Here is a 72,089-nt window from a genome sequence, read left to right on the forward strand (position 1 = left end):
TTGGCACTTTTTTATTTTTATGGCCTCCGAAAGGGGTACGGCACACGCAGCTCGGGGTTGTAAATAGACAAACAAAACATGGAAGTGCAGCGTTTAAAAAAATGGGAAGCCATTTTTTAACGTCGACTTTTTTCCATAAGGTCAACATTTTTTTTACGATCCAAGCACGAGAGTTGGTAAAAAACAGCACACGACAAGATTCAGACACACACCCTTACACACACACACACATGTACGAAAAGGCGCCGCCCACCGGGAGGAAAAACATTTTCGGGATGCTTCCTGGCCGCCTTTATTAGCATAAGAAGAATCCCGGTGCGATTCTGCAGAATCCAAACTGTCGCTCGTTCGTCTGGAGTTGTCATAAACGGTAAAACAAACAGAACGTTGCTTTATGGTGCCATTTTTAAGCAACGGTTCACACCATAAAACATATCGAGTGCACATTGTTATGCACTTTTTCGCATGCCTTTGGTTTTTTTCTCGCCCGGAAACATGTATGTTATTTTACCTCTTGCCAATAAACAAACGTCTTCATGGTTCTCACTTTTGGGTTCAATGACAATTTGCGCTTTCGGTAGGATGGGCGAGGGCAGGTAGACAAAGCCGGTGGGGGTATTGAAAATTCACACACCCTCAAACACAGTTGCCAAGGACCTTGAGCCTCGGCACTACCAAACTGGAGCGAAACCGAAATGCGAACCCCGAGGCAAATAAAACCATTTGCTAAAAATATGCAACCCGACCCGGAGAAAGTGATCGACCGACGAACCAACCGACCGGGGACATTCGGCCCGAGCAGCATAAAAAAGCACACAGCATGCCGCAATTAGCACGCCGAGCACATTCCGTTACCGTTTGTTACTTTTTTTTACGACTCCCGGATCCTCTTATGACGGATTCATATGTGTGCCGGTCCAAAATGGACTGGCCTTGGGTTTGATGGCCGGTGATCGATGCCGTGCCGGATGGAGAAATGGTAAATCGTAAAAAATATATATGTGAAAACCGTACGTAAGTATGCAAAAGTGCCGAGGTACCGCGCCGGGAGCCTTTCGGGAGGCTTACGTAAAAAGGCCGAAAAGTCATTGAAAGTGAACCGGGTACCGCTACCTTGGACACGCACCTCGGGCAAACGGGAACCATTCAGGATGGCAGGCAGTCATGCTCCGCTGATCTGATTGTTTTATGGAACCCAAAAGGACGGCCAGTTTTCTGCGAAGTAAATTTCATTTTCAAACTACTCACTTTCTCGTAACCAGGGAAAGTTGAAAAAAAAATTAACACTGCGGGGTTTAGCAAGTTCCATGTTTCTTTGGAGTCCTGTACTGAGGTAAATATATCCGATTTATGATGTGTCATCCTGAGACAATGGTGGACTGATACAATTTACAAAGTAAAAAATGTTTTTTATTTCATTTTTTTCTTTGATTTGCATTACAAATTACATACATTATAAACAAAGATGGGATTGGAGAAAGATTAAAAATAATAAGGGATTCTTATAATTTTAATAAACATTATCTGAACTATAATGTAAGCACCTGAAACTTCAAACAGAATTATTTCAACATCATCCATTTTAATTATCACACAACATTTACCACAAAGAAATTTACACTTCGATGGAAGTGAGAGGAAAATTTACAATAAGATATCACTTGTTTTAGCTCAATTATTCACACTACATTTTACACCATAATGGAAAAATTTTCGAAAAGCAAGAAAGTAACCAGTGCAAAAAATATAAATATGTTCTTCATTTACAAAACCGCTGAATCTGCACATGGAGAAAAAAAAAACAACTGAATCGGCCTTATAACAATGTTACACATTCGTAGATTTAAAACGAATCGTTTTTAAAGTTGAGAATCACAAACATTCCGTAAAGCGCTGTTCAAATTCTGTAAAATTCAAATTGCTCTTGCGACTAAAACTATTTATCGGAGTATGGATTCAACTTGTAGTTTAAATAAAATCTAAAACACAAATTTCCCTTTTTTAAAATCAAATACAATTAAACTAAACGATAAGAAATATCCCACGGTTGATTTGTAACATTTATCGAATGAGTTATGACCCAACGTAAGAAGCTACTAAGCGATGTCCGGCGATCATCATCATCCTCATCTTCATCATGGCTCTATTATTTCGGCCATCATTGTGCTCGTAATAGTAACAAATTATCAGATGTATCCGTTGCATACCACGCGGATCGACATTCCTAGCCGGGCGAAAAAAGGCGGAAAAAACGAGTGATTTTCATCATTCCCCCCTTCTTTGCGTGACAATCCGAATGACCATCGCACCAACACCCATTCCGACGAATTTTACGCTCGCCAACATCAAGTCGGAATGCCCATCCATTTGTGTCCCCACTTGGCATTCTAGTATTTATTTCAATCTATCCCTCAGCTTCCTCCTCCTTGCCCAGGGACTTTGTTCACTCCTCTGCCGCAGGCCTCTGTAAATAATATATGGTCGGACGTATTTACATAATATCGGAATAAAAGGCAATTTTTTATGCTCGCGGCGAAGGGCGGCCCACTCGTGTGTGTCACGTACAGGCCTGTCGATTTTGGTCTCCGGAAAACATTTGCCGATGCGCGAATGAGTGGTTAGGCGATGGAGGAAAAACAGTTGTCTCCCACTTTGGTTTGGTACGTCTTAGGTAGGCGAGTTTTCCGACCCTACTAAACTCCCTGGCCGTTTCATGTTGCTCACCCGGGTATTCCCAAGCATCAAAGTATTTCAAACGCGTTCCTTTCCTGCGTCTTCGAGAACAAAAGAAAAAACTGCATCCAAACCGTGCACTTCGGTGCATGTTACAGGTTTTCCGCTTTTTCTTTTTTTTTTGCCCTCCCCCGATTCGATAAACCCCCCGAGACGGAAAAGAAAACAACCATCCCCCCGCTCGGCATCGTCATCGACCGAGGGGGAGTGTAACGCACTTTCAGGGGACACAGGGTCGCCGATCCGTCGCCGGCGTCCGATGTCATTCCATTAACCCCAAACGCAGTGCAGCGCGGGTTCGCTTTCACGCACGGGAGCTATTTTTAATCATCCAATGGATGGTCGTGGATTTCTGTTCCTGGAAAGAAAATAAAAAAAGAATGCAGGGTTGGGAGGGTTTTATGAAAATTTACTCTTTCCCCGAACGTTGTTCATCGCATTCAAAATGCTACAAGGGAGTGTGTTCACTTTTCTGAACCAAAAAAAGGAAATCTAATCAATTAAAATGTAAATCCTACGATTCTTTCAAAAAAGTAGTATTTTTTAATTTTTAGTTAATAAAGCTCATCCCATATTACTCTTACAAAAACGCGGCAGTGTAGAAGAATTTGAGCTCACATTTATTCGAGACCAATTGTTCACAAAGCAACTTTTCAACATCTCTCAAATAAAAAAAACCAAAACCTCCACTAAAACATGGATTTTTTATATAAACTATGATTATTTTGACTCAAACTCCATAGATAATCGTGATGAAAAGTAACCAAAATCATTGATTAGAATGCATTTAGTAGATAACTTTTCAATTGGCGCTATACACAACATTTGTGCTTTTGTGCTATTTTGAAGATTTGTGATTTAAATAGTTTAAACTGAAATAAAAAGGACCATCATAAAATTAGTTTTTGATACAAAACCAAACATATTGAAACTGAAACTAATGTTTTTGAAAACTAAATGTTTTTGGCCATATATCGGTGCAAAGACTCCCTAAAGACAATATTAAATTTTCATTTCTCAAGAAAAAAATACTACTGAAAACTTTAAAAATCTGATTTGAACCCAACAATTTTTATTTCGTTTTCTTTGTTCTCCTTCCAATTCTTGTAGAATACATGAAACACGTCATTTAATTGACATTTTTTTTTGAAGAACCATTCAGGTTCGAATATGCACGTGAATTTTACCCATCAAGAGCATAGTGCCTACCTTCCCTTATGTCTACAGCTGTGTGCGGGACTAACAAACGGTCAAAGTCGCGCACGGCATCTAAAAAAAGACGCGCATCATGATTCTTCTTCGGCACGTGCGCGCACGCGCATGTGTGTGTGTGCAAAGGTGATTTTTTTTATCATTTCTTCAAGTTTGTAAACATCATCCGAGTTTCCCCACAACTCTGGTCCCCTGCTCGCGTGGCGTTCATCGACGGTTCGCGGTTGATGACGTCTCTCCTCGTGGTGTTGGTGCCGGCGATGGCGTTTCTTTTGTGTTTGTCCCCAACCCAAACGTAAAAAAGGGGTGGGTTGATGGGGTTTAACTGGTTCTTTTACTCTTTCCACCGGAGGTGTTCACACTTTCGGTGCGCGACTTTCCCGATTGGTGGGAATCTCACACGGAAACCGCGCTCGAAAGAGGTGGAGCTACTACGTTTGGTTTGTTTGTGTTTTTTTTACTCATGGTTTCTTTCCCCATAAATAATCCAACGCCAAGCAGAAACCACGGAACACAACAGACCTAAATTGTCACCCGGGCACGATGTCATCCGTTGATTTTTATTGAAAAGAAACGCAACACAGCACAGCGCAGGGGGGAAGTGGTAAAGACAACTTAACACCCTTCCAATCCGTGAGAAAAAGGGGTGAAGAGGGTGGAAAAGAGTTCACGACACGACGAGCTGACAGGGCTAAACGCCCGCTAAAAGACGCGAAACTTCCGCGATGACAGCAATGGCGGCCGGGGAAAAATGGACCGTTTAAAATGCGCTCCGTCGTTGCGAAGACCCGCTGACAGCTGACATCGAAGAATGGGACTTTTGGCACGAGTGTTATTTCGAAAAAAAAGAGTAAAGTAAAGTAAATGCTTACCGCCGCCATTTGAGCAGAGTGTCGGAGATGGTGTGTTGTGACAGGTTTGAAATAGTTACACCTCTAAATCGGTCCACGCCGTCCGTAAACCCCGTTCGGATGTGACTTTGCTATAGTCAAAGAATTAAATATAAATTTACGACAAGAAATGAATCACACACGTCCCGGGGAACCGATCGTTGCTCGTCTCTTAAAGAGCTGTCACATCGCTTGCGTTGCATTGAAAGTTGGTTACCAAAACGACCGGCCGAACTATTTATGAACTGGCATGTCAAAGTGTCACTAAACTGTGCCGGGAGAAAACTCTAACTCCCAATTTCGGGCACCTGGGCAGAGAAAAAGATTCATGGATATCGTCGCATCGATTGATGGCGCACGGTGGCTACCCGGGTGGACATTTAATTAGCGCCATTACACGGTAATTACACCGATCTTATCTCAAGCGCTCGCTGGAGTGTGGACGGACCGAGCTCTCTCCTGGGACGGGGTGTCGATAAAGCGGAGTCCACGGCGCGGTTGACGTCATATTGCTCCCTTTTGTTTTCATTACCCCAAAATTAACCCACCAACGGGAGGGGTTGAAGAAAGGCAGCTACAAGTAGCTCCCGGTTGGTGGATCGCGAGTGGAGCATGAACCCAAACCGAAGGAGACCCTGAGTGGTTGGAAAAGTTCGGTCGGTTGAATGACAAGAGACCGTCAGAGTGGCGCAACATAACCATAAATTGAGGCCCCCATTCGGTTGCGTTTCGTTTCGCGCGTAAATAAAAAGGAACTTCTTCTGCCCGAGGCGGCGCACTGTCTTTGTCGGAATGGAACCAGGGTTCTAACCCGTTGCTGCACAAGGCCACCTGTCCCCTTGGATGCCCGTGCTGAAGGGATTTTCCGGCTTTACGACTTTGTCGCGTGATAAACGGGACGATATTCATAAATTTCCGTTCGCGTTAGACGAAAAAGGTACCGCCGAAGACATTGGCGTCCCATATAACCCGCAACTTCGGCGCTGGAAAGTGTGCGACTTCACTAGGTCGGGTTAAATTTTATCAATATCATAAACTTTATTCCTTATCTGGCCGCTTCATCTACCACACGTGGCGTGGCGCAGGTATATAGGTAAGCTAGGCCGCGTATAAACCGAGTTGCCAAATGTGACAGGCAAATCTGGGGAGCCCACTTTGCCCGGACCCTTGACGAACCACCGCGCGGCCTACGATTGCCACTTATGGGGTGGTTTTTATGCGACATTTGTTAGTTTCATTGGTCGCGATATTAAGGGCCACCTCAGCCTCGAAGTTTGAGTGCCGGGCGCGCAAAATGGTTGGGTTATTGAGTGGGACCATGAAAGAAAATGGCAGGTGGTCGTCGTAAAACTAAAGAGTTTTTCGCTACTTTTGCGACCAGGGGCCCGATAATACCGGCGCGATGGCGACCCAAACCGTCCGGGGGCTCGTTTATGAGGATGATTTAAGCGGCTGGTCTTAGTTAAGGTTCACCAAAAAGAAGGAAACAGTTTAGAAACACACACACGCATCAGTCGTGTGGGCAAACGGAAGTTGGTAAATAATAAATAAATTAAACGAAAAAGCGTTTCACTACAGCTGTTAGTTATATGAAAAGTGCTTCTGAGGCTGAAATCTACATCCTTATCAGTTAATCAACAGAAACGGCAATCGTAAATAATTTACCTGGACATAATTGATCCTTCGTTCACGGGTAAATTTATTTGATTTTGTGCTTCCTACATCAAACGGTAATAGCAATTAACTTACCAAGCCATTGCTAGGAAGCAAACCGTAGTCATAGCAATTAGTTTGTTCATTCAACTTTTCCGAAAGCGCGCGGGTTTAACAACTAGAAAAGATTGTAATTCATCAAAGAACCCACGGCCGTACCTCCTTTTTCTTCGATTGTTTCTTTTTTTCCTCTCAAATTCGTCCTTATAATTAGGTGTTTCGAAAAAGGACTTCAAATCTCGGTGGATCGAAATCTTCGGTTGAGATTTAGGGACATTCTTCATTCATTCCTGGGCTGATCGTAAGGATTCATTGACAAGGGGGTCTTACGGGTGGGCTTCTAATTATAGGATGGTGTTTGATGCTTCGAACTGAATGAAACTCGATGGCCGTTGGATCCGAATGCTCGTGGCGCAGCGGGACATCAGGAAGTCATTACTTACGTGCGACTGCAATTCCGGTCTTCCTCAGGACTTCCCAAGCAGTGAGAGTGGTTAACTCGCCGAAGCGAAAGGAAAACGAAGCGAAAGTGGAAAAGTATTAATTTCACCACGGTTTAAAGCGTTGCACCGTGGAGGTGCATTTTTTACCGTTTTGCCTGGTTCGTGAAATGACGCAAAATTGAGGTTCAAGGGTACGCTGTGATTAATTTCCAATTAGCCGAAAACCGCGTGTGTTCCGTTTCTGTTGGCTTTTTTTTTTTGGTTTCTCTAACCAACGACAGTTTCCTCTTCTGTTTATGTTCTAACTTTCATTCGTGTTGCTCTAAAAGTAGATGAAAGCGAAAACCACACGAGGGCACGAGTTTGCGCCTCGCAAGCAGCGGGAGGAAACAGCTGGGACAAACGGCACGGGCTTGCAGCGGTGCATCGCGTTGCATTGCGGGTGAGCACTGCCGGAGAGAAGCAAAAACCAACATCCAACCATGAATGATCTCACCTTGCAGCGCTGCAGCAAAGGTAAATACACCGTTGGAGACCACCGTTTTGGAAGCGGAGCGTTGTTCCACGTGCCATGTGATGAAATTTGGAGTTCAAAGACTGTTTTATATTTTTTCCAAATGCCTAAAACATCTGACAAACATCAGATGCCGAGGATGGCGGTGGCAACAGGGAAGTTTACTTTTTACTTATAATTGCCACGGAAAAACGTTTTAAATTACGCGATGCGGTTTGCGTTGGGCCAACATCAAGCCGACGATCCCGGCATGTGGTCTCGATCAAACAAACAAACACAGTTGCTCGGCAAAAAGACAAAAAGTGGATCCCTGCCATGCACAAACGGCTCGGGAAGAAACCCTGGTCTGCAGCTTGTCGGTGGAGGAAGCATTTTTTATACTATCTTCTCCTAAGACTCTTGTTTTCATTTCATCCGTTTGTGGAGACTTTGCGTTATGATATTGTACGTTCCATATCGACTTCTGGTGACAAAACGATTGTTTGTCCTTCGAAGTACTCTTGACTAGAGAAGCATCTTCTCTTTTTATGCTGCTTGCAAGAGGCGAATAAATAAAAAAGCAACGTAAAGCGAATCGAACATATCAAAACCTCATCGATTCTTGCTAGCGAAATAATTTGGATTTGCGAAGGGACGCTTGCCGAAACGCTTCCTAATCTGTAGGATGCTTCTCGGAGACACTGAGATGAGAACCAGCCATCGTCGGAGTGTTTCGTCTTCCGGCCAGTGTCGTGTGCCCGGACGGAAAAGGCGGCTCTTGAAGAAGATGAACGTTCCGAGGACAATGGACCGTGTCAATGGGGGATTGTCGCTATTTTTACTGTTCAATTTCAGTCGACGTAATTATATGAGCCCATGGTAAGTATATTGTTATGTTTCATCCATCGGTTTCGTTTTTGTTTCACCAGTGTCTTCCAAAGCCAGCAATGATAGCAATCTATAAAAGTGTATCCCATGATTAGAGATCGCATATTATGATCGGTGGTGCTTGAGATATTACTTCGCTCAGCGTTGATATCTTCAACTATGTATTGTAACACAGTACAATCCATCCAAAACACATTTTTGTAGGATAAAAAAATTAAAAATGTTATAGCCTGATATAGCCCTAATGTTAATACTCAAAACTTCTAAATAAATATCGAAATTAAATGGGAAATCTAAATATGCTCGTAAAAAATCTGAAAAGCTTCGAACTCGTTTTCGTTCTACAAAATTCCGTGAACATAAAACCTTTCCTACACCTTGTTATTTAAAAGGAAAAGTAAATTAAAACACACGTCCTCCCGAAACTGACGAAACCAAAAATTCCTTCACCAAACACGCGTCACCGGAATAAGTTAATCGATTTTCTCCTATCTCCAATCTAAGCCGCACTACCCTTTTCGACTCTCCTGCGACATTTTAATACCCGTCACGAGCACTTTCATCGGACCACAGCAGCGAACCGGTCTTTCAGGTCCATGCAGTAAAAGGGTGACATTTTATTTCGATTCGACCACTGAATAAATTTGGTCGCCACAATCCCGAGATCCTTATCCGCACTTGTCACCCTTTTCTTCGGGTGAAAGCGCGTGCCTGTTCTTAAAAAAGAAATAAATGGAATCCTTTTTCTCCTATTTTTCTGCCTAGTTGTAAGGACATTTCGCTTGCCCGCAGTCGCCGGGAAGGGGTTTATCCTTATCGTGCCGGCTGCAAACGTGCCGGGACGGATCGTTTCGTGGTGGCCGAAGTCAACGAATTCCGGAAAAATGGACTGGCCCACAAGGAAATGCCAATGCGTGGAGTTAAGGGCGCGCTAGGGCGGCTTGTTGAACTTGGGTACCAGAATTTATACAACCTGCTTATCTGAAATTAAAAGACTGGAAAGGAGATAAGGGTTCCCTTTTATTTCCCGAGGACTCCCCAAACGGGAGCGAGGAGCGTTTTCGGAAGGTAAAACAACCTGAGCCTACGGCTTTTATTTTCCTTTCCCCGAGCATTTCGGGCGGTTGCGGTTTGGCGGCAAATTATAATTTCGGATCCTTTCATAACTCTTGACTTTACATACACGGTTTCCGATGGGGTTTTTCACCCTCGCAGGAGGGAAAGAGGTCCGGTTTGTTCGGGGACGGGTTAGATTAGGGGTTTCGCCGGGTGACAGGTGAATTTATGACTCTCCGTCCTTCGGTTTGGGCAGTTAAGGATTGTCGGGTTTTATTTCTCCCGGTGAAAATGAAAAAAAAAAAAAAACACATAAATGCTACACCGGAAGTGAAATGTGAAATATCGCTCACCTTATTAGTGGGTTTGAATCGTGTGTATGCTGTGGTGTTAGTAGTTGCTAGCCACAGAAAGGAGTAATGGAACGCGAGGAAAAGGATCAAATTAAACTCAACCAAAGAAAGGAGATCAAAGATAACGTCCAATTCACGGGTTCGGCGTTGGCTTTCTGGCGGTATTTCCTTGCACAGGTTAAAGAATTAGCCTGAAACACAGCGGCTAACAAGGATCATTCCTGTTCGATGTTCTTGGAACATTCTTTTCATCAGCCGCCTCCTCCTTAAAGACGCCCAAGGACTAGGAAGCCGGTCGAAGCAGTAGTGTTTGATCTCGTTCTCTTCCAGTACCCGGTCATGATCCTTTCGGATCCCCCGATACCGACAAGGACATTCTGCGACTATGGAAACCTATAATTTGTTCCCTAATTACCGATCACCGACTTCTTCCGACTGCGTTTCGACATCGCAACCGTATCCTCCTTCGATCGGGCACCAAGTCCTTTTGCAAGCACCGGGATCGATCGCTAGTGTCCGTGTCGGCACTTCGAACAAACAGTGCCCCTTTTTCCCGGTGCACGTGAAAACTAATCCCTTCAATCATCTTTCGCTCCGCCTTTCGAGCCTTTTTGTCGGAGCTTTTCAGAGCGGCACGCAAGATCGATCGCCTTTCAACCTCACAATGTCGCTCGCTCCTTTCGGTAAGTATTGCATCAAATGTAATCCTTCTTTGGCATAAGGGGGAGTAGAAAAGGAAGGAGTTTTATTTCTACTACCAAACCCTCCACCAAAATTTGCCAATATTGATTCACCTTAAAAAAAGGTACCTTAAGAATCCCTTTTTTTCTTCAAGAAATGAGATGAAATTTTGTTTGACAACAAATTTCCCCTTTTCCCTTTCGAGCGAGTAAAGCTTCAAACCGCGCACCTAACCTCCGGAGGTCCGGGGTGGAAGCGTCTTAGAGCATGACACATTTTTTTATCCCTTTGTTCCAACGCGAGCTTGTGTTGGGGTGCGGCGCTTCTAACTGATTGTGTCGCAAACAGAACCCAGCTCAATGGCTAAGATTGGCCCCCAGGTGAAAGCGAGCAAATCCTTTCCTCGAGGAGGTTCTTCTAATTTTTTCATCATGTTTATTTTCCCTTCAACCCTACGGCAACCCCGTTTGAAGAGCAAACCGTGATCCTTGGGACCCTTTCTTCGGCTCATTGGTTACGATATTGCGTCAGGGTCCAGCTAGAAAGCGGGCGGGTTGACATTGTTTGGTTGATTTTTCTGGTATGTTTGCCCCTTTCATTAAAAAAATTGAAAGAAGGTAGGCGGAAACGATCGCTGAGGAGAAAATTGGCATATTTGTGTACAGAAGGAGGACTTTGCTTCTATAGTTTTTTTAGCTTGCCTTCAACAATAGGAAATTGGCCTAATGGTTGATTGATGGAACCAATATTTTCGTTCGGAAAGGACATATTTTTTATGCTGTGTGTGCTTTAAATGAGTTAGAAAAAGTTAATTGATGGGATGAGCCCTGCACATTTCGCTTACTTATTTGACAAATCTTTCCATTCTTAGCCGAAGGCTTGTGGAAACTTTATGCTGACACAACAAAACAGTGGTAGAAAATGATACCAATGTGTTTCTTCTGACGTAGGCTAGCTTTAGGGCATGTTTGGTGATGCATAGATGGTAATTTGTAGGATATGCTGCTTGAAAACATGATTTAACATCATCAAAAAAATCTTTTGATTGTTCTCTCTCTATCTTTCTTTGATGGTTATTGATCAGTTCTTTTCTCTGCTAGGTCCATAAGTAGGATTTCAAATGATTCTGTCTTGAGGGTTTATCATATGATCATTTTTATGCCTGATAAAATAAAATTAATGCTCGTTTACTATACAAAAAATAATATTTCTATATATATGCATCCATTTTTATCACCTTAGTTTTAGCTTGATACTGGTAGTTTTCTTATTTAGATTTTGTCATGATCTATAAAATAGCAAATATTGGTTATTTTAAAAAAATTTACTGATTTTTATTCAAACATTTTTAGCTTAATTTAGCTGGTCTAAAGATATTTGGTGCTATTGCTACATCTTTGGTGTTAGATCTTGTATTGTTTATACTGCACTATGTGGTTCTGGAATGTTGGAAATGACACACATGTCATGCCAAATGAAATTAAAGACTTCGATTAATGTTCTAGAAACATATTAAAAGTCTTTCATTCGCATGTTTCTTACGAAAAAGTATGTGTTTAACACGATAATACGACAATCCATACCGGTAAGGAAGTAAGGGTTTGGTTCATCCACCATAAAATAGATTGCATAGACTGGTCAGCTTTTTAGCTGGCATGGGAGAATCTTATATGTGAATGAATCTACATTTATACCGAAATGAAACAATCAGTTAATGTAAATGAGCTAGAAATTGTTGTTTCTGATGGTTCGGAAAATAACGAAGAGTTTATGGAACAAAAGCTGATGAAATCGCAAGTGGCTCGATAGAAATAAATTAAATATTACATTTATACCTTACAAGCCTATAACAGTTGCTTAAACTTTCAATCGCTTTACATCATTTTATTTTGGTTTTATTCAAAACATTGATAACCTTCAAAATTCGGCGAAACGGAGTTGCTTTGATAGAAACTGGACACAGTGTATCTATTTTTCCAAAATGATGCTCAACTCATGAAATTCCCAACTAACTACCTGTTTTTGAAAGTTAATAATTCGCTATGGATTAATTCAAAGAGCTGCTTCAATGTGGTGGAAAATATTAATAAAATGTTACTTCGTCCTACAAAGGTTTTAGTTCGTTTTTGCACGAAAAACGTGATGAGTTGCCATTATTTTCAGAAATTATTTTTGTGTTTCCCATTAGTTTTTACTCTTTCACATGAAAGGCCTTTGTTTAGTCCACTACGACGTTGTATGTCGTCTGAATTTAATGAATAAAAAGTATAATTTTCCATACGTCTGGTATTTGTCCGCACATTTGCACTTCGACCGCATTTGTCATCGGCGTCGTCTCGCGTAAAGCAGCAAAGCACTTGAGGCAACGGCAATTATCAGCTACACCGTGCCCTCGGGTGCGTATCACCACGCCCTTATCTACGGTCATCAAAACCATCACGACATGATCGGTCACCTATCAGCATGCTGCGATCATCATTCCCGACATCATCCAAACACACACACACTCACGCAGGATTTGACGGCATCGAAAGTGAAACGTTCGAGAAATAAAACAAAAAAAAATGTGAAAAACCCTCTGCCCGAAGGCACGCTGCGGCAGTTTGGTTTTTCCTCGTTAAACACATTCACGGTCAGAACTGTCAATTTTGATCCGTCTGGCTGTGTGTGCGCCCTCGAAATCCGAAAGGCCGACCCTCAGCTTTGGCAAGGGAAGGACGGGGAAAATGTGTGGCGTGTGGAGTGAGGACGAGAAAAAAAAACCCACCACTCTAGCAAACGCTGTCGGTCTCTTTTCGTTTTTGAAAAATAATTTTCAAAACCCACCACCGGCCCTCGCTGCCCCTGCCGGCAGTGTCGTCGTCCCAAAGCGAACGCAACCAACGAACGCACGATGCAACGCTTCCGGAATGGCAACATCTGTCGCCGTAACCTTTGGCCTCCGTCCGTCAGCAATGTTTGAAACCGTTCGCTTTCGGTTTGTCGAGTTCCCGGTGCGACGTCAGTCGTACGTGTCTTCATTCAGCGCCCGGGATGCAATTTTCCGATCACCATCACAACCCGATGCACGTCCTTTCCCGTTGTGAAGTGCCAGCACACATTGTAACACATTTTGAGGCGCACTGAATCATCCAACTTATGCACACTCAAACCAAACCAAAAAACGCTTCCCGAACACGATACATCGGCACACGGGAAATACCACAGGGAAAATGCAAAAGGATACCTTTGATCCTTTATCCGACATTCGGGTTTGGTGTTTGCGTGCATTCGAGCGTTAGCCTTCGCCGAGGCAATGACCAGCGCGATGGTTGCGGGAATATGCAATACACCGTGGCTATTATGCAGAAAAGTTCCCCCTTTTCCCCCTGGTCAAAGGATAACCACATCCTTTGCATCCCTTGTTTAGTCAATTCCGGTCGGCCGGAAAGATTTCCCCTTGTACGAACGTACATCCCGAACAGCGTTCTAGTTTCCCCATTCGTACCCGGTAGGCCAAACGATGAGAAATGGAAATGGTTTCCCCTCGGGAAAGGGGTTTCGAAAAGGGAACGATTCTTTTGGCGGGAAACGCACAGGAAACGGGTGGAAAACGAAGAACTCGTTTGCGTGCGGAATCGGCCATTCGATCGATTCGATTCGCTGCAACGACACGTCTATGTGCGTGTGGCGGGATTATGGCTGTCGATAAAATGGAGGGATCGAATAACCGGGCGAAAACAAAAGGGGGAATGGAAAATTTGCATTCGGAGTCCATGATGGCGCGCGAATCGATACACCATCGATGCCAGCTGCAGACGCCATTCGCGAGCGGGAAAGTGTTTGTGATAAAAGAGTCATTGTTGTTGCAGGGATTTCGTCTTGCCTTTATGGCCCGATTGAGCATAGTGTGTATTTATGGGTTTTACTAACTTTATTTGCCGTTTGAGTTCCAGCTGATACAGAAAGCAAAAGATTCACGAAAATAAAATATGGGATAAGAATTCAAACGCGTAATTGTACGTCTAAGAGACTGCGAGTTAATGTTAATAGGTGTTTCATTGTAGGTTTTTTTTGGCAACAAAATCACTCGTTATATTTTATTGTCGTTCAGAAGACTCCACAACTTCAAGTTTGAAAGTAGTCAGAGGGACCTAGAAGATCTTTTAGATGGAAAATTTTCCTTTTCAGACTATTTCAACCCAACGAATGCTAGAATCGAACGTCAATTAGAATTTCGTTTTGTTTCAAACAGCCTTGAGACCCTTTAAAACATTAAAAACACTGCAGTATTGAGTGTTTGGCCTAAATATTAAAGTTTGCTTGCATTAAAACACCCTCTGTAACCCGAGTTTTGACGCACTGTCTTTTGTTAGCAGGGCTTGAATGATAATGATTTCTATATTTATTTATTTACTGAAAGCCAGTGGGCCAGATAACCTTGAAATCAATTAATAAATTACAAATTTATTCCACTCTTCCTTATTACACTACTACTATTACTAAAGGTAAAATATGTAAAATTCATTATTTGTTGTTGAACTAAATATAATTTAGGTACCCGCGTTTTAACGCTCGGAAGATAGAGATTCGTCTGTCAAGATGAACTTTATCCCGGTAGAAACAAACGTAAACAAAGTCTATTCACTTTTCACTTTCCTCGCACTGAAAAAGGTCAGTTGCAGATGTATGTGAGTAGTTTACCTTTTTTTAGGCTCGTGCCACAAACGGAGACCCTGTCTGTCAAATAAATGCAAACGCATTGAAACGATGCAACACGATGCCCTCGAATTAAAAAACATCAAACTGTGCAGGTCGAAACAATCATTTTCATTCATGATCAAAAAATGTGGAGAGAGAAAAAGAGGAAATTTTAGAAGACCACCACCATGTGACTTGTGTTAACTGATGAGTGAAAAAAACGCTTCGGATTCTAAAGCGCACGAGTCGTTGCAGCTTGCATTTTGCGGACCTTTGTTGATACTATAAAAAATAAAAACACACAAAAAAACTACGTACGATTATATAACGTATGCTTTCGGTAGGGAAATTTATTTCTCCTATGCTGGCCATCCCGAGCATTGTCTCACTCGTGGAAAACGCAATATAAAGCTTTTTTTCTAAATACTGCTTCCCTTCTGTGATCGAACGGGTCTGTTTCTCATTTTGAAAATTCGATTTATCCTATTTTTGCGTCCTTTTACCATTTTTTTTTCTCGCCCTGCCTTCACATTCGTTTGCGTAAAATAATCGATCGGCCGGCCGAAAGCCAGCTCGGACACGCCGAGAAACCAAAGAAAGGGATGGTCATTAAAAGGGCTCAGAAATGGCATTTGATAAGGGTCCGGCCGTATACGGGCTCTTCTCCCATTGCCGTTGCTCTTTCCTTAGAGTAGGCTACGGTATAATAGTGTGTGCGTAGAGAATCGGAGCCCGACCGGAGCAGGCCTGATGGACAACCGGATTCGTTCGGGAAGGGTCGAATCGATTCCCGTGACCCAACAGGAAAACCGAGCAACCCCTCTGGCTTTGTGTTATTTGCATTTTCGGAATGTTTGCAACATATGCGTTGACGTAATATAGAAATTTGCAAAGCTACTTATTTTATGTAAAGCTTATTTTTTCGCTTAATTATGCTTGGGTTTTGTGTATTTTAAATACACTGTTCTTTATTCAAATATTTCGGACGGTTATAAATAAAAAAACTTTACATTTTTAATCAGAATTTGGCATACTTCATTCTAAAAATTTGGAGATAAACAATAAAATTGTGTACTTCTTCTGTCTGCTCTCAACACAATCTTTAAACTAGCCATAAATCTCGGCTGTGATTAATTGGAATTGCTAATTTTACTGCAAGTCTCTGGTGGCCCTAGCAAGCCGGAAATGAATCATTACTAAACAATCGTGTTGGTCACTTTCTTTAAAAAAATACCTACCCCGTGGAAAGAAAAACAACATCCACTGGAGTTTTACCACGAAGACTACAGTTACTCAAATCCCTCCGGGGAAAGCGATGAAAAAACACTTCTCAGCCAGCGGTTGTCTCCAACGACATGGAGGCGGCCTCTTCTACTGCTTCTTTAAATAAATAATGTTTTAAAAAAGTGTGTTCCCTATCAAATAAATTTCCAATATCTTCCTCCAAGGGGGTTTCCCTTCGCCAAGACGGTTAATCTTTGGCCGACGCGTTCGTCCCTTTAGGTCCTGCGTTAGATCTGCAACGGAACACTGTTGGGCGATCATCTTACGGCAGTTTGTGTTTTTCCTTCACCGTTGCTTCGTTCATTTTAATCATTAGCCGCTCGAGGAGGGGTTACACCGAGGGCCCCGAAAGTTCATCGCTGGAGGTGATATTTTTAATTTCCACCAGGGCCCAACTCCTTGCGATCTCGCTCGCTCCTCGTCCCGGGAACTTTATCGTTCGGAAACGGCAAGCAGCGACGCGGTTAATTCTTTATGCTTTTATGTTACGGAAGCGAAACGAAGAGTGCGTGTTTTTTAAACCACACTGGCCGTAAGGGAGCTGGCCCGTGGCTCGTGGCAACCGTGATGGTGGTAGCTTAACAGCTTCTTCTGCCGGGGACAGTTGTAAGATGGAAGATGTTGTTTGGCCACTGCCAGTTGAAAGGGAACCAACCGTCGGCCCCCTTTGGCCGTAACGAGGAGGAACTTTTTCTCCGCTATCTGGATTGGACTGGGGTGGCCATATTTTGCCTTTTGTTTTTTCTTGAAGATGTATGTTTTTTTTTCGCTTCGTCGTTCTCGCCTTTTTTGGCACGTGGATATTTTAAGACTCGAGAAGAAGTTCGATGAAGTGGCATAAAAAAGACGTGGTTCCTCCTGGCAACCTCTTCTCGGAACGCAGGGACTCTGCTCCAGAGGGTTTCCCAACTAAATATATACGTACGAAAAACCCATCCCAACGGGAGGGAGCTGGGATTTTCCTTCGCTTTGTTTTTCTTCCGAGAACGAGTGTCTTTCCGTTCGACGCACGCCGTGAGAGACGCCAAGTGCGAGTTAATTTGTGCACCATTAAAAGACCCGACGGCTCGGGAGGGGCACGCGTTGCCACGGGAGCGGACCCTTTAGGGGGCAATGAATGCGTGGCTGAGGACGGGTGTGTTTTCCTTCATCGGTGTTTTTCACTTTTTAATAGGATTAACGCGTTAATATTTAATAATAACTGCACCGATGAGTGCCGTACGTTTCGGTGCTCCACGCTGAGTTTTGCTGAATGATTAAGGAAAGTGTACTAACTTACGAGGTATATTTTTTGGGCCAGTTTATAGAAAGGTGTTGCTATACGGTTCCTTGGGGAATTATTAAGTCTTATATGTTGTAATGTATATTGTAAATTTATTCGCTTGTAAAAGAACGTATGAGAAACGTTTTAAGTCCCGTCCCATCTTGCAGCCATTTTGATTTCTGAATACATTTAAATGCACTCCCGCTTCGGTGTAATATAAAAAAAGAGGCAATCAATAACATACCCCACGAAAACCCTCTCGTATGCGAATTTCCCAACTGCCGGACAGCACTTTTCCGGTGCCGTCGAAAATCGACAATTCAACCAAATCCCTTTCTACCGCTCGAACGATCCCTTTTTTTTTCGTTCACATTTTCTGTCGCTGACGGCCGAACATGTCCATGGCAAATGAAAATTTATGCGTTGGCTGGACCTAAACGGTACACCGAAAAAGGTGGGGGTTGATAGGGAGAGGGTGCCACGGTGCGAAGAAAAAACCAAACAGGAAAAGAAAACGCACCCCGTGGTGATGCAACGCCGAGGGGTGGCACTGTACTGCAACGGTGGAATCGAAAGGACAAAATTAAGGGGTTGGACTTGCTGAATGTTGTTGCCGAAACCCGTTCTTGTGTGTTGGTGAGCCTTTACGGCGTCCATTAGGAATTCATCTTGCTCCGTAGCGTGGCAACAAAAGGGGTTTTACCGGACTGGACTTCCGTTTTCCCGGGCGGGCAATGTGAGGGATGTTGCATCAAAGATGGCTGGCCAGGGTTAGGGATGGTTGTGTTTGGCGCGATTTCGAAGGGAGTTCTTTCCCTGCAGCAAGAGGTTTCCCATTCACACAATTTGAGTATAAAAGTACAGTTGCGTCAGACGCAAGCATACGAAGAAATCGTGAGTCACAGCCACTAGGAAATCCCTTCTTTTCTGGTAATATAGAAAAGCAAAAGGAAGGAGTGTGTTATCAAACCCAATCTAAGGCGAATAGACATTCCAAATACACAATCCCGCTGTTTTTAATCAGTTTGTCCACCATCATAGGCAACTTAAGGCGCCATTAGTGGCACCGTAATGACAACTCGATGTCATTAAACGATGATTGACACACTGCTGGCGGTCCTGCTGGAAAGATTGCGTTGGAAAACCGTGAAGATAGAAAAATTAGCCCAGCTTTTGACAAACCTGCTGGAGAAGACCAGCTGCTCCAGGGATCTGCGCCAGGTAAGCTCATCCCGGATGCGTTGGCGTTTTGGTTTTTTGCATCTTTTTGCCAACCAAAGGCAAACATTTTCCGCTTTTGTAGTGATCTTGTTTTTTTCGCGCTTTTTCTCCTCCAGCGTTCTCAAGTGCTGCTAGCGGCTTGTGATGGAACTGAAATTAAAAGAACGAAAAACAAGTGAAAAAAAGGTACCAGCACTCGGTCGTGGCCAAGCGAAGCGAAAATCACCATCGACCGCCGACGGGGCACTCATTAATCATTTAATTACGAGCTCCATCTTTTGCCGGCTCCCCGGTTTTCCTTCTTTTTTCTACCTTTTGATGATTCACTTTCATCCTGCCTTTCTTTGTTTTATATTTAAATATGTTCTTTCTCTATCACTTAGCGCTATCAACGGCGAATGGAAAACACTTGGAGCAAGCCTACTGGAAAGAAAAAAAAACTTTCCCTCAAACGATTTTCCAGAGCCCCTCATTTTCTTCCCATTGCGCTTATGCTGATTCGTCGTTTCGTTCGAGTTATTTCTCACGTTGATCTCGCCCTCCCCCGGCTCGTGCGTCAATTAAGCTCCACGAAGCTCAACCTAGCCGCAACCACGGGACGGAAAGAAAATGTTGGAAAATCAAATTTTTGATGTTTTAATTAGCGCAACTTTCTGCGCTCCTTTTCCGCGCATTTTTCCCGCAAGGACAATTGCCACCGGGTCACCAGGTTGTGTGATGTTTACGACAAAAGCGGAACTTCGTGTCCTTCACCGAAGGTATTATCTTTCATCTAATCAGCAGATTGCAGGAAGCGGTTTTTCCATCCGAGGATCCTGTTTCTTTCGTTTGTTTTGAACCATAGCTTACTCTAGAAAATAATGCCACAAGTAAAATAGTTTTTGAAAACGTAAGACAAACCAAAAAAGTTTGCAACTTTCAAAACAGGCTATAAAAAATATACAAACGAGACCAAAGAATGGCAAACATTATTCAAAACCTTCTCCAAATCCTTCTCCCTTTGCTTATCCCCGCAGTTTAATGCCCTCTTTCCATCTAATGGGATTGAAAGATGTTAAAAAAAACGAACTCGGACGCAATGCTGATGATGACAGCGAAAATATTTTCAATTAATGAGCCAATGATTAATGACGACGCGCTGGATTTCGGCGGGGTGCGATAATGGAGAAATGAATTTTCATTAATTTAGTTATTCACGGTGGACGCTTGTCTGTTCCGATCGGACGAACAGGAGGGAAATTAAATCACCCGTCGCCGGATTAGATTACCTGTTTTTTGGTCGATTATTGAGAGTGTAAAAATAGGTCGGTGATGTTTGACTTAAGAAACATTTTACATCATAGTGCGAAAATCGTTTTCCAAACGATTAAACAACTTGCAAGGAATGTTTGTAGCAGGAGATATGCATTTACACTGAACTGATAAAAGCTAAACTTAAACCAGTATTGGTCACATTGCCATACAGGAATGTATATAAAACAGGTTCGGAAACCAAAATTCTTGTCACTACACCCTTCATTCAATTCTTATTTAATTTCGGATTTGTGTGCCCACTCCCACACACGTGTCAATCCAACCTTTCCCGCCTGTGTTTTCTGTTGGAAAGGATGGTAAGGGATGGTAGAGAATGCGTTTCCATTATCGAGCTCCTACACGCAGCCCTGGGATTGCCTCACCTCAAGGAAAAACTTCGATCCTAACGGTCCACCTTCCAGATGGCTCATCTGTACTGCGAAAGGAGTTAGCTGATGCTGCAATCGATTGCGCAAAAAAAAAGAAGGTAGTCGATGAAGTGTGGAATGATTCCCGAGTGTGCGTGTGGGGATGTTTGTTGCGTACGGTAAGTCCTCGTCCCAGTCAAACACTGCTTCACGTGGGTGAACCTTGGGCAAGCGACAGAGACTTTGATTGATTGGCGGAAGATAAAAGGCATCATTCTTTTCAATTTTTCTTCCATCCCCAAACGTGGTGCTATAAGGACGTAAGCCGTAAGCCTTCCCTGTTCCGGGGCAGTACGAGCCGGGAAAGAAGGCTATAGCCCTCACGTGCGGGCGCAAAATGGCGTAACTCTTTTCGGGGCCGGTCGCCGGCGGGAGTTTTCCTTTCGTGCGCTTCCTTTTCCGGTTGATCGACTTGATTCAACACTCGATCAAGGTGGGCGACGTTTGACGAGCCTCCCATTTCATCCCACCTTGCCGGGTGAGTTCCGGTTCGATAAGACTCCCCTGGAGCAGTTGGAGGAGGGATTTGTGCTTGCTGACGTGCTTCGAGCCGGTCAAAGGATTCGGAATGCTTGCCTTTCACTACACTTTTCTCCCTTCTCGAGGCAAACTAATCTCGACGTTCCGTTTTCCTCGCAAGATGGTAGAAACTGACGGCCATCGACATTCGCACCGGGAACGAACGGATGATGAATCATTTCGAGCCGATTCGGTCGGCTCAATCGCTTGACATGTGGGATGGATGGCAAAAGGCGGCAAAAGGGTGGGATGAGCGTCCTACATCGTTCTCCATCAGCCCGGGTTTTGTGCGTTTGTTGTTGCATTATCGTACATTATTGCGTTTACTCTTCCATCAGTCAAAACTTTCTCACCATCCTGTGCTAAGGGGCATTCGTAGGTGTACGTTAATGCAGGAGAGTAGTTGTGGTGGTGTTTGTAGAGATGTATTATGTGTTTATTTACGAGAGTTCGGCTCATCATCTTGAATTACGTTGTTTAGTAACCCTTACGTAAAAGTAGAACTCAAAACAGACGTGCTATGTTAGGAAGAAGTAGGAACACATCACAAAATGGAGGAAAATGAAGAGAAAATAATAAACATAACATACATAAAACATGTTTGTTAATTGAAAAAAAGACATTTTACTTCGTCCTGCATTGCAGAGTGCTATCTTTCGGGAGAAAATAGGTTCGAAAAATTGCCAAAAATTCACTCAAAATGTTAAAACGAAACTCGTCCATCATCGGGAAGAGTTTCCTTCATCGTTTTGCACCATTATTCCACACAAGGGACGGCATACCAGCATCTGACAAACGGATTACCGATTGTAAGCGGAGCCACATCCTTCACCCATCCTTCAACCGGCCTTTGACCACGGTGTCGGTTGTTTCACAGGACCTCGCAAGGGAATCGCGGTGAAATGTAAAAGTAAAAAAGACGTATGGGCATATATCGTCGGCGTAGGCGAAGACCGATTATGTCACCCGCTCTCTGGATGCTGGAAATGGATGAGATTCGAATGCGTTAAACACGGCCCAAAACAGTCCACTCGAGTCGGCCGAAACTTCGGAACGGGTAACGTGTGCTTTTTTTTCCCCCGCGGTACTACTTTGTTTTTCGTTCCGCCAGCTGAATGAATGGGTAGTTTTTTACTTTCACTCGGAAAAGTTTCCATTTTCCATGTGCGACCTTCGGCCATCGATCATTCGGGATAGTTGTTTTCGTTGTCTTTTTTCTTTCGTCCTTGGTACAGCACTTTGCAAACCCAGGGGGTGGTGGTGGTTCCTTCTAGGCCTACACCATGGGTGGGTGTCATTTTCGAACGCAATTCGATCCTCTTCAGCGATATTGTCACTTCGTTAGGGCAATGTTTGTTTCGGGAAAATGTCTGCTGGTGCTCGTGTGCGCCAACGTTGTCAGCTCATGAGCGATGAGATAAGGTTGGACGGATCGGGGACCCATGCCGATCCATTCCCATTCAAGACTTAACTCATTCTTTACAGAAAACGATGCAGAAAATGTTTCAGATGAGATATATTCTGCTTTCAAGTCAAAGGAATAAATTAGATTTTCGTACGCTTTTATGTATTTTATATGCTATAGATGTATAACATTTGTATAGCAAGCAAACTTTAAAAGTCAAGAAGAAGCCATCAACCATATGAATCACCCACAAGTACGTATTTATTGCTCCGAAGCACGTGTTCGACGTCAATTAGAAAGCCATCATAAATTTGTGAACGATCGTAAAAGCAGTCAAAGAGGCAGGTTGAAACAAAAAGGTGAACCCAATTAAACCACCCCGAGACGTCCTCGTTGAAACCCCGGACCCGAAAGCGGAAGAAAGTGTCTAGGAAATAAAACATCATCCATCCGGAATAGTGCCGCGAACGAAAAACATCCCTTGCGAAACGGCGAACGGCGAAGAAGAAAGCGAAACTAACCAAGGAACAATTGTATGGGCACGAAAGGAAAAGAACATAAAAAAGCGGCACTGAAAACCAATGTCCATCGTCGACTAATGTGCGGGTTTTTATTATATTGCAGCGCGAAAGCAGATAAAATTGGGCATTCAAAAATTCTAAAGAAAAAGCGAACTCCGTGAAGCCTTCATAATAACCAGAATGGCCGCGCGGCAAAGGCTGCCGGTTTGGCGAAGGATGCTGCGGCTGGAGGAGCCCAGTGGCCCAAAGTGTTCGTAAAGAAAAGCGGTCTGCTGGGGCCTGAGAAGGAGGTGGTGGTGATGGAAGGTGCTGGGCAAGCAAAAGGCGGAAAGAATAGAAATTAAATCAATCTTTTATGAAGCCCCGTGATGTGGCGCATGACGATGATTAAGCGGGTGGCAGTTGGTTTTGTGGCGTTTTTCCTTTTGCTTTTCTTTTCTGTATTTTCTTTTCGGTCTTTCCACCAGCGCCGAGATGAGTAATGATTGAAGCCTAGCGAAGCTGCCACCGCGAAGCCTATTGATGCCACGGTGAGCATCGTTTGCGTCCGGGGGCGACATCCTGCGGCGAGGGAATGATTAAGGATGAACTAATGGTGGCGCTGGAAAGTCTCTGCGGGGAGGGTGGGTGAGACGATGGTTCTTGGACGGTGCGGACCTGCTACAATTAATTTGCTAAAAAACCTATTCTCTTTCTTCCGCATGAAAGATGAAAGAGCGGCTCGGATGGTGTCCTTTCTAGGCCGGTTGGATTGTCTTTTTTCCTTCCCATTCCCATTCAACTAGAAATGTCCTTTCCAACTCTGATGGCGGCCCTCGATGCGTACTTCCCGCTCGTCGGCGCGTGTCCCCGTCGATGAGTTTTTCCACCACATTCCGAGGCTCATTCCACGCCGGCACCTTGTCGTTGCGGTTCGAACTCCTTAAGGGCGCTAATAAATTAAACCACCTTCCAGGGAGGACAATCGGAATGGGAAAAAAACAAAAGTCAAAAGAGGCTCGTCGATCGAAGGTCGGTGCCGCGAGACTAGCGGCCGCCCCGCGGTGAAAACCAATAAAATGCAATCTTTTACCTTTCTCCTCCTTCGGGCGGTTTGACCTTTTTCGCCCAGCGCAAAGTTTGATCCCGTTTTTCAGACGGCCACATTTACACGAGCCACCTGCTACGAGCACGTTCGTTTATTTCGGCGCTTTTCCTCGAACCATCCACCGAAACGAACGCCGCCTGCGATGCGTTTTGCTGTGTGTTGTTTGTGCAGTTTTTTATACCCGATGCAATCAAGTCCTTCCCGAAGAAGAGATGCGACGTTAAAGTTCGTCCTGAATTGCTCAATTTTCAAAGCGGCCCGGGCCTAACTCATCCTCCCAGCTTTTCTACATCTTCAAACCTCTTGCCGCTAGCGATCGTAAATTTGTTTTGCGTTGAGAAATATTTCCCTTCCACGCGAACGTATGTTTGGGTATGTTTGAGACAAGGCAATAAACACGAGCGATTCTAAAACAAAAAAATTACCCAGGAAGGAAAGTAAAATACGAAGCCCGAGCCAACGCAAATAGAAACAAATGAAAATCGGTCAAGAAGAAAAAAACGATCCACCCCGTACAGCTTGCGCAAAGGCCGAGCGAAAGGGCGGCCGGACGCGCTAATGAGCGGCACGCGGCCAATGACGTGCGCCTTTCATCGGCCGGTCATAAGTTTTCGGTTTGCTTACGAATTTCGGTTTTGTTGTGTCTTTTCTCATCGCATGTTTTATGCTCGCTTGGCTCGAGTGTGATAAATCTATCTGCTAGCATTTTAAATCGTACCCGAAATCGTCGAAAATCATGTTTTACAATGTTTTGTAAACATCTTCGAATTGCTTTATTACATTGAACCGGTGGCTTGAGAAATGGTACAAGCAATGGCCATCAAGGATCAGTTTTATTGCATCGACTAGTTTGGTCTCTTTTTTTCCCAACGCTGCCATGTTGGATTTAGACGGCTTCGAGGAAATTTGTTTCGTATTTTGTTGTTGTTTCACTTGAACAATAGAGTGAGTTTGATTCAATAAATTATAAGGTTTAAAGTATGAGTATTGTATCAGAGATAAGTAAGCCACAAGATGTGATTAAACTTAGCAAAAGAATATAAACAAACAATTCTTGTAATTCAAACAAATAAAACTATCTATAAGTATGTAAATAATATGTGCATTCCGTGTAAACATTGAATCGTTGAAGTACTTTCTTCGTTATACACTTTCTTAGAAGAAAAGTTAAAGCATACAGACGTCTCAGCGTACTCAAGCCTTTTTGGTACTTAACACTAGAACTCATTGTTTTGGAATCTTGCCTGAATGCTTTTAGTAGTCACTTTGACCGCTCTCTTTAATACGCTATAACTTCGCAATTTTCTAAAAAATTTCAAGTCTTTAAACGGCTACTTTTTGGTATATTTTTTATACACCTCAGCATTATTCAACCAGCTCGATAAGAGAATTTAACATTTTTGTTTTAGATGTAATTTTTAAGAGAGGCTTGTTTTTTTTAAATATTGAGCCATTTTCAAGACATAAAAATAAAAAATTGCGCTGCAGTCAAAATGACCGCTGTTTGGATTCTAGTGTTAAACATCCCTCACGGTTTTTGCTTGGGGTTTTTATATGTATATGTTGCTTCTTGAAAGGACTCCTTAGCCTTTAACCCAACCAAAAATTCCACACGCTCGCAACCAGCAGCACGATGTATCCAATTTGTACCGTTACTTACCCTTTCGAACCCGAGGATCGTCCCGGGAAACCCTTGAACCTATCAAATGGGTTGTTAAGTATTTTATTTCAGCCATTTCAACCAAATCGAAAGGAAACCCGCGGGAAACCTTACCGAAAGGAAGAAGGAAACAAACGTAGAGGTATTTTTTTACCTTCACCGGGGCACGTGTGAGAATGGCGCGGGCCCGGATGGAAGGTAAGAAAAAGGAAAACAAGCACGACCCGAAAGCGAAAGGATAACGCGTGTCAGTCAATTTAAGACTACCATTTCCCCGCGGTCGAACCCGTTTCGATTCTAAATGATTACATTACTCCCGGGCGGTTCGCTTTCACCGGGGGTCCGCGGAGAACGGGGTTAGAACACTACCACAAAAAAGGGATCACCGAATGAAGCCCCGAAACCGTACGATCGAAGAATTCGAAAGGAGGATGCACAACATAAAACACAAAGGAAAAAGAAAATCGACGAACCAAACAACCAACTGGAATGATAACTGTTTTATTTTCGAGTTTGATCGAGTGTTGATGAAGAAGTTCCTGCTCGGAAAAGAAAAGGGGTTCCTTTATGGAGCTCGACGGGCCATTTACACCACTTGTGGTTTCCTTTTAACCCTCCGTCTCTTCCCTGCCCGCAGGAGAAAGGTAATCCCAGCCAGGTGATGGTGATCCGTTTCCGTTAGGCCACCGTTATGATCGGGAAAAACTCGCGCCACCAGCAGGGCTTCGAGTGGCTCTAGCCCTTTCACCGTGGATCGTGTTTCACCGCGGGGTCGCTCAAGGGCGTCTTCTTCAGCACTCCGTGACAGCGAGTCCTCAGCATGCTTTCGGAAGGATTCCCCGCCGGTTTTATTGGTTTTCGTAAGGGCATTCCGCCGCGGTAGGCGCGGTTCGGAGAACATATGTTTGTTTACGATTTCGTTTTTGATGTTTTATACTTTTTTATATTCATTGTCTTAGAATGAAGGACTTTATATTTACATTGACAATTTTTAAGCAGGAAAATTTAAATGAATCTTAACGTTTACGTATTTCCAAAGACCTAAGTATCTAATACACATATTTTCTTGGCTTCTAAAAGACAAGGATCCTGCAGTAAAGGAAACAAAACGGAACAAAATTTCTTTTCTTATTATGTGTTACCACTTCATTCCGAACAACAGTTCAAGAGGCCTTTCCGATTCAGCGGCAAGCACTCGAAGCCCGCACCATACTGTTTATGCTACGAACCTTCATCTTAGCAATCCCGAGTGCCGTACTTTTCTTTCCGAGTGGAGCGATTCGTTGTTCACTTCATTAATTGAGTCGCACCGCCATCTCTAGGCCAGCCCGCATCGTCCGAGCCCTTATCACCCTCCAGCACGGTGACCACTTCCGGTGGGTGGGCTCAAACTTTTGATGCTCGTGATGAAGCACTTGCACTTGAAAGGAATACTTATTGGAATACGCTCGGCGAAAGACGATCGTGATCAAAAACCGTTACACCGAACAGGGGCCAATCGGTAGGATGAGAAGAGAAAGGAGGACCTTCGCTGAGAGGATTACACCGTGTTTCTTTTCGGTACGAAATTGTGTAAATTCCTTTTGTCACTCCCGGCTCCAGGGATCGTGGTTAATTTTATTACCGCTAAATAGACGATAGGCACGAATGGTGGCGGTTCATAAAAGAAAGCTAAAATACTACTTTTTTTGGTTAACGATTTTTGCCTCTTTGCATACTTATTCATAAAACGAACTTCCCTTTGAAATCTGTCCAGGCAGGTTGATTCATTAAGACACACCGTGCCAGCAACTCTCTCCTAGTAACGTTCATAGCAACGTGTCCTTTTTGAATGCTGCTCCCATGCGACTAGATCGTTTGCAGGCTGAGTTTTTTTTCATTGCCCTTTTGTTCACCAACAATTAATACTTATCTTTGATTCTTACTCTCTTTTTATGCTCTTGAAGTTTCATTTTTATGGCGGACGTTCAGTTAGCAATGCAAGACATTAAGAAAAAATCAAAAAAGAAACAAAGCACCTCTAGAAGGTGATGTTGGTGCATCTGTACCAGTGGAGGTTCGAAGGAAAAAAGCGCCAGCAGCTCCTGGGGCGGAACCGATCTTCAAAGAAACTCCCTGAAAATGGAAATTAAAAATTAAATCATAATAACAGGAGCAAATGATAGAATCGGGCAGGAATCGTGAGGTCTTCCCTCAGCCGCGGTGAATATGATGAGGAGCTAGCAGACAAAAAGTAGGAGCCACGGATGCCACGGGGAACAAAAGGTACCAACAAAGAGATCCTTTTGGTCCACCGCGAGTGGCATGGAATTGTTGCTTCCAAGTGGTGAACCTGACACACAAAAGCTTCTTCGTAAGGGAGTTTTTCTGAATCCTAATAATTGATTAGTTGTCACGAAAAGCGACTCGTTTCACTTTTTCAAGCAAGCACTTGCATTGTCGTATGCACAAATGCACTTTTTTGTTTCTGATAGCCGTGCTACTGAGCAACTAAATTAACACCAGAATTACGTGGATTTGGGTGGGCGTAGCTCTAAAGCGAACAGTCAAATGACAAGTGGTTGTTTCGTGAACAAAATCGTGAATAATATATGCTAAATATTTTGTTAAAGAATAAATTATGTTTTTGGAGTAAAACCAAATCATTTTAAAGTTCAATATTACAGTTCATAGAAGGATATTTGATAAAATTTAATAATAGAATGACAAATAACTGCATCCGTATTCCTCTAGCGAGTATTACCTGAAATTAATTTATAAGAACTTGCTATAATCCTTTCGTGACTATTTGTTGTTTTCTGAAAATCTTTGCAAATAACAAAAGGTACTTTTTGGATAAAAACTAAAAAAATAATAAAACAAAGTTATATTTAGCTTTTTAATTTTGTTTATAGTCTTACTATTGAACCTGTCGAAATGGCTGATCCTAACAGCGTCGTTTAAAACATAATTTAACGTTAATATCTAAAGAAATTTGTTGCTTTCGACTTCATACGAATGAATATTCTTCAGGGCGAAAGGCAAGCGATCGCTTATCGACCCATGTAGATCAAGTTGTATTAGTGTGTGAGGAAAGGGTTTATGTTATTTTCTTTTTTTCGGAAAGCAGGACCCAACTGGTGTTGTTCACAAGCGCAAGCTGAGATTGAATGTATGATTCATTGTGTTGCTTGATAATAGGCACTTGTATTTGTGTGTGATTTTTTTTTAAATGCGCATATAGCTGCACAGAATTCAAACAGCTGCGACTGAACGATTAGATTCGCGCCGATATAAAGGTGTGAAAGAGAAAACACTATGCGGTGATTTGTTCCGTTATCCTACATGTTGTCCTGCAGCTCCTTGAATTCGAAAACGAGTTTCTAGACGGTGTTAATATGTTTTACCCCGGTTCGGTATCATGAAACAAAACCCATGAAAATATTCGCAATATGGTCAAATTGTCATTATGAGTTAGCCTAGTTTTTTTGAGGCCAGGTACATGGCATGGGACATTTTTGAGTTTTTCTCTCAACTACTTTGAAGGCAAGATTCATTTGATCTGTTTTGGAAATATTTGAAGTCTACAAACTGAAACTGACTTGTATGGCTTCTTTAAGACTCGTGTAACGTGTGGTCAACCTAAAATGTAATCTGATGTGACCAAATAAGGCTATAACTAACGATGTATTGAGAGTGCTGGTTAGATTTTTTAGTTTAGCCACAACGTGGTTTGCGTGTATCAAATCAGATAACAGCACGAATAATTTTGTTTCGATTTGTTTGGTTTTTTATGTTGATATTTCTTCTTTTCACATGGTTGATAATACCATATGACGTTGTGTAGGTTTATGACTCATTTTTGCAGTATGCACTGAGCAAAATAATCTGAATGTTTGATTCGTTAACTTACCAACACTGTGTGTTTGGCTACATTTTTATCACTAGAACAGCAGCAGATATCAGCACGAATAATTTTGTTTCGATTTATTTGGTTTTTTTTGTTGATGTTCCTTCTTCTCACATGGTTGATAATACCATATGACCTTGTGTAGGTTTATGACTCATTTTTGCAGTACACACTGAACAAAAAAATCTGAATGTTTGATTCGCTAACTTACCAACACTGTGTGTTTGGCTACATTTTTGTCACTGGTACCATCCAAGCAGCTCTTGTGGCTGCTCTGGTAGCTCCGAATCACAAAAAGTTTTTTAGGTGAAGCGTTTGTGTTGACTTTTTGCATGACTTTTACATATTTATTGGAATTGCAGATGACCACTACCCTGAACAAATCCTATATTGCCCAATGACATATTGGTGACAGTCTTTCGCGGACCACGATTATAGCCGGTAGTTTTTCGTTCTCCGAACGTCTGGTTACTCTGCTGACGTAAGCAAGAAATGGTGATTTTATCAGTTCTGAAAAAAATATAACGTTATGAGACTTCTAAAACGTTTATCCAAAACATTTCAATATGATTTCGCAGGCCATTGATCCGTATGCGTATTGGATTGCAATGACACTTTCTCGATCAATCGGTACGAGATTCGTCTTCCAAGTGCCAGTTTTTCACCTTGTAATGTGAAGTCAGTGATAGCGCGGCAATACATGGTGTAAAGCTATATGGAACTGTCTTATAACGCCAATGAGTGATGGATTAATTGAAAATACGTTTATTGATGGGTCGCTGATACAGGATTCGTCTGATGCTGACTATCGCGACAAAACGTATATGAAGGTGTGAAAATCACTGCCGGAATCGTTTAACACCCTACTTCGATCGATATCACTTAAGCAGCGGATTTCCATGCGCCTATAGTGTGTTGTTGTCTTGTCAAACCAACACAGTTATCTCAAGCATAGTATTTATTATTTATTTGAAAGAGTGTTATTGACATAAGTGAAATGATATTTTAATAGTAGACCTTAACACTTTTCCTTTCTATATACAAAACCCTTTCATTCTCATTCCATTTCGCACTGTACCATCTCTAGCATTTCAAAGCTCCAGTTACCGAGGTAAATCACTGATCTACTTTGATGAAACTTATGCCTTAGTGAAGAGTGAACCGTGATCGATTCGAGCTCTTAGTATTTTTGTGAATTTGTTCGCGCGTCTAGTGATAATAAGCAGTTGGGATGAAGTTCAAAACCATTTTCCACCTGTGGCTGGGAGTCTTGTGCTTGGTGATGCAAAATGCGTGCGCCGGAAAGTCTGCTACCACGCCTTTCGTTGTGCCTAATAAAACTGAAAAGCCTATCGAAATTGACAAAAATGCATCATACACTTGTAGTGATGTTAACGTTGCAATCGACTTTAAAGGAGGAAAAATAAATGTGGCAGAATGGAAGCAAGAAGAAGAATGTACCAAAGATACAAATTGCATGTACACCATCGAAATTAAATTTCACATCTTGGATAGAACAAGTAACACTTATGTCCCAACGAACATCACCAACTCACAAATTAAAAATCTTCACACGTATACGTTGCCAGTGGATCGATGTAAAATTGTACAACTAAAAGTATGTAAAACAGACATGGCTCTACAAACGTGTGTGTGCGGAATATGGGAACCAGCCATTGTTGACTTAGAAGTATCAAAAAAAGATGCATATTATATTATCCAGTGGAAGATGAAACCCGACTGTAAACCAAATAGTTACTTCATCGTTAAACATGGTTCAAGCATAGTAAATACTACGGATACTTCCGTCATTTTCAACATCTTGATACCATGCAAAGTGTACCATTTTGGCATAGAAGAAATTAGAAGCTATAACATCACAGTACGGAAAGCATTCCAACTGATTACATATCCTGAAACATCCATATCAAAATGTGCTGTGCATGTCTCATCTGTAAACACAGAGGTTGCGTCGGAACAAGGGCTATGGAAAACCAAAATTTTAAATACCTTGGATTCGTCTAAGCAAGGCCGTAGGGAAAATGAATCTATCAAGTGTAGCATGGTAGACGTGAATAATATTACCAGAACTTGTAAATCCAATAAAGCCGCAACCACTCGACCGTCAAAGTGTTTGGGACCTCAATGTACTCTACCTCCAGTGTGTCCGGTTCGGGCAGATAATTCCTTGGACACCAACGTCAGACCCCAAACCATTGGCCCGGTACGTGACCTACGATCAAATACAAGCCTGGATAAAACCGTCCTACTGAGTTGGAGGCCTCCGACAGAGGGACATAAATGTATCAAAGAATACCTCATCACGTGGGGATCCGAAAGTAAAACGATTCCTGCACCGAGCACGTTTTACTATGTGAATAATCTGGAACCTTGTATGCGCTACAATTTCACGGTGAACACGATCGACCAAAGCAATGATAAAGGCACACCGGCAACCATCGAGGACACTGTGCGTGAAGAGAATCAACTTTCCGAGGTGACGGAATTGGAGCTGAACGAGGTGGAACCACGCTCCTTGACTGTCAAGTGGAAAGCTCCCGTCAATGGGACATACTGTGTGGGATCGTACCGATTGGCAGCGTGGTACAACGATCCTCAAACCGGCGAGCCGATAACGGTCTTCTCGAACACCACCGACGATCAGCATGTCACCTTTGGCGAGGTGATAGCTTGCATGACCTACACGGTACAAGTGATACCGATATCTTTCAGCAACAAGGATGGCAGGAATGATATTGGCTCGCTGAAAACGAACGAACGAACGATTCTTTCTTACCACATAGAACCGATTCGGGCGTTGTCGATCAAGGCTCGCAGTTTTCAACTTTCCATCCAACTGCTCGGCGAGAATAATAACAACTGTTTACTGGTCAGCGTGCGTTTTAACTGCAGCAAGGATGGTGAAGTTGATCCAGAGTCTCAGGTAATATATAAAACATTGTTCTTTGAGTTCAGGGCGAGTGACGATTTTTTTCAACAAAACGGAACAAATTGTTTCTCATCTTTGCGTACCAATATTAAAAAAAAAATGTCAGCTCTGGAAAGGCTATTGTGGTTGGTATCATAAAGCAGAAAAAAACAAGTAGTTACTAAACGCTACGATAAAAAGCTATGCGAAAAGTCGAATGGCCATCGTAATTTTATTTTGCACCGAAGGATGTGCAAAGGATTTTATTCAGTCGATAAATGTTGCGGAGAGTTCAGTTCAATTCAGAACAGTTTACAGGGATTTTTAACAGATATGACAAGCTTAAACAGGTTGACTGTTTCTAATGAGAATGGTAAAACCGGATATGCAGGCTGTATAATTGTATCAAATCGATCAACTTCGATAGGGTATTTTTGAACTTCATTGAGTGGATTTATCTGAATGAAATAAAATGAGTATATGGTTGTTTCTTTTTTATAGATGCAGAGTACGTAAGAAAAATTGTAACCAATCATCCTCCAGTCCAAAACCTTTAATTAATGTTGTTTAAAACTAGCCAATCGATGTTAACGATTTCTTGGTTCTGTAGAGAAGTTTTACGATACTCTTATGGGTGTAGCTGTACCGCCAATGTAGACACCAACCATTTTTTGTATTTAAAGGGAGGCGATTTGCTTTTAGGCTTGCCCTCTTCATAACAAACCGTGCAAACTAGAATCGTGTTTTTCAAAACTCGAAGAAATAAAATTACGGTGACCAACCGATTGATCCCTTGGTTTAACATCGCCGGCATCTAGTAACCCTAAGTAATATTTTAGTAGTAGTAATATTTCCAAAACGAAACACAATAACCCTTTCAGTGCTATTAAAATTATTTCATTTTCGGTACCCTAAGATGACTAAAATTTATTTAATTTTACTGCACAAATTCGTCACGCAGGTTGAAGTATCTTTATTCAATTTATTGTTCTGTGAACTGCCCTTTTATAGATTGTTAGAGAGTTCGTTATAAGCGGTAATGAGAGCTTCGAAGGCATCGTTGAACCTTTGGTGCCCTTTACGTCGTACGAATGCACTGCCCAAATCCAGAATATTGCTGGTTGGTCTGATGCAACCCCTGCTTATGTGTTTCATACGGCAGAAGATGGTAACTTTTTTTTTTGATAGTAGAACGTCCGATGGTGTGTACTAAAAACCTTTGAAAACGTATTTCTTTTCAGTTCCCGAAAGCCCCAGATCTCTGAAGCTCGTTGGTGATCGTGATTCGATCGCAGTCGCATGGAAAGCACCCACCGTGAAGAATGGAGTCGTTGTAAGATACAGAATTCACGTGCGTATGGTCGAGCAAAAGTATCCCATTCCGAAGATCTGCGATCCGTTTGAGGAGTACAACGAAACCGTTGACTTGCGTGATGAAGTTGAGCCAGAGGAGTCGCGCAGTTGGGACGGAGATGAGTTTGAGTACACGATCTCCAGATTGAGTTCGTTCACGCTGTACACCGTGCAGGTTGCGGCAGCGACTGGGGCAGGCGTTGGTTCGTACACCGAGCCGCAGGATGTGATCACCCTTCCCAGTGTACCGGAAGCCGTGCAGAACTTTGCCATAGAGGAAATAGAGGGCCCAGAGCTGAACCAGACGTACCGATCGGCGGTGAAACTTTCCTGGCAACTTCCATGTCGATTGCATGGGAATCTGACCCGTTTCGTTGGCCGATTGTATGGTACGCGGGAAGAGGATGGATCTCCGCCACATGAACTGACGTGGAATGTTGGGGTTCAAGCGGATGAGATTAATAACAAGTACTCGTACGTCGAAGATCGACTCAAGCCCGAATACAACTATACGGTTTCGATAAGCGTAGTAGTGGCCAATGTTGCTGAACAGAGTCCAGAAACAACTATTTCCTTTCAATCTCCGGCCGGAAGTGAGTATGCTTATGTATGGGAGTAATTTTTATTTGCACTCACTTTGTATTTGTACTTGCTTTACAACAATTGTTTTTTACAGTTCCCACTATCAATCAGACGGAAGATTTGCTCAATGTGAATGTTCTCGATGCGCCCAACCCGACCAACACCGCCAGGATAGTTCTAGGAAAGATAAATCTTACATCAGATATCGGTAGTATTCGCTACATGGCTTTGCTGATATCGGAACGGGGTTGTCGAGAAGATCCCGAACCTAGAACTGGTTTAATGAACATCACCGGAGATATCCAGTGGCCAGAAACCCTAGATTGGCATCGGGTGAGCAACATGCATTGCGTTGAACAATACCAGACGACTCCCGCATTTTGGAACCCAATGAATGCAACATCCAGTACCGACGCCCCAATCGAGTACGTGGTTGGCACGGAGCAGTGCAAAGATGGCAAGACATATTGCAACGGTCCACTGAAACCGAGTACGCGTTGATTGTGAGAGTTTTCTCAAACAGCAGCTTCAGCGATACTTCCTTGCGGTCCTTCCGTACAGCGAGTCTGTACTGCGAGTCTATTCAGCTGGGATTGATCATAAACACGGTCGCCGCATCTTTAGGGTTGGCCTTCATCGGTTTGCTTGTGTTGTTAATACTTTGTTGGTATTAACAATATTTCTGTTTTAAAATTGTCAGTGGAACTTTCATTCTTAATTTATTTTATTTATTTATTAAGGTTGCCGTATTGTTAGAACCAACATGCTTCAACTGACTTTTTTGTTCTTAGGGTATTTCCTCCCTTTCATTAGGCCTTATCCCGGGCTTTCTCGGTTAGAACTTTAATTCTTAAGCCGAATATTTCCCTCTGGTTTTGCTTAATAGTTGCATCGATACGGAAAAACAAACCTTTTGAGAATAAAATAAACCAAATCAGTTAGAAACTTTCTATATCAGCATAAAACATATGTATGCCGAAGATAGAGCTAAGTAGATACAGATAGAGATAGAGCTAACAAAAATATGGAACCGTTTATACATACCGTTATGTGTTATCGCTGCTGGCGACTAAAACCTAGGAGCGTTCAAAAAAGGCTCGTTGTACCAATTTATGAAATTAGTCAATTGAAAGATTCAATTGCACAGATGCGGAAATGGTTAGTTAAATAAATCATACATTTCTTCTACTAAATATTATGAATCCAGCCGTTTAAGAAGCTCTTATGCTTTAAGTGTGGTATTTGCCACTGAGAAACATTAGCTACACGCTATTAATTATTATTTCACACTTTCGGCAAAGATGATGTGATTTACTAAAAAACATGTTGTATATAATTGAAATAAATGGTAACCTTCAGCTTCATTCAACTATCATGTGTTGGAGTTACGAACGAATAGAATGTGCTGTGCATGGTATCTTCGGTGTTTGCCTTTCCGATCGATTTTTGGCTATGAGCGTCTTCGGGGTTTTGATAAAAGAGATAAGTAGTCGTAACACAGAATGGTTAAACTGAAAATTGGCTAACTCATAATCAAAATTTGACCATATTGCGATTGTTTTGCTTCATGGGTTTTGTTTTATGATGTCGAACCAAGGTAAAAAATACTACAGCCATCTAGAAACACGTTTGAAGAATTCAGGGAGCTGTAACACAACATGTAGGATAACGGAACACATCACCACATAGTGTTTCCCCTTTCACACCTATATATCGGCGCGAATCTAATCGTTCAGTCGCAGCCGTTTGAATTCTGTGCAGCTGTATGCTCATTTAAAAAAAAACACCCACAAGCACTTGAGCCTCTTATCAAACGACACAATGAATAATACCACCAATCTTAGCTCTCGCTTATGCACAACACCAGTTGGGTAATGCTATCCGAAAACAAACGAATATAACAAATTCTTTCCTTACCACTAGTATCACTTGTTCTTAGTGGGTCGATAAGCGATCGCTTGCCTGCCGCCCTGCAGAATGGCCACTGCCCTGAGCAAATCCTATATTACCCCATTGGTGACAGTCTTTTGCGGACCACGGTTTTAGCTGGTAACTTTTCATTCTCCGATAGTTTAGTTACTCTGGTGACGTAATACTTATCTAAAATATTTCAATATGCTTTCGTAGACCGTTGGCCCGCGTGTGGATTGGATTGCGAACTACACTTTCTCGATCAATCGGTACGTTTCTACGCAAAAGAGTCGAATTCCAAGTGCCAGGTTTTCCCCTTGTAATGTGAAGTCATTGATAGCGCGGCAATACATGGTGTAAAACTATATGGAACTATCTCATAACGTCAATGGGTGATGGATTAATTGAAAATACGTTTATTGATAGGTCGCTGATACAGCATTCGTCTGGTGCTGACAAGTTCCTTGCGTCTATCGTATGTTGCTGACTTGTTTTAAGCTTTGTGGTTGTTTTTCCCATTCAATTTTAAACCAACACATTTATCTCTAGCAAAGTAAATCATTTATTTGAAAGACTGTTATTGACAAAAGAGAAACGATATTTTAACTGTGTACCTTAACATTTTTCCTTTCTATGAACAAAACCCTTTCATTCTTATTAAATTTTTCACTGTACTATCTCTAGCATTTCAAAGCTCCAGTTATCGAGGTGAATCACCCAACTTTGTGTAGTGCCAAGTTGGACTTGATGAAACTTATGCCCTAGTGACGAGTGAACAGGGATCGAATCGAACTCTTATTGTTTTTTTTTGTGAATTTGTTTGCCGTCTAGTGATAATAAGCAGTTGCCATGAAGTTCAAACTCATTTTCCACCTGTGGCTGGGAGTCCTGAGCTTGGTGATGCCAAATGAGTGCGCCGGAAAGGCTGCTAACACGCTGACGAAATCGGAAAAGCATTTCAAAGCAAAAAACAAATCTTTAAACAGTTTACTAACTACAAAGTCCGAAGAAAAGACATGTAGTGATATAAACGGTAAAATCGACTTGAAAAATAGAATACTACATATCGAAGAATGGAAGCAAGAAGAAAATATTACTTATATGATAAACATTACCTATCTGCTCTTGAATAAATCAAGAAACACCTATGATACAAAAATCTTGTCAGACGCACAGACCAACTCTCTTCAGGATCACAAGCTACCAGTGGATGTATGTAAAATTACACGTCTTGAAGTATATAAAACAGATACCATTTCAAAAGAACGTGAGTGCGCAATATGGGAACCAGCCATTGTTGACTTAAAAGTATCAAAAAAGGATACTTATTATATTGTCCAATGGAAGATGAAACCCGACTGTAAATCAAATCGTTACTTCATCGTTGAGCATGGTTCAAGCGTAGTAAATACTACGGATACTTCCGTCATTTTCAACAACTTGGTGCTATGCAGAGTGTACCACTTTGAGATAGTAGAAATTAGAAACTATAACATTACAGTGCGGAAAGCATTTCAACTGATTACATATCCTGAAACATCGATATCAAAATGTGCAGTGAATGTCTCATCTGTAAAAATAGAGGTTGCGTCGGAACAAGGGCTATGGAAAACCAAAATTTTAAATACCTTGGATTCGTCTAAGCCAGGCCATATGGAAAATGGCTCTATCAAGTGTAGCATGGTAGACGTGAATAATATTACCAGAACTTGTAAATCAAATCCAGCCGCAACCAATCATTCGTCAAAATGTTTGGGACCTGAATGTACTCTACCTCCAGTGTGTTCGATTCGGGCAGATAATTCCTTGAACTCCAACATCAAACCTCAAACCATTGGCCCTGTGCGTGATCTGCGTTCTAGTACAAGCCTGGATAAAACTGTCCTACTGAGTTGGCGGCCTCCGATAGAGGGACATGAATGTATCAAAGAATACCTCATCACATGGGGATCTGAAAGTGAAACGATTCCTGCACCGAGCACGTTTTACTATGTGACTGATCTGGAACCTTGTATGCGCTACAATTTCACCGTGAACACGATCGACCAAAGCAATGACAAAGGCACACCGGCAACCATCGAGGACACTGTTCGTGAAGAGAATCAACTTTCCGAGGTGACGGAATTGGAGCTGAACGAGGTTGAACCACGCTCCTTGACCGTCAAGTGGAAAGCTCCCGTCAATGGAACATACTGTGTGGGATCATACCGATTGGCAGCGTGGTACAATGATCCTCAAACTGGCGAACCGATTACTGTCTTCTCGAACACCACCGACGATCAGCATGTCACCTTTGGCGAGGTGATAGCTTGCATGACCTACACGGTACAAGTGATACCGATATCCTTCAGCAACAAGGATGGCAGGAATGATATTGGCACGCTGAAAACGAAGGAACGAACGATTCTTTCTTATCATATAGAACCGATCCGCGCGTTGTCCATCAAGGCTCGCAGTTTGCAACTTTCCACCCAACTGCTCGGCGAGAATAATAACAACTGTTTACTGGTCAGCGTGCGTTTTAGCTGCAGCAAGGATGGTGAAATTGATCCAGAGTCTCAGGTAATAAATAAAACACTTTTCATTTAGTACGGGTTGCGTGACGAATTTATGCAGTAAATCTGGACAAACAGTTTCTCACTCTTGCGTATTAATATTCGGAAAATTTTGTGAACTCTGGAAAGGCTATTCTGTTAGGTACCAACAAAAGAACAGACAAACTAAACTTCTGATCAGAAATTACTGAAAGCAACGATAAAGAACTATGCGAGGAATTTGTTATTCACCATCATTTAATATTTTGTTACATTATGGAAAGTTCAGTTCAATTCAGAAGATTAGTTTACAGGGGGTTTAAATCGATAGAGCAAGCTTAAATAACTTAAGTGCTAAGGGCCCTGTTTGACTGTGCCGAATTGGTAAATTTTGATAGGGTATTGTTAAACTACATTAGCCAATCATGTTAGTGGAATTATGAGTTGAGTTATATGTGGAATATTGTAGTTTTCATTTTAATAGATCAAGATTACGTAAGACAAATCGATACCCGCCATATTCCAGACTAAAACTTTTTTTAAATGAAGTTGGAAAATACCCAATTGAAGTTTTCGATACTACGATGGGTGTAGCTAACAACTAGTATTCGAAATTAAAGGGCTCTCTTCATAACAAAATATGTTCATTCGTTTATCCGTTTTGTTTCAATACCCAGCGCAAAATTAAATTACGGTGGGAAAATGATAGAGTTCTAGCTAGGACACCGTCGACATCTACTAATCCTTGGTTATTTTTTTCTGATACGTAACTCAATAACCTTTTCAGTGCTATTAAAATTATCTCAATCTATCTTACGCTAAGATGACTAACGATTCGTTTAAATTTACTCATGCACGTTATAGTTCTTCATTCCACTTATTGTTCTATGCACTTTCGCTTTTATAGATTGTGAGAGAGTTCGTTATTAGCGGTAATGAGAGCTTCGAAGGTATCGTTGAACCGTTGGTGCCCTTTACGTCGTACGAATGCACTGCCCAAATCCAGAATATTGCCGGTTGGTCTGATGCAACCCCTGCTTATGTGTTTCATACGGCGGAAGATGGTAACTTTTTGGATAGTAGAACGTCCGATGGTGTGAACTAAAAACCTTTGAAAACGTATTTCTTTTCAGTTCCCGAAAGCCCCAGATCTCTGAAGCTCGTTGGTGATCGTGATTCGATCGCAGTCGCATGGAAAGCACCCACCGTGAAGAATGGAGTCGTTGTAAGATACAGAATTCATGTGCGTATGGTCGAGCAAAAGTATCCCATTCCGAAGATCTGCGATTCGTTTGAGGAGTACAACGAAACCGTTGACTTGCGCGATGAAGTTGAGCCGGAGGAGTCGCGCAGTTGGGACGGAGATCAGTTTGAGTACACGATCACCAGATTGAGTCCGTTCACGCTGTACACCGTACAGGTTGCTGCAGCGACTGGGGCAGGCGTTGGTTCGTACACCGAGCCGCAAGATGTGGTCACCCTTCCCAGCGTACCGGAAGCCGTGCAGAATTTTGCCATAGCGGAAATAGAGGGCCCAGAGCTAAACCAGACGAACCGATCGGCGGTAAAACTTTCCTGGCAACTTCCATGTCGGTTGCATGGGAATCTGACAGGTTTCGTTGGCCGATTGTATGGTACGCGGGAAGAGGATGGATCTCCGCCACATGAACTGACGTGGAATGTTGGGGTTCAAGCGAATGAGATTAATGACACGTACTTTTACGTCGAGGATCGACTCAAGCCCGAATACATTTATACGGTTTCGATAAGCGTAGAAGTGGCCGATGTGGCTGAACAGAGTCCAGAAACAACTATCTCCTTTCAATCTCCGGCCGGAAGTGAGTATGCTTATGTACGGGAGTAATTTTTATTTGCTCTTCTAATTGTTACCAAAATCATAATTTACAGTTGCCTCAATAGAACCGACCAACACTACCTGGAAAAGTTACGTTACAAAATATTTGTTTCTTGTCATTCCTACATTTTTTCTTTTCCTTCTTGGCGTAACGGCTATTTGTCGGCAATGCCTCCCCGTTAAGGGCCCTAGACTTTTTTCCTTTTGAATAGTACATGGTAAGTCAATCTTCTCTTACAGGGAAGGGTCCGGTCTCGATTGGGTTTCGCATTCACGCATTAAAGATAGTGTGCCGATAGTCATGGGCCGATTTTCTCACCGACGTTCCTGCTCGACTATCGCGAATCCACGTACACATTTCTTTTTTGAACTCATTTTCCCTTGAACCTAGCGAATTTGAAGAAATGGAGGAGGTTGATTTTATAAACTCGATGCACTTTAGTTTAGTTACATTAGTTTGTCGTGTCTTTTCCCACAAAACATCTTCTGATAATCTTGAATCTTCATGATTTCTAAGTTTTATGATTTCATCTTTACTTATGTGAATAAACATGTCGGTTTCGATTTACTTCATCACTTCTTCTGGTTATTTCAGTTTAGTTGAACAATAAATTTCCGATTTGGTAAAGCAATTAATCTGTATGTATTGCACCTTTTCCAAAACTCGTTTAAAATATTTCTAAAACAATATTTAAAAAATAGTCTTTCGAAGAGAACTTGGTGTATTGGTGTAAATATTAAAAAAAAAACTTGGAATAATCTGGCATACACTTTTATTATGAGTAATTCAAGTGTAGGCTGTTATTATTATCGTTATTATCAAAAAGCGAGTTTTATTTTTGAATGTTAGTACAAAATTTATCATAAGTTGAACTAGACAAAAAGCTTTTAAACAGTAGAAATTAATTCTCAACTGCCACATTAGATATTCAATTAGTCACCCAACAGGGGAAATTATTGTACTTTTCTATTCCTCCTATAAGAATTGGATACTGCTATATATCGGTTCGGATAGTAAATAGGTTGAATTTGTGGTGTCTTTTGAAGTATTACCTTCAATAAATATGTGTTACATCGGTCATGAACCACCGGGTCATTAGTATTAGTTGCGGTGAATCACAGCCGTGTCACGAACTGTTACTCATTGAACCATTTCGATAAACACGTAGAGTGTGTTACCAGTTGAAAGCGAAGTAATTAATCACAGTTGCTGCTGGTTGAAAAAAAGGTTTGTAAATGGCACGCTCTTATCAGAAAATACTCATTACTACAGTTTTTTGATCAACAAATAATTTGGTTTCGACTCTTATTCGGTTTCATTCTTGGACGGACTGCTCAAGAGATATCTTGAGTTTATGTTCGTCATCCGAGTTAACTGTTTGTTTCAGAAGCATTAGGAAGAAGAAGTTTGAGAAGCACTAACGATTTTAAATTTATTATAAGTGACTTTAGTAAAAGGAAGTGTTAGCTTTCCACTTGTGATATGAAATCTAACTTAAACTGAACGATCGGTTGTGGTTCATCAGTGATCGTAGTAGCGTGATTGGATCTTAAACCAATTTTCATTGTCGAATCAATATATTCTTCATCGAAGTTGCAATTTCATAGTAGTGATTCTACAAAGTTGCAGGAAACTGCGTTGCGAAAAAATGAAGCAGAATACATACATTCCCAAGCTGCAATCGTTCATTGTGGTACTAGTGATGCTACATAAATGCGTTGCTTCTGGGTCAAATACCACCTCCCCGGAACCAACAAATAGTAAGTTCGAATGATCGTTGTGTACCTGCTGTGTAAATGAGCTTACGGTTTTCCTATATCGTATCGTGATTTCCAGATTTGTCGCTTGAGGAAATGAGTAGTTGTTTCGAAGTGAAGATTCCTGATGAAAAAGTTTATACCACACAATTAACAGTAGTTTTGAAACGAATCAAAGAATCACCTCCAAAACCATTGACCTGTAGCTTTCACTTTGCTTTGCTAGTGTCAGAAAAAGGTTGCCAGGAGGAACCACACCCTGTAACAGAAGCATCAAATATAACAGGAACGAATGTAAAAAAATGGTTCGAGGCAATCAAAGCAAAGTGTACCGCGCAGTACCAAGCCACGCCTGAAGATAACGTTTTCTGGAATCCTGGTACCAGTGATGAATCAGGCCAGCTGTACTATACGATTGGTGAAAGTAGTTGCAATTCTACAGGCGAACATGTTGTAACGGACCACTATTGTAACGGACCGTTGAAACCTGACACAGAATATACGCTTATCGTGCGGATAATCAAGGACGATAAATTCATCGACACCGATCCAATAATCCTTCGTACCAAGCATGTTTCCCATGTTGTGGATATTGTGATTCTCACTATCTATGCTTCACTAGTTACGGTAGCCGTAGTCCTACTTGCCGTTTGGCTCAAACCGTATTGTTCCAAGCAGTGGTGCAGGGAAAACAATGCCCTCCAAAAAAAGGAAACCAGCGGTATTTCTGTGAAAAAATTCCGTGGTCAGTATGCACAGATTTACGAGTCCAACCAACAAGGTAAGATAAAGGACGAGTATGAGTCAATCGTCCAATACCAGGACCACAACTTCAATGCGACCGCCAGGAGCGGTATTGCTAACGATTCAAAAAACCGATACGACGATATATTACCGTTCGATTTCAACCGAGTGCAGCTTGAAACCGAAGAATCTGACGAAGGCATTCCTAGAGACTACATTAACGCGTCCTTCATTGATGGTTATACGAATCGGCGTGAGTACATCGCCACGCAGGGTCCGTTCGAGGAGACGTGTTATGATTTCTGGAGGATGGTGTTCCAGTACGACGTTGAATCGATCGTCATGCTTATTCAACCGAGCGGTGAGGATAAGAACAAGTGCTGTCAGTATTATCCGCTCCTCAATCGAAACATGGAATATGAAGACATCGAAGTGAGATGTACACAAGAGATAAATTTATCCTTCTATTGCAGGCGAAAGTTCACTGTATACAAGGTAATGTTAAGTTTTGTCTTTTAATCTCGTTCGTTTATGTTTTTAAGATGTATGACATTGTTTGATAAATTTATTTTATATTGCTTTTTTGCAGGGAAATGTATCGAAGATAGTGTCCCAGTACCATTTCCTTGACTGGCTTACTCAGGGCTGTCCCACAAGCCCTTCGAATCTGATCGATTTCATCAAGATCGTTCGAAGGGAACGAAAAAACAACGCCATACCGCTAGTGGTGCATTGCAGCGCCGGAGTGGGTCGTACCGGAACCTTCATTGCATTGGACATCATTCTGCAAAGGATGGAAAAGGAGCAGCAAATTTGTGTATATTCTACCGTAAAAGAACTGCGACGAAAGCGCGTCCATATGGTTCAAACGCTGGACCAGTACGCTTTTCTCTACCGATGTTGTTTGGACTTTACTGCCAACAAAGACTTGAAAGGTTAGTATAGTTGTAATAGTTTGTTAGCAGGGTTTTCATTTTAATAGATCCATCTTATCTTCTCTCTCCAGATTCATAAAAAAGTTCCATGGACTTAAGTTTTACCAAATCGCTCGCAAAGATTAACATCGAATAACTAGTTTTAACGACACCGTGCTATATTTTTATTTTCTCCATTCAAATTTATTTAGCTAGTAAGCCTTATATGCTTCGAAACTCAAAGAAAAAAAACCAACGAAAGGTAAGCCGGTTGACATTGCTGTCGCCAATTTTGTTAAATCCTACGAATTGCTTGGCGTCATTTTGCTTACGGAAATATGAGTTGCGGAAAACGATACAAATAATCCCTATATAAATATTTTGCATTTGATTTCAACCGTGTGTTGTTGAACGTCGAAGAAGAAACGAAAGACGCTATCAACGACTATTTCAACGCATCTTCCATCACTATAGGACCTATCTGGAGTACATTATTCATGATCATTCAACCAACCGACCATGATCATGGTGAAAAATGCTGTTAATATTATCCTCTTCTCAACCAGAGTAGCAACTATGATAACATAAAAGTAAGGTGTTCTAAGAATACACAATTAGCTTTTTTTCAAATGAGCCAAGCTGCTCTACAGATATATTTATTATATAATTTATGTTGTTATCTAATTACAAATACTTCTGTTCCAGAAATATTCATATGAGGAAATCTATAGAAGACAGTGACTTATTACCATGATTTCGACTGGCCCTCACATAGCTACTCCTCCATTTCGACAAATCTGACCGATTTCATCAGGATCGTTCAAAAAGCTTCACCATGTACGAGTGGGTCGTACAGGAACCTTAATTGCGTTGGACAACATGCTACAATAGATACAAAAGCAGAAGGAAATCTATGTGTACGCCACTGTAAAAAATCTACGCTGGAACCGTGTCTACAAGGTTGAAATGCTGGATAAACATGTTTCTTTCCACCAATGCTGTTTGGAGTACGTTAATAACAATGGCTTTATAGGTATGTATTGTTTTGTATGTATTTGATTTTTTAAAGCATCTTTAATTGATTATTTTATTTGTTTTAGGATTTGAATCGTTTATCATAAACTTTAATTTATTTCAACTGCTACAGTTGTCTAGCAAAAGCGAGAATTCAGGTGTTAAAGTTCCATAAAAGTACTCCAATTAGTTTGCAGTTTCCCACTTACCAATCTAAAAGATCATTAAAATTAATTGAATTTACGAAAGTTTTCACTAATATGACATGTATTTCAATAAATGTATTTCTTTAAATGTGAAAAACTTTGCGTTCCTTCATGCCATCGTTATTTCTCTGATTTGCATTTGTTTTCCTTCCGGATGTATCTATTTAATATCCACACAGAGTATATCAGCCGCTTCTTGGAAAAAATATCACCTAAATGCAGAATATCGCAATACCGATCGCACCAACTAGCCTGCATACCCGCACGAATGTCTTCGATTTCCTACTCAAGTGTCACCGTATCGTTCAAAAAAAAAAAATCCTTGATACCTGAGTTTCAGAGACCTTCAAATGACTTTCCTCTTTCCTTCCAATGTCGACAACCAGGAACGAAACGACAAAAGCAAAGGATTGCCCGCATAACCTGTTCCGAACGGGGTTTCCTTCAACCGCATATAGATCGATCCAGGGTTTGCTAAAGCTTTGGGAAATCAATTATCGCTAATCGTGTTTAAGGACCCTTGTGTTCCGTCCCATCGGAGTAGAAGGAAGCAGCGAAAAGGGTTTCCTGGGACGATGCAGGTAGCGGCCTGCAGCGATCGATCGTTGAAAAACTCTTTTCCTTTCTATTAGCTTTCACCGCAAGTCTTCTAATGCACTTCCGTACCCTTTTATCCAGATTGCTTTCAACCTCTTTAGTGCTGCACTTGTTGTCTCGGGTGTCCCTTTTCTACTCCCTGCAATGCAGGTAAAGAGAGCTAAGCCTTTTCTAAATTGGACACAGCAAAAGGGTTTAACGAGCCCGAAAATCAATCAAAACAATCGATGATCGATTTCGAACCACAGGGAATGGGAAAATGCTCGGCCATTTAGGGGTCCACTGTGCCATCAAAAAAGGACTAATTTTCTGTACACGGCGCAGTTAGGGTTCGAGGACGTCGGAACATGTTTCTGCGCAGGTTGAGGGCTCGTCACCGAACAGGTAGAGAGTTAGGAAAAAAAGGGTTCGCGTCTAACCCCTTTCCTAAACAATCCAACAGCAACCCTCTTTCGGTGTGCGTAAAGCATGCGTCAACGGAGGCTGTGTGTGTGTGTGTGTATGTGAAAGGGCGTCGCTGTTTGATTCCCTCAATGGGAATTCGATAACCCTTTTCTACCTCGGCCTGCAAATCACGGTAGAAACGCTCCATAAATGCTGCGGTAGACCATCACGACAGGTTTTATATGCTTTTATGGTTTTATACACAAACATAATCGAAAGGGGTTACATCTCACCCAAACGTAGGTTCTTCTTTTATTTCCCTTCTCCGGTCGCGGATCTGTGAACTTCGGGAGAGAAAAGGGTTTATGTAAGAAAAAAGGATGGAAAATGGTTTATGTTCCGTCTGTGAAACCCTTTTGCTACCCTCGGAAAACACACGTTCCGCTGCGTTTGCGCAATAGAAGACGCACGAAGCGGAAGCGCTCGAACTGAAGTGGGTAAGAAAAGGGTTACATTGTACTCAATTAACGGTTTAATGGCTGTCAAAAGATGGCGTTTGTGGTAACGAGGTGTCGGAACTAATTTTAACAATCCGAAACAATTCAATTTGCTATCGTGAGAACACGGAGAGTCGAACGAGAAAATTAAAAAAGAGAGTTGAATTGTTTGATGTAAGTCAAATAGTCAGTAAAGTATACGTAAAATGCACTTAAATACTTAAAATATACTACTATTCTATAAAATATACATACAATTATATTAATCATCTAATGTAAGTATATTCCACGAATCTTATTTTATTTTAGAGCACTCAACATTCAAAACTGTATTTCCAATCGTATTTTTTGTTATAAAATCTGTTCAACCACCTTCCCAGAAAAAAAGGAAAAGAAAAACATCCTAGCCTTTCCTGGCCCCCTGACCAGTCGTAATCGGGGTCGTATTCACGCTTGTGTGCGTAATAAAAACCGTAACGACTTAAATTTCTGCCATTTCGGCCATTCGCGGGGCAGGCAAGGACAAAGGGTGGTGAAAAAGGCCCACTCGTTAGACTCTCTGTTCCCTTCGAGCATCTTACAACGACCCTCTCCTCCGCACTTTTTCTACTTCTCCCGGAAGCTGGACAGAAACTGCCAACCCTTACGAATTCGTCGTGGACGCCAGCACAGCCGTGCTAAAGGCGGAACGCAACCCGGAACAGGGAGGCAACCCATCATACGATTTCGGACTGCGACGGCGAGTGCCGATCGAGCGGAAAGAACCGGCACCCGGGAAAAACCGCGCGCAACAGCACAAAAAGGGTGCGATGGCGCGTATGGCGCATTGCCCGGACCGTTTCGGACTGGAAAAGTAAAATAATACAACCCCTCGGGAAAGGTCGGTAAAAGGGGACGAGATGGAACGGAAAGCAGTCAACGGATTTTTCACCGAAACACAAGCGGGGTTGGGAAATACATACGCAAGAGAAGGGGTTCATTGGGAAGGATTTACTAACGTCGAACCATACACACACAAACACACGCACATATAAGGGTTTCCCAAAAGCCGGGTTTGGCGGAAAGGAAAAGAAAATCCACCCAACCCCCCCACACACACACGTGCTGGTCGTTAGCAACCATGGAAATGGCGCACGAAAGGGATTGATTCACGGCCTTTTTTTTATTGTACGAACGAACGGGATGTATCGGGATCGTTCGAATATGTGTGAGGTTGTATGTGTATGAGGGTGGCTGTCCTCAACATCCGAGAAGGCGCGGAAAATGCGGAAACGCGGCTGGTCAACAAAAAAGGAAACGAAACGACAACCGAAAGGGATTGGCGTCTTTAGAGCCCATAAATTTTTGATAGAAGGATTTGGTAGCACAATTTTCCCTTTCCCAAGATAGACGAAGGTCCGCTGGTGGAAACAGAAACCACCCCCACGCTCACACACACGTGCCGCCGACCTTGCCTTATCTAACGCACCGAAATAGCACCTCGTCGTCCATTGGCGAAAGAATCGGTCCGTCCGGTCGGCTTTTCATTCCCCAATGGGGTAAAAGTTTTCCTTCGTAAGCTCCCATTCTGATTCGACGCGTAAGGGGTTACGCGCAAAGCAGCCGGAATTCTAACCCCTCGTCAAAGGGTCGTCCTGGGGGTTTTCGGGGGAGGTTTTCGTGCCCTTCAATAACGGGCCCGTTTTCGTAACTCATCCATTCAATGGCATCCGCTCGTTCGTTTGGCACCCGAAGAAAATTTCGCCTCCAGAATGAAAGCAAAAATTTTGCTTCTAAATTTTCTTTACTCTCGTCTGATTTTTCTTTTGTCCAGTTCATCCAAACAACAACAGTGACGTTGTAGGGAGAACAGAAATGAAAAGAACGGAAAAAGAACTACTAAATTCACTAAAGAACTTTGCCCCTCCGGAAGGGGATGTGGTGAGGGAAGAAAAGCAAGCAACAGACAACGGAGGAAAGAAATCGACCGCATGGTGAAAGCATAAATTTATCATTCAGACTAACTCCTTTCTCACCCAGTTTGTCTGGCACGTCAGCTCTCGGGTTCGCTTGGAGTTCTATGCTTCAATTTTTCGAGTGTCGTCGGTTTGAAAGCAGGTATCTTCTAGAGGTACATATAAAACTTCCCCTAAATTTCCTTTTTCCAACAACGGTTTTCGGGTTCATACCAAAAAGCGCACTTTTGTTATGTTTCTAAGCACTTATGCTATGTTAAGTAAATAAATTTTAAAATTTTTGAAATATTATCATTAATTATTTCACAAAGTTGAAGAGGTCCTGAACTTGTATTCTCGTCTTCATCATTTTATGTACGATTAATTCAGTTATTAGGTAAAGGCTTACAGCAACTGAATGGGTTAAAAAACAAAGAATAAATTAGTTATAACAACAAACGAGAATGAAATTGTACGTTTTATGTTTAAGACCAATCAACTCTTCTTGAGAAGAGTGCCTCAACAACCAACTGAACACAAACACCTTTCTTCATTGTGCAGAAAAGTAACGAGGTCCTTCGAGTGAAAACCAAGGTAGCTTTCTCCTGCAATCTTGCGCTTCATCTTTTCTTTGGCAATCTTTCTTGATAATGCTAAAAACAACCAACTAAAAGGGTGGCCGATCAAAGGGAAAACCCCTAGCAGGAACAAAGCATTTCCTCCGGTCCCGGTTCCTTGACGCAGGGTCGGGCCTCAATACGGAAAAGGGAAAGTTTTCCTCTCCCCACCGCTGTTTTCCAGCCTCCCACAGCTTGGATAAAAAGACGTCCGTTTAAGAGCCACGCTTCAAACCGTTTGCGTGTGTTTTCAACCGAAAGGACACACCGGAAGTAGCTCGAAAAGACAGGAGGAAAGTTTGACGCCGGCTGGTAGGTGGGTGGTGGCAAGATAAGCGAATCTTCATCATACCGCGGCACCGGGTGAGATTGTGTTTCGCTTTCGCTTTTCACTGCGTGCACGTTCGGTCAATCCATCTTTATGGCCGCAGCACGCAGCCGTGCCCGGGAAAACCCTTGCTCTCCGGGTTGCGTGGGTTCCGGGGCGCACATAAAAACCGGACCGGATGGCGCGTCATGGCCCAGTGTGTGTGTGTGTGCTTACGTGTGGTTCGGTGCGAAAGGGGGAATCGAATCGAAAACCAACGAACCGTCCAGTCCGATTCCATTTCCAATCTCTTGCCAGCGCCAGATGACATAACGAGCGGGAAAATCGACCCCTGGCTGCCATCGTTTGGAAAGGATCAAACTTTTGCCTGGAAATTTCTCCCTCAACGCCGAGGGGCTCCCGGCCGCCTGCGGGAGGAAAAACTCACCCACATCTCCGCTCCTTTGCCCAGCCAGTGCGACCCTTTTATGTGTTCCGGGGACTTACGCTCCGGTTCGCTTTCGTCCGAATGATGGAACTTCGAACCGAATATAATAAGGGTTAAATACGAGAAATCATATATACGGCAGTTTATGTTTTCTTTTGTTCACCCTGATGCAGGACGGACCGGAAGGCATGAAGGGGAGTGGGGGTGAGGTGGAAGGATGCTTGAGGGTGTGCGTAACGGGAAGGATGTTCAATTTTTGAGGTTAGCGCAACACTCCGAAACCAACACGAACGGACCGACCACTCCGGGAGGCATTAAAGGGACGAAAATGGCCGGCACATTTTGGGGTGAACATTAAAAAAAGGGGAGAAAAGAAAACACAGCAACAGACGCTCGAGAAAAAGGGTGCTTCTTCAGTGCTCCAACCGACACGCACACGTACGTACAGTGCGGTGATAAAATCTTATCCAATTTGGGGCATATTTTTGGGGAAAACACAAAAAGATGCCGAAGATTTATGAGCTTCTAACCAAAAATCGGAAAATCTTTGTCGGTCACTTTATTGGTGTTCGGTGGCTTCGGGAGCGAAGTTTAATAATGCTGGAATTCAAGCAAATTTTGGTAATTGAACGATTCTCTAATACCATACCTTTATTTATTTATTGCTATTTGATAAAGGTATTTCAACGAAACGGTGTTTGGGAAACCCCATTGCTAAGGGATAAAAATGTTTTCAGTTCAAAAACCAATTATTCGTACCCCAAGGATCACTTTCAAAACACAATTGCATCCACACCATATGCTTAAACTTTGACAAACCGTTTTAAACACGTGTCCCCAACGCGATCGCTTGTTATTGAAACCCCCGGAAAACCCCGACGTACGCGTGTTCCATTTCATCGGGACGCCCGCGAAGGGGGAAAGTTATATGATTTTTCATTAACCCCTCGCGCCCATCGATTTGTCACCCGTTCTGGCGTAAGTTAATGAAGCCTCGAGGCTTCAAACCATCGTAAAACCTTTCAAATCCTCCCCTGCCCAGAAGTTAGGTAGCAGTAACGCCCCCGTCACATCAGCGCAATGTTCATCGTTGCATGTAAATTAATACGTCTCGCTGGACGGTCGGTTCCGGGGTAGGCAAGGGAGGGGAGGGAAACTAGCTTCTCATTAAACCAAACAAGCCATCCCGAAAGCCCACGCGTAGGCATTTTCGAAAATAGAACCATATCGTCCGAAAAGCGGAGCAGAATAAAGAAGAAATGAAGAAAAAAACAACCCCTCGGTATGGAACAGAAGGGCGCTCTTTTTTATTTAAAGAGAGTCGTAAAAATATCATTTACTTTATTACGCGCGCCAGAGCGCCACCGGGAACGGGTTTATCTTGGGTTTGGAAAACGGGGGAAAAACACTCCGAGAAGCCCCGCGAGCGCAGGAAGCAATCAAACGTTACAAAATGGCCCCGGTCACGCTTCGATGGAAGGCACGCACGCACGCACGCGACCCTTGTTGGCGGGTTACGCCTCACGCGGTCGCGGGCGGCAAGAGTTAAGTATCGAACAAAATAAAAAAAAACAAGCAAAACCCCTAACGAACGAATGGAAAACTCGGTGGAAATGGGTGGAGAGTGAATTTCCCGCCGGGACCCTTAAGGGTTACATCGACTGATTGAAAATCGCGTGCCGGGCGACGCTTCCCAAAACGGGTCGGTCCACTTTTTAAGGGTTATTTTCAATTATCGAAATGAAAAGTTACATAAACCTTGACCACTCTCGTTGCGTTCGTGCGTTCGATGTTCACGAAACATTTTTGTTTCGTTCGAAACAATGTCAACAACCTCGAAACGTCGCGAGCTGTCACTTGTCGCTTGAGAAAAACGCTGCAGGCGGGGAAGTCCCCGAGGCCACCGCCTTCTTCTCGCTTGACAGATTGCCGTGTCCCGTGTTTCCCATCCCTCCATTCGCTTGTTTTTTTTCCTTCGGATGCACTTTTCGTTCGACCAAAATAGACCAGAATCAAATGGCAAGCAGGCCTCAATCAGGTCCCGAGTGAAACACGATAAGTCAAGGCATGCACGGGAAGGGGGAACCAAAATACTCGCCACTCGGAAACCCCCCCCTCCCAGAGGAAAGCCAAAGATGAGTAAAAATACACCAACACCTCCAAAAGGGAAGAAAAAACTTCCCCAAAAACACATCACCTCCATGCGGAGTTGACAAGTACGCATTTAATAGCGTTCTTTTACGAACCCGAGCCGGAGCTCGGACCCCTTCTGGAAATGTGCGGAAAAATCTACAGATCTTCAATCAAAGCGAATGCACCGGTGGTGTGCTGAACCGCGGGTGGGGGGGAGGTGGGTGATGGCCCATCATTTATCTCACCCTGCGTGTGTTTTTGGGATGTGTTTTTGTCTCCTCCTCGGTGCCTCATTAGGTGATCATCATCAACCGACGCTGGCCGGGAAGCTACACGTATGCAGGGAACTATACACACACACACACACAAAGTGAAGATGAAGAGCATCTTCTTATGGACCCTTCCCTTTTTTAAGCGTGACCATGACAGCAGCACGCGACCAACGGCGGTATAAAAACGGGATGGTTTTGCGGTCGTATCTGAAACCGAAAGAAAAACATATAACAACACCTCACCGCACTTAAGGCGCACGCGGTGGACGGTCTCGAACCCTCCACCGAAGCCAACCGTGCATTAAAAAAGTGTCAAAGTCATCGTTTTTCTTCGTTGCTTGATTTTATAGACCCCAACAAACACCTCGGCCGCGGAGGGAAGGCGATGTCGCTTGGAAGATTTATTTCACAAAATGAAACCCCTTACGGAAAACTTGTCTTGTGCTGAGTTCTATTTTTAAGGCACCAAGAAACAACGCTACCCTTGCAATGAATTTGTGGAAAGTTCGAAAGGACTCCTTGTTTGACTGCACACCGCGAAAGGCATCAAAGATCAAAGAGCCTCTTCCGGGAACATCGGTCTTCTTAACCCGTCATCATGTTCCGAATTCCTTTCCGGCATCCTTTTAAAGGTTTTCTTTGCTTTGCAAATACAAAATCAAGCCTTCTACCCTCGTGCCGAACATAAGGAAATGTAAATAATTTGTTTGAAAAATATCCTTTCCATGTTATCGTTGTTCAAACATTGTGTTGTTAGGTGAGATATCGTTTACGACAGCTTTATGCTTACATTCATCGAAGAAGGATTCATGCACACAATTTAAAGCTTCCTGGAAGGTCTTAGGATGCTTTATTCAAACTATTTTGGGGTAAAAATAAAACATTTATGGATAAAAATATTTTCAACCAAACCTCCCTACAAAATATTCGTCTGCAAAAATGGTATGGCCTTCAATAAGAGAATGCAAAGTTTTTAATGAAGGTCCCTGCCTTAAATGGAAACTTTGTGCACACATATGGTTGCAATAGAGCTGCTTTTCAATAAATACGAATTGAATGCGTTGAAATATACATTTGTAACAATGTATCGACAAGCCCGGTTCGTCCTTGCCCGATTCCCAACTGATTTTCCCATGTTTCTTCGACCACCCGTCACTAAATACTACACTTTTGATTGACCAGAGGTGGTCCTGGTATGGTCACTCATGGCGTTGACGCATGGTCTAAATATTTCACCTTCGTCTGCAAACAATGTGCATCGAAACGGTCGATGCAAAGTAAGTCATCAAGCGACGAAGGGAAACACATTCGTCATCGCACAGAGAGCATTGTTTTCCAGCGGTGCAAATAAGCACAGACCGGCGACGTTTGAATATGTTCAACACGATCGGTGATGAAACTTCGTTTTCTGAAGAGTCATGCAGCGAACAATGATGCACATTAGGGAGGGGCGAGAGCGTTTTCTTTGACATGTTTTTTTTTTTACTTTCTCCCAAATATAGCAAACCCGAATTTCAAAGGACGAGGGCTTTGGTATCAAAATATGTTAATCATCGGGATGGATTCCACGCGGGACCACACGGGATGGTCATGGATCCGGCCGAAAGGACCGGACACGGGTCCGTCGGGACGGGTGTCAAGAGTCATTAGAATTTTTTAATTGCAAAAATTCCATCCCCGACCAAACCCCCCAGCATTCCCAACGGAACCTCGTCTCGATCATGGCACTCAATGTGCGTTGGGCGAATTTTCGGTCAAACGACGCGCCCTTAGATTCGCTCGAAGCTGGCAAAGATCAAATAACATTTTAATGAAAACACTCGCCTCGACATAAATTGGAAATTCAATCAATGTATTTTTTTCACCTCTCACTCTCTTCTTCTCTCTCTGATTTGCGGGGTGGGATTGATTGCTGAGTTTACCGAGATGGAAGAGGGAATATTTGCACGGCAACGATTTGGTGCTGGTGGCCTCATTAACATTCGGGGATTGGTAAGGAGCATGCCGGAAATGTATGTGTGTGTATGTGTCCTAACGATACCCTGGACAGGAAAGTGAACGAACGGACGACACTGAGTGATTGAAGGAATGTAGCAAACGAGTGTCCTTGGCGAAGACGAAAAGTATATGTTGCCAAAAGCCGTTACAGTTCTAAGCATAACATGAAATTCAAATATTTCTACAATGTATATGATGCATGCAAATGGTGAGAAAATGATAGATACGAATAAAATATTCCACTACACAAAAACTGCTAATGAATGAATTGTAATTTAAAAATGTTTATACCGTACCCTTAAACACATTACTTCCACTGTTTCCCACTGTCGGCGAACGTCAGAAGAACAAACGCAAGCAGCAATTCGTCAATTCAACACATCGGTCATACATATTTTAATAGCCTTTATGCTCGTTGAATTATTGAGCAGACGAATTTTTAATTCACACGATTCACCGATTCGGTTCGATGCCGTTTCGGTTTCGGAAAATTCTTTCCACCGAATGCTTGAGGAAAATCAAATGGCCACCATACCCGCCTGTTTTGCCATGCGAATTGTTCCCGAAAAACGATGGAGTGCCATTTGCGCCTTGTTGAAACAAGATCCGGTAAAGAAAATCGATGCTGGACGAGAAGAAGCGAGGACTCGGACAAATCACTGTCGTTCCAGGAGAGTACATTGATCTTGGTACAAAACAAGTTGGATAATTTGTGGAAATTTTCAAAATGCACATACTTTAAATTGATGGTACCTATAAGCATTAAAGAACGATTGGATGATTCAAGATATGAAAATTCTAAAAACACCTTTCAGAAATAAAATTGCGAATATAAATGGGGTACTAAATGATGTTGGATTATTGTAAGACCTATTAGAAATAAAAGAAATAGAATATTAAACAAAAAGACGAAACATTATTACGAATCCTTCTCGTATCATACATTGAAACGGAAAAACAAACAACATACGGAAAGGGATGGTCAGATCCGCAGCAGTTCTCCTTAACGCATGTCACATTTTCCTTCCACTCCGACGGCATCCTAAACAAAGTCCCATTCAAAAGGGTCAACTTACATCGATCTCCTTGCCCACCGCCGATCTCCGCCTTCCCCCTCACTGGCAGGAGAAAATCGATATCAAAAATGCTTTATAAACAAAAAACCCAACCCTATCCGCACAGGGGGCGAAAGTAAATCCCCTCACCGAGCACGACAGCTCGGGCCGTTTCCCTCGTCCTGGCTTGACCGATGGTGGTTTCATTCCTCCTGGGACCTGACGTTCTTGCCGAAAAGGCCAGCCAACCGGCCAGCCAGGAGGGTGGCTGAAAACTTTATCTTTTCTTCTCTGTTTATATACTAAAAGGGGGCAGCCGGACGAAAAATCTTTATGTTCTTTCGTTCGTTCCCGTATCTGGTCGGGGGTTTTTCCTCTGTTGTGCGGTCCGTACCCTATGTCAGCATCCCCCACGCAAAGGCTGACTACGGCTTTTCCATCCCCGCACGTCCACCGGGTCCCCCGTTTTTCTCTCCTAGTCCATCGCAAGCCCCCGTATATTTTTTTCTCCGAGAAAAGGGCTGCAATAATAAATCTTACCCTTTTTGTTATATTGCTCCCGAGGTGGGTGTATCGGAAATGGACGGCTAGTAAAACCCTCCCCACGGTCGGAGATTGGCGTGCGTGTATGTGTGTGATGGTGGTGAAACGATGCGGATGGTAAGGAGCTAACCGCCATGCCAAAGGATAGGTACGAGTCTTCGGGTCCCGACCTGTTCGAGATACGGCACAGTAACGAAACGAAAATCACATTAATCACATCCTGCAAAATATTATTGATTGCGAAACGTTTACGACGCTTCCGTACTCCGTCGTCTCTCGGGCGTATACGTTTATTTCTTCTGTTTTTGTTCTTTTTTTGCACCAACACCGACTGAAGGACACGTACAAAAACAGAGATGAGCATAAATGAATCCTTTAACTAAATGAACAGTTGAAAAATATATAAGCATATTTGTGTTTTAAAAAAACATCCCAAAAGTTCAGAAAGCAAAGGCGCAAGATGAGAGTAAACCAAAACAACCAACAAGTATAACAGAAATAGTAGAAATAAAGAAAGGATGGAATTCCTTCGATATGTATGTATGTGAACAAACAATACAACAAATGAAAAGTGATTTTTTTGTGAAAAAATAAAAATTCTTCAAAATACAAATACAACAGAAAGATTAAAAGTGCCACATATTCCTGTGGTCTTAAATAAAACATAAAGGCAACGAAAGACTTTTTTAAATTGTTAATGCTGTTGTTCAAACGAAAAAATCATTTATTTTTCGAAAAAGCAAACATACACCACCAACATCCTACGCAAAGGATTCGAGAGCCACACAAACAATGAAAGAGCTGAGCCAGCAGGATCGAAAAGAAACAAAACAACAACCCGGAAAGAACCGGTCCGTAAAACCAACTGTCCGCCACTCTTTCCCCACCATCACCTCAATTTTCCCTTGCTCGTCCGACAAAAATCTAGTTCAAGCTCACATTTTCATCCCCCGGAAAAACCCACCCCTACCCCGATAGAGCAAACGAAATAAAGAAATAGAGTATCAAAAGCGAAAGGATAACGGAAACCGAAATTCGCAACTCATTCATCACGTACGTAACCCTTGTGCGTGGGGCGATGGCCGCTGGAAATGGGGTTATGTGATGTGTCTTCTGCCGAAACCGGCCCGGCGTCCAGTTTTCCGATTCCCTGGTGTCTCTTCCCCGGTGTTTTCCCGGGGTTTTCCCTTTTTTATGACTTTCCACCCACCGCGCGCCTGATGGCGCTCTGTCCGTAACTGTGTGCTGGCGTGTGTATGTGCATGTGTGTGTGTGTGCTTGTTATGTGAGCACCCGGTGGCGTACGACGTAACGTGCCAGAACCCATCAGGCCACATTATGTACACGTTATCCTTCCATCCTTGCGCCAGCTTCCCCCCTCCCCCGGGGCGTGTGGGCGGGTGGGAACCGGAATCGACGCGAGGAAAGTGAAAGTCGAACCGGGAACCTTTTTCCCGTTTCTCGTACCGCTTGCGGCACATTACGCCTTCCTTGTTCTCGTCGCCTGCTCGTGTCCTTCAAGACGTACGGAAGAGAAAATCGAAACTGAACCCTTTTTACTTTCTCCTCGCACTCCAGCGGTCCATCCCGGGCCCCGGCCGTCCTGTGGAGCGAAAGTGAAATCCTTTCCCTTTTACGAGCGTAACTTTCCCTTTTCCCTGCCCGGCACGACATTTTCATGGGGTCCTTTTTCGCTATTCACTACGCCATTGTCAGTGTCACCATCATTCACTCGAATGGACATTGGATTTCGGTTGATGGTTGGCGCTGCGGGAGGGGGTGTTGTGGGGGGAGAGCGAACTGTGGAGTCCGTGTCTGGCGGTGGGTGAAGAAGATAAACGAACCTGTCGAGTGCCCGTAACCGGGTCGGTTCAGGGAAACTTCAAACGCACAAAAAAAGAGTCAACGTTCGAGTAAGCGAAAGCAAGGGAAAGTGTGAACGAGAAAGGGGTTTCTTTTGCCACTGCGCCAGATTCACACACAAACCCACACATGCAAGCTTATACGTGATGGGGCTAAGGAAGATGAAGGAGGAAACCCTTCGCCCCATCCCCTAGGAAACACGTGAGCAACAAAATGAAACGGAGAAAGTGAGACGCAACTACGCGTTGGTGAAACCCAAAGGAAGGAAAAACGAGACAAGACACACACACGACCGCTTCGTTACGTGAAATAAGACGAAACACGCGTGTGTTCAGCAACCAATCACCGTTTCACCCAACGGGTTCCCAATGTAACCCCTTTTACCAAACGTATGCACCAACACCAGCACGAAGATGCCCCTTCGATAAAAAAAGAAGGGTAGGCAGTAATAAAAAGGGTTCCTCTGTCTTCGCTCCTGAAACCCAGCATCATGGCGCTACTGCGCATCGTGGTGTGCGTAACGCTACCTTTCAACACGTCCGCGACGTGTGTGGTGTTTTTTTTCTGTGCTGTCTTCAAACGACCTATTTTAAACCAATCCGTACGATATTCAAATAAGATGGGACGCGATGGTAGCGGGATGCTGTGCGCGCAAGGTAACGGCATAAAAAAAGGGTGGAAAACGGGGCGGAGTTGAATTGCGGTACGAAAGCGATTGGATGGCGAAACGAAACAGAAAGGGTTCATTGCACGGGTTGCGTCCTCCATTGGAAAGGGTTTGTTTGGTATAATTTCATCGAAGGGGAATTTTCGTTCGAGAAAGGGTTGCGCATGAAAAGGGGTTTATTTTGGATTTCCATGAATAAAGGGTGGCAGCGGTGTTGATGGGTGATTTCGCCATTGCCATTTATCGTTATGTATCGAAGAGTTGATAGATGTTTTTCCTTCGTAGGCACCGTTGGAGGAAACCAGCTTAGCGTTTCGGACAAAACTATTATACACGCATAAAAGGCGTTGCTTCTGAATAATTTTGAAAATCAGTGTTCAAACTACAGAAGCATTGATATCCTCTGGCAAATTTAATCAAAATCTGAGAAAACTTAAAACTGAACAAGCCAAAAGTTTTTACATTCAAATTAAGCGACAAGAACAGGCTCAAGAGATAAGAAGAATGGTTAAAAGTGTTAAAACTACAAAACGTGTATAAAACACAACTCAAGTTGATGAAGTTATTAAAAAGAAAGTTTTACAATATCTTAAACGAACTTCATTTGAAAATAGAAAGTTTTTATTCAGTAAAATACCGTAGATATTTTATTCAAATACATCAATGAAGCAGAATAGTGCAAATTGCAGGAATCAAATATAAACTAATAAATAAACATAGAAGCATAACATTTTTAGGCCAATAAATGTTGGCAAATTTAAAACAAACGCATCAAAAACAATTGATAAGGATTGACAAAATTAACGTTTTTTATGAAATAAACGCAACACAATAACCGTGTTCTATACAGTCATACAAACAACATTTATTGCAATTTTGTAAATTAGCACAGGCTACAGTTCAGTTACACACGTTCAACATTCCTCCATTGGAAATGCCTATCATTTCCATGTGTAATTAAGTTCTCAGTGAAACAGATTCGTTTCAGCGGATCTGATTTTAAACACCTGGATTAATTTCAACACTTTTACGTCTCATGCCTTTCCCATTCATCTTTTGTTCTGTTTCTGAAAAATTAATGCAACGACACGACCGACCCAACCGAACACTACATCATTATCAACTTATCGAGAAAAGATTCAACAGTGGCCATAAAACATCCTACCCTGTCCCTTGCATAATCCGATGATAAATGGACACACCTACGAGAATGTGTGTGAGGCAAAAATGGAACAAGAAAGGCGACCGATGAAAGAAAACTGTGCCAAAAAGGTGGCAGAAACGCTAATTATGATGTAAAACCGGAGGCGACCGGTTCGGAATGCTTGATACGGTTTTGCCCCCAAAAGGTTTCCCAGGTCACCGCGCGCCCACCTTCCCGTGTGTCCCGGGGCGGGCGGGTAACACGTGCCCTATTTTTAGCAAGGCAAGAAAAAGAAATTGAACCGAACCAGTGAGTGACACCGTCGGTGGTTCTTGTAAGGCGCAAAAATAGCCGACACCAACCGGGCGCGCGCAAGGTTAGCCGAGCGAAGGCGTTCGGCACGGCATAATCGGATCGGTGTCAGAGGCTTTCTGCACCAGTTGTCACCAGGTTGCATAGGGCTCTCGCAAACCCACCCCAAACGTGCCCTCGCAAAGTGTCGCCGGATTACGGAGTCGAGACGGGGGAAAAAAGTGGGAAGGAAACGTCACCAATGGTCTTGCCAAGCACGCAAAAAACGCAGCTTGTATCGAAAGAAAACACAAATCTTCTATCAACCCGGTGCGTTGGGAAGGTGCATCGTAAAGTCAGCTGTCGGTTACATGTTGCGTTCCGGAGGCCAGCACGCATAAAGAACGCGACCATGTTGTGCTGATTGTAATTAAACTCCAACGATGAATTCAAATCCTTCTCCCAACCGAACCCAAGACCACATACCTCGTGGAAAATCATACCAACGCCCCTCCCGACATCGTATTGCGCCACGGAATCGATTGCAAATGCCCGCAGAAACGGCCATGTCCGTTCGAATCCAAGCAAACGAGATCATTGTTTACGACGCGTGTGTTGGTGCTTAATTTGATAATGTTCCCATATGATGGAAAACGCCGGTGCGGAACGCCGCCCGCAAATGGTGGCGATCGGAGGCGAAACTTATATGTTACTCTTGCTTCCATCCTCCTCCATCGCCCCCCAAAACCCTTACTCCTGGGCAGGGATAAACCATTTGCTTTATGGCATTAATAAAAACACAGGACGAGCTCCGGGAAACATGTTGTGTTTTAATTTGTGAACACATTTATTCATCACTTTCCAACCGGACCTTGCCACCACTTGCCTCCCCCAACCGGAGCTTCCCGAAAGGAAACAGAAACATGACCGATTGATGGTCAGTTAGGAAAACGCGATGGCGCTGATGACGGCGATGATGAAAGGCGCGATAATCGCGACCGCTCGACACAAATTCACCGGAACAAGGGGCCACGCACCACGGTGGAGGTCGGAGTATGGGTGTTAATCAGTCACCCCATCTCCTTTTGACTTTTTTTCTCCTTCGCCCTACCGCCTCCATCATCAAGCGGTCAATTGTTTGTGGTGTAACCACGATCACGAGCCACTGGTTTCCGTTCCGGTTGCCATTTCCGGTCCGGTCATGGTGCGGGGAGAGGATTGTTTCTCCCGTTGCCTTTTGAGACAATCCATTGTCCCGATTCGTTGTGGTTTGTTAGCGACCTCTACCACCAGCATACATGGGGAGGGGTGTTGTGCTTTTAAGGATTTAACCAATTGATCAAATGGAACCTTTTGTGATAGCCCGCGACTCCGATATTGGCACTTTCGGGTAGGCTCGTTGATTGTATTCAAATTTATGGGATATTCTCACGATTGGATTCTTGTTTTCCCCCGATACGGGAATGCATTTGGTCATTAGTGTTTGATCCTGTGTGTGGAGCAATTTCGGTTTGGAATCGATATAGGGTAACCAAAGACCCTTACAAGACTTCGTGATACCAAGTACTTATAATTTAGAGTTCCCAAGTAACCAAAAAACCTAATTATTGATATTGTACCAAGGACAAATATTAATGTCGTGGTGTTAATTGATGCTATGACATAATTTTGTCAATAGATAAATCATGCGATACTTGGGAACATGCAAAAAGCTTATTTTTCTAGTGATTATCTGATAATTTTCTGAAATTAATTTCTTAAAAAATACAAAAAAATATTTTTCTTATTCTATAAAGCAGACATGTCAACGACCACAAACATTATTCGCTTCTTGGTTTCGAAGAACGGAATGCAAGAGGCTGATATTTAGTGCAGCAATTTTGCTCATTTCTGCCATTGTAGTGTTTTTATCAGCTAAAGATAATGCTTCTTATCTAATTAATGTTATAGTTTTATGTAAATTTGATTTATCTTGAAGTTTCCTAATTTTTATCTTGCTCGAGGAATGAGTATGCCAACGCGAGCTTTTAATCAGTTCGTGCCAAACTGTATGCAAACTCGAAACTTGGCCTACACGAGGCACAAAAGACTGAAAATACATGCAAAAATTTCAGTTTTGATATCACTTTTTTGATTTCACCTAAATTTGTTAAAAAAAACATTATACATCATCACAAACAATTATTTTCCATCCACTTGCAATAAATACCAGCGCAAATTTTGCAAATCTTTTTTTCTTGCCGACCGAAAAACACATTTGCGAACATTTTGACAGCATTTTTCTGTTTTTAATGGTTACTTTGAGCTACATTAAAACTAAGCGTAATCCATTTATTCGGCGTACCATGTAATCCGCCTCCTGCTACAATTGTCTATAATGCAAGTGTTTGTCGCTCTTCTCGGGGACAAGTTCATTCTTTTGATGTAATTTTATACATTGAAAACGTCTTGGCGCCCATAATTGGTTAAGAAATTTCTGAAAAATTACCTTTCGTCCTTTGCAATAATCAAACCAAGTAACGCCTCAGGACACTCGGGTCGAGCCATCCGTTTTCTCGTTTCATAAATAACATCCCTTTCACAGCCCATAAAGCATAACCGATTGGCTGACTGAGGTTTGGATACGAGCAAAAGCTTGCGTTTCGGGGGCGTTTGGAGTCAATAAAAATGATTTAGCATCGCTTAAACCGAGCAAAACGACTCCTTTCGCTGCGCCGAGAAGATGTTTCTCACCTCCGGAATAGTTGAAAAGGTGTCGCTGTTGCGCGTTTTCATCCCGCCTTTCTGCGGCGCTTTCAAACACCTTCGAGTCGGCGTCAAAGGCGTAACCTCGGGATGGCGAGGTTTTCCCTCACGTTTGTCGGTGTTTCGTAACCCGAAAATCGATTCCCAATATCTGTTGATTGTTGAACTTTTTTTTATTTCGCTTTCGCCTTCAATTTTTTCCTTTGCGATCTATCGGCTCGACCTCCGCTACAGGTCGCCATATTTATCGACCCCGACAAAGGATAATCATAAATCGGCAAAACGGAAACAGGTAGATTTCGAAGCCTTGTGCTGGAATTTTCCTCCGTTCCAGGAATTTTCAACCGCCGCGCTCGAAAGGCCGATCAAAGGCAAGACTAACAGTTTCGTTGCACTAGGATGGGCCATGGTTTTCCGTTTCGATTTATAAAATCCACCTATCCCAAAGGATTTCGTCCTAGTCTTTTGGAGGGTGGAAAAAGCGTTCGGTAAAAAAAACTACATCAGTCAAAAGCGACAAACGATTTGGCAGCAAACAACAAACGCAGCGCAGCCACAATGACGCAGCGTTGAGCAAGGATTTAGAATCATTTATTTTCGTACCCCATCAATCGCACAAGCAGTCCGGAGAGGTGATCAAATTCTGCAGCAAAAGAAATCACCTCCTCATCCGGATGAAAACAGACCCCGAAGGTGTTGGAGGAGAATCGAGACAGACAACATGCGGAATAAAAAATCAATAACTCCCCGCAAACGAAAGGATCATTCGGGATCGCAGAAATTGCGTGGTTTCATCCGCTCTTCCTTACCCGCACGCAAACAAACGCAGTCAGTGTGGTAAGTGAAGGGAAAGCTCGGAAAAGGATCGTAATGGATAGTAATCCTTTTGCAACATCGATCCTGGGAAAAAAACGAAACATCCGCCAGCGACTTGGGAACGGATTGGGCAAGCACCTTGCGACACAATCACCGCACAATACATTCCCATAATCGACCGCACCGTTCGAGACCCAAAATGGCAACTTGATTTATTTACTTTTTTCACACGCATCCTTTCAGGCGATTCGAAGCATTTTCCTACCTGATACGTTACGGGGGGTTCGAAGAGTTACCCTTTAAATTATTCCTTCGAATCACTTCGGGTTTTTTTCCCCCGTCCTCAGAACAATCGTACAATGATGCCATCCCTTTGCCATTTTGTTGGGAAAGGATTCCTTGTGCCTTTTATCCTCAGGTCTCTTTTTTTTTGTGCAAACAAAATCGTTGCAAAGAAACGAAAGGAAAAACCCTTCCCAATCGGGCAATTTATCTTCCTGCCCAGTGCACCTTTAACCGAAATTGTGGAATTGTGTCTGATGCCGATGATCCCAAAATTCCAACCTTTCGAGAGTCACCCTTTCTGCTTCTCGGTGGACAATTCATTCCGATCGCTCTGAGGTTCGGGTTCGGGAATGTCTGCAGGTTATCATCGAAGGTGTTACACTCACGTGTCGTGTTATTTGTCGATAGAAATGGGTCGTGCAAGGGAACAGGGATAACGATATTGAACATTCCTTCGAGGTTGACCTACGGGGAGAGGTCTAAGCATCGATAATGTGTTAGCATTTGATTGTTCGAGTTCGTCAAAACGGTTTATTGCTGAGTAAAAATGTCACAACATTTAATATTGCTGGGGTTTGATTTGCTTTGATCTATAGAAAATGTTAAAAGCGAAAAGAGAGGATAGTTTTGATGTTGTTTGGTCGGTTCAAAATACATATGAACTTCGTAACATTATCTAATATTCATAAGAATAAAATTATACAATATAGAACAACCTAAAGCATCAAGAACATTAATTTCGTTCTACCGTTTCGTTATTCTCAGTTACAAATGTCACATTTGGCTGTTCCGGCCTCAGTGTCCCTTTAATGGCACCAAACAATCGCGGCCCTTAAAAAAGCGAATTCGATCTTTTACATATTCCTTCCGGCCCAGCTACCGTCCGAAAATGTGTCCGCGCAGGTTTCAGCTTTCCCTTTTCATTCTTTGTCCTACCACGACATTGTGGTTTCACTTTCATGGCCGCCCCGACGACGCTCCGGTTGCCCCGGACGTGGTGGACAGGGAGGCGAACGAATGTTGCCACCGATTTCGAGTCCGATTTCCGGTCCCAACAGCGCGCACTAACACTTCCTGCCCCGCCCCGGCCCGGCCGATTGGAGGAATTCGAGTGGTAAAGCGATGCAAAAACTAAAACCAAAGGGCAGGAAATGCACGGAAAAAAGGCGATGAAACAGTCAACCGTTCTAAAGTGCATTTGTGCATCGCTCGGGAGTAATCGCAGCACGATACGCTTCCGGGAGGAATGTGTTGCATTATTGGGTGCATTCCGGGGGAGATTGAACGAAACGACCGTTTCCCTTCCGTAACCAACGATTTCGACGGGGTGGTTTCTGCTTGGTTTTTGGTAACGTTCTCGATAACACGTTGGATACCTTTTCTACAGAGAGTTATTTCTTTTTATCACCACTTACAACGTTAGCTACATTTTTTTTCACTAAACGAGATAAAGAGTGATGTTTAAAAGAGAACATAGCTCGATAAAAAGAACTAATAGAAGTTTGTAATGTTTATGAAGGTCTGTTGTGGACCAATCAGTGGATTCTAAAAGAAAATGATACGTGGTTTCTTTGACAATGAGTTGTGTCTTGTTTATGTTATATATTCATTCGTTGCGATCATACGCTACGTGAAATCACTGTAATACTAAGAAGGACTTTATCATAGAGGCTTTTATTTTTAGGTCTTTATGTTTTACCTTGGACCAATACTTGTTCTTTGTTCAATATTTCCTCGTTTAATTCCTATTTGAGATTGAATTCATTTAAAGTATAATATTTTCAATTAATTCAACCGACAAAAACTTTCGAAAAGATATAGAAAAAACCGCCATACCATGAGAAAGCTATTTTACAACTTGTGAGAAAATCTTATCTGACTTCTTACAATCGATAATTCAATTATTGAATTTTCATATCTCCTTCATCTTGGGAGAAACAAATGAATCCTATTTTCTCACAAGAAAAATCTGTCTTACTCAGTAATTTGGATTTAATTATCGTTTGGATTACATCGCACCCTTTGTTCAACGTTCATTCCTGGAATCGGCTCGAAACTAACCCCGATCGAATTTATGAATGTCTCATTCATGAAAATCACCTTCCAACACGCCTTCTAACGCTGCGACCCGGACGCTGGGAAAAGTAAAACCTCCACACACCAGACGCTGCTCAAGTTCATTCACAAACCAAAGGCCTCGATATGGGAAAGGAATAAACACCGATCCATCCTCGCCATCGAAACTCTGGGATTGGTGTAATCGAACACGCAAAATAAAACCACACGTAACTCGAGCCGGCAAGTCCGGTTTGCGGTGGAGGGACACGTCCTTTACCGTCCGTGCAAACCTCAAATGGCGCTGGCATCCGCTGGAAGGTTTTCAAACACACACCCTCTCTCTCTCTCTCTGTGCGATCGGGATTGTGGGTGATCGATTCGGGTTGTGTCCTTTCGTATCCTGCGGATTGAATTGCGATTTACTTACGGCAAGGATATGGGCCGCTTTGTCCATTCGTTGATTTTTTTTCACCCCCTCTTACCGCTCGCCGATATTTGCTGGTCGTAAAAAGAGAAGTTCAAATATCCGTCCAGAAAGGTCGGGAGAGCAGGAAAAAAACGCAGATTGTCGTTGTTTGATTCCATTTAAATGAAAACCTCAAACGCCCAGCGATGGCAAAGCGGAGCGCCAGATTTCACCGGCAGTCGAGAGCAGTTTCACTTTTGTTTGTTGGAAAACTTTTTCGGCCAGAAATACGCGCACAGGAAACGAGTTTTTCAGCAGGGGGAAAGAAATACATGGCACAGACCCAGGGCTACCGGGAGAGGCAAGCATAAAACTTGGCATTCAGTTTCACTTTCGTTTCGAAAAAAAAAGTTCAACTCCACGCCCCACCTCTCGGGCCACACTCGGTTGCGCCTTCCTTTTGCCAGCGCAAAATTTCTTCCGGGATCGAAATGGTTCACATTTTTTGCTCCCTCGCATGCCACGCCAGTTCTTTTGAAATCGCGCCAAAATGCGCTTCATGGAAATGTGGTATTTCTCTTCAGGGAAGAAAGAAAAAAAATACACCGCCTGAAACTTTCATTTTCAATCCTACTTTTCCCATAAAAAATATGCTCCATTTTATGTTGAGGTCCAAATTTTGTTTTTCGGGCCGCATCATACTCTAAAAAAAAGTCCAACATTAAGCAACGAACAATTTTCACCTACGGCCGCCTAACCGGCATCATTTTTCAATCTTTCGTTCTGGTCCAGAAAAGCGCTGCGAAGCGGGCCAGGAAAATTATTTTACAAAAAGTGAAAAACGGACGATTGGCGATCGATGATGAGATGAAAAATTGTGTGAAAACACAAGTTTTCGGCGGCGCCGTGCGGACGCGAAACGGTAGCGCTGGAAGGAATCGCGCGTGAAAGGGCTCCCATAGGGCAGCGCAACAAAGCCTTTCCATTTTTTCGGGAGATCGCACGATCATCCCGAGTGTCGGTTGGACTCCAGCTGACCAGAACAGGTTGATAGTAGAAAAACAACATGCGTGAGAAGTTATTTGGTCCAACGATAAAATTGGTTATTTTTATATTTCACGAGTTGGGAAAGGTCAGCCGTTTGAGATATGGACCTTATGGATAAGGCCTGGACCTGGGTCAACTCTCACGTTCGAGGTTGAGCCCTCTTGAACTCTACTCGTTCTACTTCACTAGCCGAACACAACAAAGTCTTCGCAACTGGCGTCTGCAGGATGTGTGGTATGGATTCCCGGAATCGGTACTCCGATAATGAGTTATCCTTCAAGCCCTCGAGCTACCTGTTAAAGAGCAAGAGGTTAGACAAAAGGATACGTTCCTGGACGCAACATTCGGTGCAGTTTTTTTAAGCTACCGAAGCCGCCACTGCAAATCCTGGCTTCGAACTAATGATCCCCGGCACCGGTAATTAATCGAGACGATCCCGACGCTCCATTCGGTACCCCCTGGTGTGGGTGCGCCCCTTCCGTCACGCTCCGGAAAAAAGGAACCATGAAGCCGTCGGTGAATTCTGCAATTTTTCCAAACCAAAAACCGTATCGGAAGGATCAACACCTTTCACGCCGTCTCGGACCCGGCTCGGGATCGAGGTTTGGATCTTGGCCGGCAAGTTCCTTTGAATTCCTTCCGAAACCTGTCAATCAACGGCCCGGTTACATCCGCTAGCTGCATAGGCCGCATGCAGGGCAAATGGGTACTAATCTCACCTTCGAACGCCGTTAACCCGTAACATGTCGATGAGAAATTGCAAATCCTCGCGCAACAACGGCACACCATAGGTCAGCGCAATCCTTCGCTGCTCGCAGTTTCCCAGGGATGGGCAGCAGGAAGTCACTGCGTTAGAGCTCTCGAGTGAGGAGGGCTTGCAGTCGTAAACCTTTTTGTTTGCATCCTCCAAACAAGGAGCTAGCAGGTACCGGACATCGGAAAATGGTCGGCCGGTGGATGCTATATGAGAAGATTTTTCAACCATGCGTACGAAGGAGTCTGGGAAAAGATTGCGTCCTTTCAGACCAGACCAGACGAAATCCTTCTGCAATGGACGAGAAAGTGCCAGGTCCAGCCCATTGGCCAAGTGTTTTCTCCCGAAGGCCTCGAGTGTTTATTATATCTAATGTTTTTCACAGGGAGGACCGACTGAAAGATGAAACTAGAGGAAGCGAAAGAGCTGGGCAAGAGGTAGGGAAGGCTTCCGTTGAAATTTGAAGCTAAACCTCTACAAGACACTCCCGAAATGGTCCTCTGGCCGCCAGGCCTGTCCAAACATCCTAGTCCAAGTCCGTTTCCGGGCATGCACTTGCCCGGGTTTTGTTTTCCAAACCATAAAACACGACCAAGTGGTGCTTCAGATTTAACGAGTTTAGCAAACTGTCAACTCGATCTCTTCTAAGCAATGGGAAATGCGAGACCAGTGCGAACCATGGAAAGCAATCGGCTCGGGCGAAGGCATGCTTCCGTCTAGATTCAGGGTCACGATCTTATGGTGCATCAAAGCAAGATGCAAATGGGAAAACACTTTGACATTAAACTATCAGTTTCGTTCAAAATGTTTTGGTTGGTGAAAAAGCGGAATATAAGGAAAACATTGTGTTTGGGTTGAATTGGGAACCCAAGGCTGGATTCAAAAGCGTCAAATTTTGAAACGATGCTTATTGCATCCTCTTAAGGCAAATACAGTTTAATCTGTGAAAATTATTTTGCATGTATCGCTTCATTTCAAGGGCATACTTCAGAACCCTTCAAAGACCTAATTCCTTTTACCTTCTGTAATAACACATACCATTCTTCCAGTTGTGAGAGCACTCTCAATGGTATTGCATGTTGTATGCAAATTGTTATCTTTTGAAATGTCCTTCAAACATGAGCTATCAAAACTGCTTCCAGAGCTTCCAAGAATCAGCCTTCTTTACTTTAAGTGTGCCATTTCTTTGCCATTACAGGGCAACTTTCTCGACCTTGCGAATTGTTCCAGATTCACAGTGGGCTTCACGTTTCCCATTTATGATATACGGAAACATAAACCCACACGCTACTGAGCCTCACCTTCAGTTTCCTTCTACGTAATTGTCCCCTCGGAAGATTGCGATCCGCACGTTTACTTCGGTGTCTCCTGTTGCACCCGATTCTGTAAGGTTATGCAGAACCGACCGATCATCTTTGTGCGACATCTGACAAACTCCTACGATCGGCACCTTCGACTACCCAACACGCCCGGGGTTCAGCTGTTTCGTGAGGCGATCGATCGCTCAGGTCGTCTGCATCTGCGCCCTTGCGCTGTGGTCGATTACCCTCCGACGTGGTTTCATCTTTCCTTCCGTACGCCCGGTTGCCTGTACCTGAACGTTAAGAAATCCCACATTGTCGAACGGGGAATGAGTTTTTCTTACAGTTCTTAAGTAAATTGCAAAACGTAAATTACTCCTTTGCAAACGAGCTGCGAGTGAAAGAAGGCTTCAACTGATCTTCTGATGAAGAAGGAGAAGGAGGAGGGAAAAACAAAAGAAAACCATGAAAGGCACCGAATCGGATCTCGTTTCTCTCGAAGAAACGGTTCCGTTCCTTCTACCAGAGATCCAGTTGTCAATCAGTTGTTGCAGTGAAGGCGGTCCGTTACGCCGACTCGTTTACGTTTTTTTGAATAATAAAGCCCCGGCTGAGGGATTGAAAGCGATTAAGTTCGCACCTGCGGACCGGTGGAAAGTCTGCTTGCAAATTTTGCGCCAAAGAAAAAACAAGAGAAGAGACAGGCAAGAGATGCTTGTCTTCACTGGCCACACTCACTGGTTGAGGCAATTAAGACGCAGAAGTGTTTGCTCGTGCAGAAGTTTGCAAGATCCTTCCTTCCTCGAGGATCCGGGTGTACCTTCATTACCGGTTCTTTTCATCGGGGACAAAAAAGGCTGCAGCAAAGGTTTGTCTTAAGAAGATTAACCAAAATGGCTCGAGCGTTGCTCTCCTTTCAATCTTTTCCCGGTATTTCACCGGTACCACCTTTCAAGCGGACGATCGGCACGATCCGAAGCTTACGGAGTCATGTTTACCGAAGAAATTAGTTTTCCTCCGGCTGCTGAGATGCTTGAGATGGCCGAGCGAGCTGGAATTCTGCGATTCTATAAACTTCGGAGGAGGATATTCTATCACACACAACAAACAAACATGTTTGCCAATGGAAAAGTGCTACCATGTGGGTGATTAAATTTCAGGAAATGTCTATTATAGCCACCGCAATTAAAACGAGCGATCGACAGTTAATTGAACATCGACGATTCTTGACTCGAACCGGGTGGCCATGATGGGTTCAAAGAAATGAACTTTTGAATAGACGCTTCTAGATCGATCCTCCAAAGACGGTCGCCAATACTTGAGTTACGTCTTTATGGCCATCCACTGCCAAATGGTACAGCTCTGGTCCCGATATCTTCCAGGAAAAATTCTCCTTTTTCGAGCAAAACAGGAAGAACTTCGAAAAATAGTATCGAATCATCCTTTGAGCGTGCATCCTTTGGGTTGGCTGAAACACGAAACGACCCACTTTGAATTGTCCATTCCGTCCCAATTTTCTTCTCCAGCAGAGATGCGCTGCTGTGGAAATTGCATCCACAAGTGGAACCTCAGGGCGCTCCGGGAACGAGCGTCTGGTCGTTCGATCTGGATAGACCTTTCGATAGTTTCCTTTTGTTTCGATGCACTCCTTCCATTGTTCCGGAGCATCCACAACCCATCTTTTGTGAGGGCCTTTCGCTTTGTTTTTTTCTCCGTTCGAATCTTTTACCATCTTCCAGAGACGAGTCCTGCTCATTACGAGTTCGGCCAACGTCCAGCGCCTGCGATTGCGTCTGGACAGTGCGTGCCGATCTTCTTTCGCCACAGGTTTCGGGTTGCGTTTCTAATCTGTAATTTTCGGTCGAAGCAACAGGCCGAGGAAGATTTTGCGCCTCTCCGAAGCCTTTTTCTCCTCCGAAGCACACGGAAAAAGCTGCAAACGAAAGACACACGGGACAGGACGAGTGAACGACAGTTTTCTTTCATGTGTCCATTCGAATGATTTATATTTCGCCCGCTGTGGGGCCTTCGGTCCTTCAGTCCCAAGAGCCGTTCATTTTCTGCAATTCTGCATCGACCTGAACCGAACCAGAACCCGAAAAGGATCGAAACACGGGAATTGCATAGCATCTTATCTACCCTTGCCTACCAAACCTTTAAGCAAGTATTACAGATTCCCACAGCACACATACACGCAATGTGTATTTTGGGAAACAACGGAAAGGATAATCGACGAGCAAAGGTTCATCTCAACGTCGATGGGAAACGATTCCAGGCAGGTTTTCGCAGCAAATGAGGAGCTCAAGGAAAGAGTTATTAATCATGTCGATGGATGTAGTAATCTTTCATTTACCGAAGGGTTCGAAACGAATCCTTAGTTCAACACAAACCAAAGGAAAATTTTTCAAAATAAT

At 43.0% G+C, this 72,089-nt stretch overlaps 2 protein-coding genes across 2 annotated transcripts; both read left to right on the forward strand.

Moving 5' to 3' along the window:
• The first annotated feature begins 31,442 nt into the window (after positions 1-31,442).
• On the forward strand, positions 31,443-35,251 carry LOC131267417 (tyrosine-protein phosphatase Lar-like). Its single transcript, XM_058270297.1, is given in 6 exon segments — positions 31,443-31,595; positions 31,845-32,657; positions 33,654-33,810; positions 33,884-34,588; positions 34,672-35,064; positions 35,067-35,251. Coding segments are annotated over 6 exon segments (2,406 nt in total).
• A 2,917-nt stretch (positions 35,252-38,168) lies between these two features.
• LOC131267426 (receptor-type tyrosine-protein phosphatase H-like) lies at positions 38,169-44,319 on the forward strand. The gene is made up of 5 exons (XM_058270309.1): positions 38,169-39,050; positions 39,930-40,086; positions 40,156-40,860; positions 43,258-43,874; positions 43,969-44,319. The coding sequence occupies exons 1-5, from the start codon at positions 38,169-38,171 to the stop codon at positions 44,317-44,319; spliced, it is 2,712 nt and encodes a 903-aa protein (XP_058126292.1).
• The last annotated feature ends 27,770 nt before the right edge of the window (positions 44,320-72,089 follow it).

The sequence above is a fragment of the Anopheles coustani genome, chromosome 3 (genome assembly GCF_943734705.1).
Source record: "Anopheles coustani chromosome 3, idAnoCousDA_361_x.2, whole genome shotgun sequence".
Lineage (NCBI taxonomy): Eukaryota > Metazoa > Arthropoda > Insecta > Diptera > Culicidae > Anopheles > Anopheles coustani.

Coding starts and splice junctions, on each gene's coding strand:
- LOC131267426 (XM_058270309.1), top strand. CDS start 38,169: ATGGTAGACGTGAATAATATTACCAGAACTTGTAAATCAAATCCAGCC. Junction 40,087..40,155: donor GTTTCATACGGCGGAAGATG/GTAACTTTTTGG, acceptor ATTTCTTTTCAG/TTCCCGAAAGCCCCAGATCT. Junction 43,875..43,968: donor GAAAGTTCACTGTATACAAG/GTAATGTTAAGT, acceptor GCTTTTTTGCAG/GGAAATGTATCGAAGATAGT.